The sequence below is a fragment of the Dama dama genome, chromosome 4 (assembly GCF_033118175.1).
Source record: "Dama dama isolate Ldn47 chromosome 4, ASM3311817v1, whole genome shotgun sequence".
NCBI lineage: Eukaryota > Metazoa > Chordata > Mammalia > Artiodactyla > Cervidae > Dama > Dama dama.
The window spans coordinates 68,671,140-68,732,087 of NC_083684.1; the positions used below are offsets into that span (position 1 = coordinate 68,671,140).

Genomic DNA, 60,948 nt, shown 5'->3' on the forward strand with positions numbered 1-60,948 from the left:
TGCTGGTATTTTAGTTTTAGTTTGTTTGGCAAATGCGTTTATGCCCTTGGTACTAATATGCATGATTGCTTATAATACCCTAATCATAAAATAACATAAAGAACCTGATCATATAAAGGCCCTAATGGACATAGAGCCCTTTGGGGAGTGAGGAAGCCCTAATAGAAAACATAAGAAAAATTATTCTAAAGGTGGTTATTGGGTTGACGTTTGCTTGCTGTGTTTTGCTTGCTGTTTTTGCTCTTAATGTGCTAAGGTTGTGTTATAGAAACCATTGTTAATATAGTTATAGATCTAGAAAAATAAGAGCTTAGCCCTAGTGTGGTCACAATGAGATGGTTGCTAATTGTCAGCCAGGAGTGCTAGGCAGAGGCTGCCTCACTGAAGCCGCAGAGTCTGTGTGGGGTAAACTTCTTAGATAAACGCAACTGACAACTTCTGCAGAAGGATTAATTTTTGTGTTAACAAGGTTATACTTCTACTCTGTACTGTTGCCCTATGAGACTGCTACCTTTCAGTTAAGGTCACCAGAGAAACAGAAAATAGGTTTACATTCACCTGACCTGCATAAAATGTTAATAGGCCCCAAGGCCAGAAGATAACGTACAAGACCCTCATAAACAAAGAAGTATACAGAAAACACCCTGGTTTCGTGAAGGACAAGCTGACGTAATGTTAAACTATCTTCCTCTTAGAAATGTATTAACTTAGGGTATAAAAGCCGCGGTAAAAAATAAAGCATTGCCAGACTCTGCTGCAAACACCCCCGTCTGGTCCCCCTCCCCCTCCCTCGCAGACTTGGCCCTATCAAGGCTGGTCTCACGTGTTCTCTTTCTCTCTCTCTCTCATTCTCTCTCTCTCATTCGTCCTGAGGGTGCCCCCTCGATCCCCACCTGTTGATTTTTTTATTTTCTTTTTGCTTCTGGTGCTTTTGGTGTCATTATCTAAAAAATCATTGTCATGACCAATGTCAAAGAGACGTTCTTCCCTATGTTTTCTCTCAGGATTTTATAGGGTCGTACACTTACATCTTTAACTCATTTTAAAGAGTTAATTTTTGTGAATTGTGTACAATAGGGTTACAATTTCATTTTTCTCCATTTCTTTATTCAGTTCTCCAATACCAGTATGTGGAAGAGATTGCCCTTTCCTCAACAAGTGTCTGTCGCTCCCTTGTCAAATGTTACTTGACAGGAGACATGTAAATTTACCTCTGGGGTCTCTGGTTTTACTTGGTCATGTATCTATTTTTATGCCAGTACCACACCACACACAGTTAATACTTTGTAGTAATTAACACAGTAAGTGTGATGCCTCCAGCTGTTTTCGTCTTTCTCATGAGTGTCTGGGCTATTTGAGGTCTCTTGTGGTTCTATACAAAATTTGGGGGAAATTTTTTTTCTATTTCTGTGAAAGATGCCATTGAAATTTTGTTAAGGATTGCATTGAATCAATAGCTGACTTGTGTAGTATGGACACTTTAATAATGTCAGTTTTCCAATCCATGCTATGGATCCTAAGATGCTATGCCTTCTTCAAGTTCCTTCATCAAGGAAGTTTAGTTTTCATCAAGACTTTATCAAATCTCATAGTTTTCATTTTTACAGAGCCTTCACTCCTTAGTTTAACACATCCCTAAGTATTTTTTTTCAATCAAGGAGGTGGTCTCAGCTGAAGCCTGATCCCATAGGGGCTGTGAAGTGTGGATGGAAACACAGTTAAAAGCAAGGGTGTGTGGACTCCCGTTCAGTGGGACACTGGCTGGGGGCCTTGGGGGTGGATCGGAGGGCTCGCCCAGCGTGTCCACGTGCGAGAGCTGCAGTCCGCCTGGGCAGGTCTCCAGAGTCCGTCCCTGCAGGTGGGGCTCCGTGGGCCATCCAGGGAGAGGGAATCCGTGTGTAGGTCCAACCAGGGCACAATTTGTAACAGTTATGTTTGGTTGCTCATTGTTTTCTTTGATATGCTCAGAGTCAGTGATGCCTGGCTAGGTCTAGGTGTGCACTGGGGCAAGGAGCTGTGAGGCGGTCACCTGGAACATTCCTCAAGACAGCACAGAGGAGATCCTGCCACACTTGTATCATGTTGTTTAGTCGCTCAGTCATGTCCAGCTCTGCCACCCCATGGTCTGTAGCCCACCGGGCTCCTCTGTCCATGGGATTTCCCAGGCAAGAATACTGGAGTGGGTTGCCATTTCTTCCTCCAGGGGATCTTCCCGACCCAGAGATCAAATGCACATCTCCTGCATTGGCGGGCGAGTTCTTTACCGCTGAGCCACCACGGAAACCCATTATGAGTCTCCCCCTAAGTTCATTCCCCTCTGAACATACTGACTGCATGCAGCGCAGTTTCCCCCATAAATATGTCACAGTGTACTTCTCAACAGCAGCATCAAAGTTCCAGCTTAGAGGACAAGTATCATTTTAAATTCTCCAGGGAAAGGACATATGAGGGAGATATCGACAAAACTAGGTCCAGCTCAGTGTAAATGACAGTTGAAATCAGACAAGGTGTTCCCAACGTGTATGTGAGTGGGGTTTTGTTACTATTGGCTGTGGTTTTGTGTGCTCAAAAATGTGGGTTCCAGTTGTATTTTTAGGGATCAAGTAGTGTCTTTGAAATTTACATATTCAGAATAAAATAAAACAAGTTATCTGGTGAAGTACAGTGTGAAAGAATTATCCCTAAGATTAGATTTTAAATCCTGACACCCACTCAGCAGGAAACCAAAGACAGCAGGAGCATTTGGAATCCAGTGGGCAGTGTGTGGCTTCCCAGGGCTGGCTGCACAAGGGGCTTTGAGGCAGAGCGGGAGGTGGAGCTGGAAGCCCCACCCCCTTCACCAAGTTGCAGCAGCAGAGTCAGAATGTAACTATTTTAGGCTGTTGAGTCCCACGTTCTGTATCACACATACTTTCTGTTGTCATTGTAGTGTGGGATCATTGTAAGGCATCCCTGAATTCCAGTAAATTTTTCTTTAACAATCAACCAGCATTAATGTACACTATTTGTTTTTCTCTTTCTGACTCACTTCACTGTGTATCACAGACTCTAGGTCCATCCACATCTCTACAAATGACCCAATTTTTTCTTTTTGATGGCTGAGTAATATTCCATTATATATGCACCACCTCTTTATCATCCACTCATCTGTCAATCAACATTTAGGTTGCTTCGTTATTACAAATGGTACTGCTATCAACACTGGAGTGCATGTATTAAAATAATACTTTATGTTGTTTAAAGTGATAAAGGCATTTTAGGTGATAAACTTTAACATGTCATGAAATAGCCCCTATTCAAAGCACTGCAAAATACAGCTGAAGGAAAAGGAGACTGTTATAGGATAAAGAATAAAGAACCAGCCTGTGGAAGATGAAAAACATCTGATGGTCTGGGACCACTTGGTGAAACTCGTTTGGTGTGAGGAGAAACCAGGAAATGCGTACAGTGCTTAGGGTTTGGCTGACCGGACACACTGCATCTCTGGTCCAGGGAAACATTTACAGGGATGAGATTTATCTAAGTTTTGCTTTGCTGACACGTCACCCTGAGTAGGAGAAGCACCATCTTAGACCTGGACAATTATTTCAACATTAACAAAAATAAAACTACTTCCAGGATAAATTGTTCACCTTTCCTGGTGGTAAACTCCCTATGTCCTCAATACAGTCTCACTTATTCCAGAAATAAATTCTGATGGGATTAAGGAGGAGAGGTGGGATATAAGTAAGGAGGGAGGAGGGACGTCTCCCATTAAAGCCTCCACAGGGAAGTCTCACTCCACAGCTGAGCGGTCAGTGGAGGCCACAGGAGAACCTAGTGGCCTGGAGGTGGGTCCGGCTTACGGAATTTCTTCTTCACATCTCAGATTTCTCCAGAAGGCAGACTTGAGAGATCAGGGTCCACAGCATGGAGGCATTTGTTAATTCAGCAAGCGTCGTGTGAGGTCAGCCTGGCGCCCAGCAGTATGTGTGCACTTTGGGACACGTGTGCCCCAGAGCAGAGGGGTGTCTGGTTCTCTGCACAGGCGGGAAGCAGTCAGAGCCTTCACTGTCTTCAGTCACCAGAGCTTGACAGGCTGCCCCGCCGTTCAGGCACTTAGTCGTGTCTGACTCTTTGTGACCCATTCTTTGTGCCTGTGAGCCCACCAGCCTCCTCTGTCCATGGGATTCTCCAGGCAAGAATACTGGATGTTTGAACATATATTATTTCGAATATGACATGCCTGCATATATGGTGTGAGGAGAAGACATTTATCCTCTTTAGGGTTCTCTGGGCTTCTTGGATCGGTGGTTTGGTGTTGACATTGTTTTGGGGGGAGATTCTCAGTCATTGTTGCTTCAAATATTTCTTTTCTTTTTCTCTATCTTGCCTTCTGATAATCCCGTTGTGCATACGTTCCACCCTTGGTACTTCTCCCACAGCCCTTGGATACTACATTTTGTGTTAAGTCTCTGTTCTGGCCTTGCAGTTTGCAGATTTCTACTGATAGATCCTCAAGCTCAGACACTCTTTCCACATCTACTAACATTTCCTCCAACCTACTAACAAGCCCATCAAAGGCATCCTTCATTTCTGAGCAGTGTTTTGGTCTGTGGTATTTCTTCCTAGTTCTTCCTTAGAATGCCCCTCTCCTGCTCTCCTTGCCCAGCTGTTCCCACACGTGTCTGCTTTATCCACTAGAGCCCTCAGCACAGTGATCGTAGCTGATTCACCTTCCAGGTCTGACCATCCCAACATTCCTGCCGTGTCTGCATCTGATGCTCACTCTGTGTCTTCACACTGTCCTTTGCCTTGCAGTATGCCTAGGAATGTTTTCTTGATATCTGGACATGGTGTACTGGGTAAAAGGAACCGTTAATAAACCTTTAGAATGTGGTGGTGAGGTGGGGAAGAGGGAGCATCCACCGCCTATGATGAGGTCTCAGTCTGCCCGTGAACCTGTGCCTCTGGACTGTGAGCCTCCTGTTTCTCCAGGTTTTTCTCCCCCTTGGATGCGACAGCAAGGCTAGATTGGGCTGGATGCTGGGTATTTCCCTTCCCAGGTGAGTCAGGCTCTGAGAAGACCCCAGCAGTTCAGGCTCCAGTTAGTCTCTCCTGAAGGCAGACCTCGGTAAGAACCCCACACTCTGGTGTATTTGAAAATGGTTTCTTCCTCCATTCCCCACTGAAAGCACAAAGGGAGTTTTCTCCCCATCAGTTATGTTGCAGCATTTCCCGCCCCAGCAGGCCTGGTTCCCAAGGTGTCTCCATCATGAGTCTCTGTTCCAGAACCTCGAGCCCCACTAGTCACTGTCCTTCTCTCCAGTCCTGGAGGCAGTGGTGCCCATGTTTTCTCTCCTCTCTTCATGATGCAAGAATTTTCATCCTATTCATTCTTGTTAGCATGCAGTGAAGACTTGAATGAGCTCCTTGAGTGAGAACCTGGAAACCTGAAGACTCATTTTTTTAAGTTATTTAGTGTCCAGTAAGTCTGATGAAATGGGAACTTGCTATAACTCACTTGCACACTCTGTTAAAATTAGACCATCTTATTAGCTCAACGAAATTTTTCCATTTTTTCTTTCATTGTCCTAAGTTCATAAATCCTTATCATAGGTGGAAAGACCATGAATTCTAAGGGATGTGGAGTACATCCTTGTGTCTGTGTCCTGTAACATATTCATATACTCAGTATGTGTTATTTAACACCTGTTATTGGTCAACCATGTTACTGAACAGGACAGACCTGGTTCCTAAGTGCATGGATCTTACCTGCAGGTGGAGGATCAGGATATACAGGTAAATAGAAATAAACACAAAATAATAATAGTGAAAAATGTAAGTGGTGTCATGAGTATATTCTCCAGGTTGAGCTCCTCCTGTGGAGTATGACAGTGTCTCCCTTCTCAGGAGAGGAAAAGACCAAGAATTCTTCTCCAGTATTGGTTCTGTGAGAAGACTGCTGATGTCATCATCAGCTCAGCCCCACTCCAGGCCACTCTGACGTGCTCTCCATGTCTTTTCACAGAGATGTCCTGAGAAGCCCAGGGGAGGCGGCTGTGAAAGCCATCTCTCTGTTACAGGCGGTGGTTGGGGCTCTGGGTAATGCCATCCTTTCCTTCCACAGCATCTCTCCGGTCTTGCTTGACCAGAAAAGGAGACACAGATGCAATTCTCACACACTTGGCCCTGGCCAACCTCCTGGTTCTTCTCTCCCCTGGCATTCCCCACACAGTGGCAGTTTTTGTTTTGAGGAAGCCCCTGCCCGGCCTTGGGTGTGAGTTTGTGCATTACACAGAGGGTGGCTCTCAGCACCGCCCTGTGCTCCACCCCCGTCCTGAGCACCTGTCAGGCCTTCACTCTCATCCCCAGGAGAGCGGAGTGGGCGATGCTCAGAGGAGGGGCCCCCAGGGCCACTGGTCCTTCCTGCTGCACCTGCTGGGTGCTCAGTCTCCTAATGAATATCTGTGTTCCTGTGACAGTCACTGGCCCACAGGACACAGGAAATGATACTGACAATCAAGGGAAGTGGTTCTGTTCATCAAGTCCCAATGCAGCCCCTGTCCTCCTGCGGTCCGTCTCTGATGTCATGTTTATTGGCCTCATGGTCTGGTCCAGTGGCTCCATGGTGCTTCTCCTGCTCAAACACCACCAGAGGGTGCAGCATATTCACACCCCCACTGGGCACCACGGATGCCCCACGGAGACCAGAGCTGCCCACACCATCCTGATGCTGGTGGTCACCCTTATCAACTTTTACATACTGAATTCCATTTTCAATTTTTACACCACTGTTCTTCCGGGGTCTTTGTGGTTGATGCAGGCCACTCTTATTCTGGCTTTGTTTCCCCACTTTTAGCCCCTTCCTCTTGATCCTTAGGGACTCTGGATCTCCTCAGTTCTGCTCATGAGTTGTTGAAATCACTGTTGAAAGGTTTGCTGCTGTTGTTCAGTCGCTAAGTGTTAATTTAAGACCCGATGGACTGCAGCATGCCAGCCTTCCTTGCCTTTCACTATCTCCTGGAGTTTGCTCAAACTCATGTCCATTGAGTCGGTGATGCCATCCAACCATCTCATCCTCTGTCGTCCCCTTCTCCTGCCTTCAATCTTTCCCCGCATCAGGGTCTTTTCTAATGAGTCAGGTCTTAGCATCAGGCGGCCAAAGTACTGGAGCTTCAGCATCAGTCCTTCCAGTGAATATTCAGGACTGATCTCCTTAGGACTAACTGGTTTGATCTCCTTGCTGTCCAAGGTTAAATGTCTATGAGTCAGTTTCTGTACCATCCATGATTGCTGTATTTAGTTATCATCTACCACTTACCCATTTTTATACTTGTTGTTAAACATGCCTAACATCATACTTACAACTTTAACCATCCTCAAGTGTATACTGCAGTGGCAATCAACACAATGCAGGCAGCCATCACCGCTACCTAGACGCTTGGTATCATTAAAACAATCACTGGCCCTTCTCTCTACTCAGCCCAGACTCTCTGTTCTGCTCTGTCTCTAGGGATCTGCCTGTTCGGGGCACTTCATATATGCAATATATGCAGAGTCATAATACTGTTTGTCCTTCTGTGTATGCCTTGTCTCCCTAAGCATAATGTCCTCAAGGTCGTTCTGCCTTGTGGCTGATATCAAACTTCCACATTTTATGGCTGAAATCCAGCCCATTCTACATACACGCATTTCATTAACCTGCTCAGTCACTGATGGACACTTGTGCTGTCTACTCTGCTGGCTGTTGTGAACAGTGTCCATGTGAACATGGGTGTGTGAGCTTAGTTTCATGTACACCTGGGAGACATGGCTGTGTCCTGGGCATGTGTGTGTGTAACCTTTAGAGAAATCACCAAATGTTTCCACAGCTATTGCTCCATTTCCTATTCCTACCAGCAATGCACAAGTGTTTCAGTTTCTCCCTATTTTCTCCAGTATTTGCCATTTCCCATTTCTTGAATGTACCCACCCTAGCAGGTGTGAGGTGGTATCTGTGGTTTTCATCAGCTCTTCCCCAATGGCTAATGATGCTGAGCAGCTTTTCAGATATTTGCTGGCTGTTTGTTATGTCTTTGGAGAAATGTCCTTTTTCAAGTCCTTGCACATTTTTGTATGGGGTTGGTTTTGTTCATTTGGGGGTTGTATTTTATACATTCTGAATACTGAATCCTTTTCAGTGTCAGACTGGCAAGTTATTTTCCACTGGTCTGCAGTTTGTCAGGTTGCTGCTGTCCGTGGGGGGCAGTTCTTTAGAGACCCGCAAGTTGGTCTGCGGCTACAGGCGGGGCTGTGTGGCACGCTACAGGTAAAGGGGGTCTGACTGGAGCTCTAATCACATCCATCTTTAGCACCTAGCTTGATTCACATTTTTAAACAATCGTTTTTTGTCCTTATAATGATTGAAGTTGTATGTTGTGTGTGCTCAGACGCTCAGTTGTGTCCAACTCTTTGCGACTCCCATGGACTGCAGCCCACCAGGCTCCTCTGCCCATGGGATTCTCCAGGCAAGAATACTGGAGGGGGTTGCCATTTCCTTCTCCAGGGGACCTTCCCAACCCAAGGAGTTCTTCATCTCTGGTGTCTACTGCACTGGCAGGTGGATTCTTTACAACTTGTACCACCTGGTAAGTCTTAAGTTTGCCTGTGCAATTGAAGGCGGGGGTGGGGGGGTGGCGGAGATTTGAGGTGGTCAGTGGGAACACTCCAGGAGGCAACACAGAAGTGATTCTGGCTGTGGTGTCATGAAGCTCTTCCCCTTCGGTTCGTCCCCTTTGACAATGTGGGGTTAACTGCTGTAGAGTGTGTGTTGTGTGTGAGTTGCTCAGTCGTGTCCAACTCTTTGCAACCCCCTGGACTGTAGCCCGCCAGGCTGCTCTATGGGATTCTCCAGGCAAGAACACTGGAGTGGGTTGCTATTCCCTTCTCCAGAGGATCTTCCCCACCCAGGGATCAAACCCTGGCCTCGTGCATCACAGGCAGATTTTTACCTGAGCTACAGGGAAGTCTGTAGGCACCCCCCACCACATACAAACCAACACCAAACCGTTCCTAGCCAGTGCAATCTCCAAAATTCTCTAGGGGAGGCACTGCGAGGGGGGCTTAGAAGAAACTAGATCTGGGGGACGTTGGACAACGGTTGAGCAGAGAGAGGAGTCGGGGGCAGGTGATCCTCTCTAGAGTTTCCTGCGCTGGAAAGCATCAGTTAAAGCTGTATTTTAAGGAACACATGTTAAATAGTACTCATGGAAACTCTTAAGTGTTCAAACAAAAGTAAAATAAAGTGGAAGAAATAAAAGAATTAGCCCAGGGGGCCTTCCTGGTGGCTCAGCGGTAAAGAATCCGTCTGCAAATGCAGGCGACGCAAGAGATTAAGGTTCGATCCCTGGATCAGGAAGATAGCCTAGAGAAAGGCATGGCAACCCACTCCAGCATCCTTGCCTGGATGAGAATCCCATGGACAGAGAGCCTGGTGGCTACAGCCTGTGGGGTCGCAAAGGGTCAGATATGACTAGACAACTGAGCAGAGAACAGGCAAGACGACACGCTCATAGGGAACAAGACGGCAAAAGGAACGCGGCTTTGGTGAAAAGCCTCTGGGACGCCTACCTTCGTCCTACCATCACGGTTTGAGGGGGCCAAGGGGCTCCGTGGGGGGGGTTGAGGGCATGTGGGGGGGGGGGGTGCAGGGGAGGGCAGGTGAGTGTGGGCCGTGCTGAGGATGTGGGGGCCCTGGGACAGGAAGCATGTCCCGCCGGACTATACTCACCAGAACCCCGCCCCGCTCCCCGCAGAACACGTCCGGCCAACCTCAACCGGCCAGAGCAAGTTCCCTGGGTCTCCACCCTCCCTGGGGCAGCGGGGTGGCCCCTCTTCCGTCCGTCCCGGCACCGGGGGCGCACAGAGATAGCTCTAGGGTCGAGGACCTGCCAGGCTCCCATGCCAGTCCCCCAGACCTTGGAGGGGGGGCGTCCAGCGGGGCAGCCCGGGCGTCCGTGCAGGCCACCCTGCACCCTGGAGGTGTGCCCTGACCTCACCCGGAGCGGGGGCACCTCCTGGGAAAGGACGTGGGTCAGCTGATCTCGGGGCACCCGGCCCATGGGTCCCCCAAGGCTCCCAAGCCAGAGCCAGTTGAGAGAACGGCTGCAGGTGCACCCCACAGTGGGACCTCGTCCCTTGAGTGTGGCGGGATACCCGCGAAGCCCAGTAACCCAGGTGTTTTCTGGGGACCCCGGAGGCCTGCAGATCCCCTGACCCAGGGCCCCGAGCCCCAGGCGGCAGGTGTGTGTGCGTACACCGAGTCCTCACCAACAACCCACGAGCCCAGCCCCATTCTCAACACCGTCCATGCCCCACCTCCGGCCTGGTCAGCTTTCCAGATGGCCAGGGGACTGCAGCCCCACCACCCACGGAGCCCCCTCCCACCCCCGACACAGAACCCCCATGGCACCCGGAGTCAGAGAAATCGAGGCTCCCCCTACCCCACAGGAGGCAGACGGACTGCAAGCCCCGGACCCCTGGGGGAAGGGGCCGCAGAACCCATGAGTGGGACGGGGTCTCCGTGCCCGTGAGAATTGCCATTTATTCCCGAAGTTGCCAAAATCATCACCGAGGATTCACCGAGGGGTGCGTGAGGGGAGGAGGAGGCTCAAACACTGATTGAGGGCCAGTCAGGAGCTGGGGGAGGGGAACGGGCGGGGCCCCCGCTGCCCCTCCCCCTTCTAATGCCGTGGGAAGGGTCCTCCTCCGGCCAGCACCCTCCCCAGCCGCGTCCAGTTTCTCTCAGGGAGGCGGGCGGGGGACACAGGAAGAGGCTGTAGTGTGAGTGGGCCCCAGGAGGGGGAAGGGCGCTGGGGGGGGCAGGGTCCCCCGATTCACATGCACTCACAACACTGGTCTCCCAGGGAGCAGAATGGGGGGAGGCCCCTCCCGCCCTGGATTATAGGAGGAAGGGGTTAGTGTTGGGGGCCGGGGGTCCCGGGGGCATCATGGGGGGCAGGCCAGGGCCCCCGCCGAGGGGAGAGATGTACGTGGGCGGCGCTCCCGCAACCGGGGGCACAGGGCTGATCCGGAGCTGGTTCAGGGTGAGCGTCGCGGGGGGCGCAGGCTGGAAGGGGTTGGTGACGGAGGGACCGGTGGCCGGGGCTCCTGCGGGGAGGAGGGCGCGGCAGTCAGGGGTCTGCCCCCCATCCCCGCGCCCCCCGCCCCGGCAGCCACACTCACCGCTCGGCAGGAAAGGGTTGGAGGCCTTGGCCCCGGGCGCTGCGGGGCCCGGCCGGCTCACCAGCGAGTCCAGGTCCACCAGCGCGGCGTTGGGGCCCAGGAAAGACTCGGGCGTCTTGCGCGTGGGCGGCGTGGGCGTCGGGGCGGCCGCGGGTGGGGGGCTCCCCACAGCCTCAGCCAGAGAGCCCCCGACCCCGCTCATGTCGAAGGCGCCGGGGCTGCGGGCAGGCACCTCTCCTGCGAGCAGCTCCAGCTCCCCTGAAGGGACCGCAGAGGGGCTCAGGGGGAGACCCCGAGACGCAGGGCCTGGGAGAGGGGCCCCGAGCCACCCGCAGCAGGCCGTGGTCCAGGGACCAGGCCTCCACCTCAGGCGCACAGAGGGGGCAGGCCCAGCGGCAGGGACAGCTCCTCGGAGGCTGACACACGTAGGGAACGCCAGGCGGGGTCAGGTGGACCGAGTACCCTTCGCGGGGCCTTGTTTTGTTTTTTTAACGATACCAGAACCCCAGCTATGTTGGGGAAAAGGCACAAAAGCAGCTGCAGAGGGGCTGGAGGAGACCCCGGCGGGCTGCCTCCACGAAGAGAGCATCGCTCGGACATGGACAGCGCACAGAGGTCTCCCAGGAGCCGGGCGCGCAGGCCAGGCCGGCGGGCACCACGCTCGTCCTGAGCCGAAACCCCAGCAGGCAGGTGAGGAGGGGTACGTGGCCTGCAGAGGGGCCCTGGGGACACGGGGTGCCCTGCCAGGGTCACAGGCCCAGCAGCACCTGGGGAGCTAAAGAGGGGACGCCCCGCACCACCTTTGCAGCTTTTCCCTCAAAACCTGCCATCACATCAAAAGACACGTGCTCATCTCTGAACACAGACGGGTGAGAGAGCACGGCCGCCCAGCGCGGGCGGGGTGGGGGCTCACCTGTGCTGCTCCCAGAAGCCGGCAGGGCCGTGCGCAGGCGGTCGAAGTCAGAGAACTCGTCGGCCTCCGTGTCAAAGCCCCCCACCACTGTGCGGGGGTCAAGATGGCACTCAGCTTCCCCGGGACCCAGGAGACCGGACCCCTCACACACCAGGGGTCTGCCCCCCTGCCCAGTCCCCCTCCAGTACCTGCAGTGCCATTGGTGCTGGGCTTGGCAGGGGACCCCCCCCAGGGGTCTGAGAAGGCCGGGGCCGGTGCCCAGGGATCCGAGGCCGGGGTTCCGCTAACTGGGGCCCCACCTGGGGCAGGAAGGAGGCGTGTGAGGCACTGGCACTCTCCTCTGCCCCCTAAGTCAGGTGACCCGCGGCCGCGGGCCCAGCCCCTCCCACCTAGCCCCCATTCCCCGATCCCTGAGGCCACCTCCAGCCCCACAGCTACCAGTCCCCCACCCCCGGGGCTGCACACCGCAGGCAGGGGTTCTCACCATCAGACCCCCCCCAGGGGTCGGGTGCTGGTCCTTCTCCAGCCGCAGGGGCCTGGGTCCCCCCCCAAGGGTCAGCGGGGGGCCCTGCAGGGGCAGCAGGCCTCCAGGGGTCCCCAGAGGCCGGTGTAGGGGCTGGACCCCCCCAAGGATCAGCAGCCTGAGGGACAGGAGGTCCCCCCCAAGGGTCCGAGGCGGGGGCAGCCGTGGGGAGGGCGGCAGCCATGGACACAGGGGCCCCCCAGGGATCAGTGGCAGGAGCAGCAGCTGGGGCCGTGAAGACATCAGCAAGATCCATGAGGGACGACTGCAGGAAGAAAGAGAACGGGGGGGTGAGGGGACCCTGGACTGAGAGGGCACCCCGGGGGAAGAGGGTAGAAAAGTACCCAGAAGGAGGAGGAGGGAACCCCAGACCCCGATTGAGGAACCCAGGGTATGGTAGAAAAGTACCCAGAAGGAGGAGGGGACCCCGGGGGATAGAGAGGTGATCCGGGGGGTGCAGAGAACTGCCTAGAACAGGAAGAGGAGTGGAGATGACCCCAGACCAGGCCTAAAAAGAAAGACACTCCAAGAGCAGGAAGGGAAGAGGTAGGGAGGCAGCCCACCAGGAGGCTGAGCTTCCACGCCAACCAGCCCTGAAGGACTGGGGACCAATGCCAAAGCCACCCCAGGGCCCCTTGCCCCGCCCCAGTTCATGGGCTCCAGGCAGCACAGCAACGCACACACCGATCCCAGGCTGTCCCCGAGGTGAGCCACGTCCCCCTGGATACAGAGGGACCTCCGAGGAGCAGGGAGCCGTGTGCACACTGAGGTCACCTTTGGCCCAGGGCCACACTCACCTCCTCCTGGCCCGCGGTCTCTCTCTTGCTCTCCTCTATGGCCATCTGCAGCCGCAGGTCATCCCCACGGCGGATCCGCTCCTCCTGATCCACCCGGAGTGGCAGGCGGGGAGGGGTCAAACTCTGGGTGACTGGACTCTCACTGCGCCCCCACCCACCCCCAAATGCATGGCCCCAGAACCCCCACACCCAGACAAGGCGACTGAAAATTAACATGGGATGTGGACGAAGGTGCGAAGTGAAGGGACACGGGGGCGGGGCGGGGGCAGAGTGAGGGTGCTGTGCGGGAACAGCCGGGGGCAACGGCGCCTGACGCAGGGGTCTCCTCCAGTGGGGTGGGGGTGCTGGAGGCTGCGAGCAGGGCGCCCTCAGCCCAGAGCAGATACACACGTGGGGGGGGGGGGGGGGGGCACGGTCTGACACTGGGTCCCACAGAAGCTGCAGCGGGAGTGTGCGAGAGTGGGAACCTAGGGAGGGTCTTAGGGGAGCCTGGAGGTCGGGGAAGCTGCTCTGACCTTATCGTGCTCCTCGCGGCTCAAACTAAGGGCCAGCTGGAGTTGGGCGTCATCCTCGGGGCCGCAGGACGGGGGCTGGGGGAGAGAGCGCGTGAGGGGGCGGGGCCAGGGGAGGGGGCGGGGCCGGAGTGTGAAGGGCGGGGACTGAGGAAAGAGTGTGAGGGGGCGGGGCTGGGGAGGGAGAGCGTGAGGGGCGGGGCCCCGTGAGGCTGGGAGAGCGAGCGAACACGCAAACACGCCAAACACGCGAGGAGGGAGACAGAGCCGGAGCCAGACGGACCTGGTGAAGAACAGCAGAGACAAGCTGGGGTAGGGCCAGTCCTCCAGAGAGGAGGGGGGACGCAGAGGGAGAGCTGGAGGGGCGGAGGTGAGGCGTGGAGATGGAAACAGAACGGACTCGGACCCGCGGCCCGCGACCCCACGGCGCTGGACCGGTACCTGGTCGGCCTCCTCCTTGCTCATGGCTAGCGCCAGCTGCAGCTGCAGCTCCTCCTCCCCGCTGCTCTGCGGCCAGGCCTGCTCCGCCTCGGGCGGGGGCCCAGAGCCCACGGCTGCGGAGGAAGCTGAGGGAACACAGCCACTGAGACCCCAAGAAGACGGGACCCCACAGAGGACAGAGTCTGAGATGCCCCATGCCCCCAGTGGGATGCAGGCTCCGAGGCTGAGGAGCGGTGAGGCAGCCCCACCTGGAAGAAGGACTGGAGCAAGGAGGGCCTGGGCAGAAGCCAGCTGGTGCAGGGCAGGGCCCTGCGGACCTCCGAGCCAGCAGCCTAAGCTCCTGCTCTCGGTTGGGGGATAAATGGCCTCCTTCCCCCTCTCCAGGATTGGAGAGCTCCGGACTGCTCCCACTAGGGAACCTGGCATCTCGGTCTCCAGGGCTGGGCCGGGGGCTGGATGCTGGGAGGGGACAGCCTGCACGGCTGGCCCCCACCCTGCTCTAGGCACCAGGGGTGAGTGAACAAAGGCTGAAGAGAAAACGGGGGGCAAAGACCAGAGGGAGCACCAGCCTTGCCCTGCAGCCCCAGCCCTGAGCATTGCACCGCTCCACCCTGACCACGGTCAGCAGAGAAGCCCCCACCCGTCCGCTGGTGTCTCGCCGCAATGCCAGCCTGGGGTGACCCCCGCTTACCCGTGGCGGTCTGTGCCAGCTTCTCCTTGGTCTTGAGCGCATGGGCGCGCTCCTCCCGCAGCCGGTCCTCGTCGCGCAGCAGGGCCACCAGCTGCCTGGCCTTCTCACGCACGTTCACGCCCTGGTCCTTGCCATCGCGGTCCACGTACTGGAAGTCCTTCAGCGTCTGCACGGCATACATGTTCTCCTTGCACTGCTGTGACACGCGCTCCGAGCCCGTCTTGATGAGGTACTCCATCAGCGTCATGGCCTGCAAGGGCATCGCCTCGTCACCCAGGGCCCAGGGGCACAGTGTGCCCGGCTGGACCTGGAGAACAGCTCCCCGGCAGCAGGAACCGAGCCCCAAGAACAGAGTGTGCCAGCTCGCTCACAGGAGCATCCAAGGGGGCAAACCCAGAGCTGGGACTTGGGGAACGAAGATGCTCTGAACGAGGTGGGTGATGACGGCGCGACGCCGAGCCCCTGGATGACAAGGACGAACTGTGGGGCGCGACCTCTGTGTGTCTCAAGGCACGGGGCGGGGGTGGGGGGTGGGGGGGGGTGTGGCTGGCCCGCAGCCCACACAGGTGTTCCTGAGCAGCACAGACCTGCCGTTTCGAAAAAATGAAGACAAAAGTCCACGCAGCTGGACCTGGAAGGTTACACTCAGGTGCCCAGTGCACACCCAGAGCCTAGCAAGTGCCGTCTGAGGCAGGGATTCCACCCCCGCCTGGCATGACTGGAGGACCACAGCCTCAGAAGGGGGAAGAAACAGCCTTTGGGATCTTCTCATTTTACAACATGGGGACAAACCTCTTTCCCAACAAGTTAGATGGGAATAGCCCGCAGTCCACACCTCGGGCAAGGCCTCTAGGAGCGAGGGAGGCCCCGGCCGCGGTCCTCGGGCAGAGGGCACATGCGGTCTGCAGGTGACACCCGGGCCTCCCAGACCCGCTGCACCGCCCTGGGCTGCCATGTCAGCAGGGGGGCCACCCTGGGGTCACGCTGCGAGCCACACTGGAGTTCACCCGGGTCACGTCTCCGCTGCCTTCCCGGGAGCCCAGCCGAGGTCTGGCACGGCTCCCGGGGGTGTGTCGATACGGTTACCAGATTGCTGAGATTAGCCTTTAACCCATCCAGAGGTGTTTACACCTCACCCCGCATGGGGACCACAGGCTCCTGACCCCTGGGCCAGCCGTGCCCTGGGGTTCAGTGGCTTCCCGGGGTCACAGCCACACATGACAGCAGTCCCCGAGGGAAGGGGGACGCCAACAGTATGCTCCGGGCGGCCCGCACACTGGACCGACCACCGCAGCCCAGTCCAGAAGCAGCCCTGGCGCCAGCCTCAGAACTCTCATCTCAGGGCTCTGAGCACTCTGGAACTGCAGTCTGCAGTCTGTGAACACGGGGACGACCTAACCCCCAGGGGAACGACACGTGTGAGCGCCGTGCAGCCGCCACCCCCCGCCCTCCACACAGGAAGCAGGCACCAGTGACCGCGGTCCCGGGAGTCGCCCTCACCACCTCAGGCGCCACTGTCCCCGGGAGACGAGCTACCCATCCCCGCCCCAGGCACATGGAGGGCCGGCGGGCTGCCCCACGGGTCCGGCCATCGGTGTGCGCCAGCAGGGCTCAGGAGCTCGCCCGGCGGGAGCCAGGGTGCCCGTCCTGAGCGCAGCCCCACCCAGGCCCCACGCCGACAGCACTTCCCTCACAGCAGGTGCGGCTGGAGCTCCAGCTAGTGGGCACCGCTGCAAACCTGCACGCCAACGCCGGGCGGGGGGTGGTGGGGGCAACCTTGGAGAAAGTGCCTCCGCCGCCCTCACCCACAGCCCAGTCACCAGGCCCCGTCCCTCCCCAAGAAGTGACTCAGGCAATCAGTGACCCGAGCAGGGCGTGGCAGGGAGCCAGCGCTGTGGGGCCCTGCAGCCTCCCTGGGCCAGGCGGCTGGGCCAGCACGGACTCCAGGCCACGAGACCAGCGCCTGTTCTGCCCACCCCACACAGAGCAGACCCTCAACCGCCAAAGTTCACGGACAGGACTCCTCGGCGCTCCTGGGCCCAGGAACCCACTCTCCAGAGGCAGGCCCCAGCCCTGCCACTCCTGGACCCGCCTTGAGATGCCAGGCCTAAGGCCCCCAGAGCAGAAGTGAAACGGGAGAGGGCCATGTGCAGCCGAGTTCCCGTCCCCCAAAGCCTGGGGTCTGTCTGTCTGTCTGTGCACTGGATGGGGGCGTGTGTGCATAGCACCGGGCTGGGGCACGAACACGGGCCCAGAAATCCCAGTTCTGGAAAATGGCAAGCGACCCAGCCAGCCATCCCCGCCGTGTGTGTAAGAGCAGACGGTGCAAGCCACTCAAAATTCCACCGGCAGCTAGCCGGTCATGTCCACTGTTATCAGCCCAAATTTAAACACTTGGGAAGGTGGTTGTTTTTTTTTAAGGAACAAACCTCAGTTCTCCTACTGGGGAATGATCCCTAAGACCCAGACTTGTTTTCCTTTTTAAAAGCAAGGAATGACTTACAGTAAAACTCCTTCTTTCTCACACAGCTCTGAGTTCTGGCAATCAGACATGGCAGTGTGAGCACCACCGCAGCAAAGATAGAGCCGTCCCGCACCCCCACTCTCCCGGGGCTACCACCCTGCCTAGAGCCCCACTCAGAGGACCCCAGGGCCGACAGGAGCTGCAGAGGGGGCTGGACTTGGGGCACACGGAAGTGGACACGGAGCACCCACGTAGGCCTTCAGAGCGGACCAGCCTAGAACCCGCTGCTTCTTCAAAGTTCCCAAGGCTTGGGGCTCCCCTGATGGTACAAGGGATAAGAATCCAGCTGCCAACGCAGGAGACATGGTTCCATCCCTGGTCCACGAAGATCCCACATGCTGCCGAGCAACTAAGCCCGAGCACCACAAGCATGAGCCTAAATGTCCTCGAGCCCGTGCTCCGCGACAAAAGCAGCCACTGCAGCGAGAAGCCCGCCACGGCAACCACAGCCCAGCACAGCCTTAAACAATGGTCTCACTTCTACAAGGAGAAAAAAAAACACAAAGCTAAAAATTCTTAAAATCGCTACATTTGTTGCCTTCACTGAAAAGACACAGAATTCCAGCTCCTCCAGAAATGTGGGCCCACCTCCGGGTGCCCCCCAGTCAGCTGCCCCCCTTGCCCGGCGGGCCCCCCCCAACACTGACCTTGTAGACGTGCCGCCAGTTCTTGCCATGGTCGTTGAGCCGCTTCCAGATCATGCTCATGATCTCGGAGAAGGCGACCACATTGTAGGTTAGGTCGGCGATCTCGGACATGAGTGAGCTGGACGGGCCCCAGGGGTCGTTGCTCGTGGCCTCCCGCACCTTGATCTCGGCCTCCGAGTAGTTGTGGACGATGTTCTTCACCTGGCGCCGCAGCGAGGAGGTCGACATGGTGGCAGGGGGCAGGGGCGAGCCTCGGGGTGAGCAGAGCCAGGCAACTGGAAGGGGGGAGGCGGCGCGGCAGCGACGGGCAGGTCACCGCATCTGCGGGTGGAGAGGACCTTCGAAACGGGGCGTGGGGCCTGCGGCCGCCTGGCCCTCAAAGCACAGGACGGGGGTCCCGCCGCAGCCGGCGAGGCTCCGCCTGAGTCACCCCGCCGTCTCTCAGTTCCTCAATTGTGCCCAGCACCTTCCTGCTCGGGTGGCAGAGCGTACAGGGGAGCCAAGGGCCCTTGGGGCACGCCCCAGCCAACACTTCCTAGCCTGCACCTCCAGAGCCTCAGTTTTCTCCTCTGTAAGATGGGGCTGCGATCCAGAGTCTAGACACCCAGAGGGAAGCCGGGGGTGGGGACGCACGCTGTCCCCGTGGGTGGGTCCTGAGACAGCCACCCCGCTCTTCCTCCTGTCCTCCGCTGGGCTCCGCAGGAACCTCCAGCCTGACCCACCCCCACACCAGGGCTTGTCCTCGTGATTTCCTAAGCGTGTCTGACTCGGGCTGAGGCCACCCCCGGAGCTCATGGGGGCAGCAACCACACAGCTCTGGACAGACGAGGCTTTTCCCAGCAGAAGAGTTGGCCCGGAAGAGCCACTCAGTAAACGGAGCAGGAAGGAAGGGGGGGCGGGCAGAAGAGACCTCCAGAGCAGGTGGGGGCAGAAATGAGGGCACACAGGGAGGGGGCAGAGGAAGGGAGATGGCCAGGAGGGGGTCCGCCGGGGAGGGGGACGCGGCATCCCGAGGGGGGGGGCGATAAAGAGTGCAGCCCCCTAGCTGGGCCCCGGCGGTGTGCCAGGCACTCGGGGAGCACGGGACATGTGTGATCTCATTTAACACAGACGCCAGGTTCTAACAGGAGGAGATGGGTCACAGAGCTAAAGCGCCCAGCCAAGGTCACGCACTAGGCAGGCGGCGCAGACTCTGTCCCAGGCCACCTCAGGCTCCAAAACAGGTCCTTTTAACTTAACCTGTGCTGAGGGAAAGGCGACGGAGAAGAAACAAAAGGGGGACGGGGATCCACGAAGCCCTCTGCAGCCCGCGCCCAGGGCCACGCCTGCGCCTCTGCTCCGCTGCACAGGCCGTGCGGGATTCGCCGATGACTCAGGGGGAGGAAGCCAGGCCCGGGCACCCCCGGGGCAGCCGGGTCCCAGAGCAGGCTCTGACCATTGCCCACAGCCTCTCCTGTGGAGACCTCCTATCACCTGAGTCCCTGCCCAGAGCGCAGGGGAGCCAGGCACTCGGAGACGGCTGTGAATGGTTAGAGGGAAAAGGCTAGGGATAGCGACAGGCCCAGCCGGACACAGAGCAGGAGAGGAGGGAAGGAGAGAGAAGAGAAAAAGGCACAGAGAAACCTGGGCAGAGACAGGGACAGATAAAGCAGCGAGACAAGAGTGAGGCAGGGAGGCAAGGAGAGAAGGCAGAGGCCCAGAAACGAACAGAGGCTCAGCTGGGACTGAGAATCAGACAAGGAAAAGGGGAAAGAACAACAAAACCTGGGTCCAAATTCTGGCCTCCCTGGGATGCAGTTTGCTCAACTCTGAAATAAAGAAAAGGATTTCCAGCTGCCGAGTTTGTTGATTAAATACAATGGGAACATAAAGTACTCGACTCTGCGACCCACAGATAGTAGGAGCTCAATAACACTGGCTGATTTTCATTATCAGAAAAAAAACATTTTCGAAAGACGACATGCTATCTTAACACAGTGTGTTTATACTAAAGGGCGTTAGAAGAAATACTCAACACAGCAAAACTAAGACTTCATAGGTACCGCTAAGAAGGAGACTAGGTTTTTCACAATTGGCTGACCCAAACAAAATTGCTAGATCAAATAAAAGACAAATGATATGGCAAAATTCTCCAAGAGTTACTCAGATATCAAACCTTAACCGTGTGGAACAGAAAATCTACAAGTAATAATGGGAACCAGAGCTCCCAGCAGCTAAGGACAAGCTAGTGACAGGGGCAGCATCACCTCCGTTATTAGGCACGGCTGCCCTACTATTTTAAAGACTAGGGAACTGTCTGGTCAGCTTATAAATACTACAGGCTGCACAAAGTGGGCCTCTGACTGCAGAGTCGGGCTCTTCACGCCTCACTCATGAACCTGGGAGGAATGCCAGATCCCAGACCAAGCGACAGACCCGCTGAGAGGGACTCGGGGCCGGAGGAGACGAGCACCGGGACAAACATGACGGGAGGACGGGGGCGAGAGAGGCACAGACCGGAGACACGGGCATTAGTCCTGACCCTCCGACGCCGAGACGTGACAGAAAAACAAGACCGGGAAAGACACACGGGGACGAGCGCTCTGTGGAAACGCCGAGACACACACGGACACGAGCACCGGCGAGGCCCAGGTGGGGCCCGCGGGAAGCAGACGCGGAGAGACGGACAGCCGCGGGCGGTCCAGGCCGGGCGGGCGCAGACACGCGAAGGCCTCCGAGCTGCCCGAGCGCGCCCGCCCAACCCCCCGGGCCCGCGCGCGCTCACCTCGGGCCGCTCACGCCGCGCTCCGGGGGCTCATGGCGGGCAGCCCCCTGCCCCCGCTCGGCCTCGGTGTCACGGGGCGCGCTCCGGGCCTCGGGCGGCGGACGCGGAGCCGCGCTCGGACGCACGCGCGGATGCACGGAGGGCCGCACGTCGACGGCCCCGCCGCCCCGCCGCCCGGGAGGGGCGCGGAGAGCCGGGCGGGGGAGGGGAGCCGCCGAGCGGACGGGAAGCAACCGAAGAAGGCGACGGACCGGAAGCGGAAGTGACCCCGCGACCCACCCGGCCGTCCTGCCTACAGCGAGTCTGCGCAATCCCCACTTCCTAGCCCCCGCCCTCCCACCTCTCGTCATTTCCGGCGCGCGGGCGCTGTGGCCGGGAACCTTTTGCCTCATTTCCGCCGCCGCCGGGAGCCAACACAGGGGCGGGGCGCAGGGAGAGTCTGGTCGGGAACGCATCGTCTCCAGACCACCCCCGCGCGCAAGCTCCGGGCCCCCGGGCCACGCGCCACCGCCGGCGGTGCCTTGGGCGACCTGAGTTCTTGGGCCCACCAACCCAGCCGGCTGCCCGCCCACCGCCCTCCCCGCTGTCTGCTGGGCCCGTTCACTGTCCCCTGCTCCCCGGGGCCACGCCCCGGCCCGTCCCAGCGCGGCCGGCCACGCAGTCGAGTGTCACTTCGCCAAGGGCACAGGCACCCACGTCGGGACGACAGCTGGGCCTCCCAGAGCCAGGCCTCAGCCTGGGGCCTAGGGAACCCGAGACCTGGAGAGCGGAGGGTTCACACACACGGGACACGGAGCAGCTCCATAAAGTAAAATACAACAAAATGTTTAATGAGCAAATTCGTCTTAGCAAATATGAAACTGCCACAGAGAGGAGGAGAGGGACAGGGGCCATGGGGTGGGGGGCAGGTCCAGGAGACTAGAGACAATCAACTACGTAAGAAACCAGGACACCGGGGCGAGGACCAGAGGCTAGGAGGACGGGAGCTGTGGTCCTGAGAAGGAAGGGGCAAGGTACCGGACCGGACAACAAAATTGAAAAGAGTTTGGCCATAAAATATAAACACGCTATGTTTCTACGGTGGGGAAGGGTAAGAGAAAGGGGGTATCCGGGAGAAGACTGCTTCAGGGAGGGGCTGTGGGGGTCCGACCCCGCCCTGCTGTCGCCCGCTCCCCGCCCTTCCCTCTGTGTCTGTGGGTGCGTGTGTCTGTGTGGGTCTGTGTGCGCACTTCCCCAGTCCCCGCCCCGCCCCAACCCCAGCCCGCCCCCACCCTTAATTGCTGCCATTCCAGTTGCTGCCGGCTGTCATTCGGCGGTCACTCCTCTGCCCATCGTCTTCAGAGGGGGAAAATGAGGGGAGCAGGAGAGGGAGAAGCCCCCAGCCAGCTCCGCCCCTGCCCTCCCCCGCCGCCTCTACCAGAAGTCCCGGCGGTGGTAAGAGTCGGGGTCACAGTATTTTGTGACGACCACTCTGTTGGCGAACTTGCGACCCGTCAGGCCCTGCATGGCTTTCTGGCAGTCAAACACAGAGGTGAACTCCACGAAGATCTGTAGGAACAAGACGAAGCTTGTGAAGACCCAGGCCTCTTAGCTCCCTCTCAGCAACCAGCAGCACCCACCCAAACCCAGAACTTCGCGGGAGGAAGAGGGCTGGAAAGCGGCCTCACCGCAGGTGTAGGGACATTCACCCAACACCCTCCAGCGCCCCAGGATCAAAGACAGACAAAACACAGGGGCGTGGAGAGCAGAGGCAGGCTCGAGCCAAGAGCCCAAAGGGCAGGGCACAGGGCAGGCTCAAGGAGAGCAGTCTATCTGCACTAGGCACCCCTGGGTGCTCCCCAGTCCCCAGGGGCCATGGTGTCTCCCCTAGACAAGGGATGAAATAAGGAAGGCTCAGCAATTGGTATTCACACCCAGACTGATTCCAAAGAAAAAACCTGAACCATGATCTAGTCAAGATTATCATCTTGCTTGAATCAGCAGCTGACAGAAGTGGAGGGAAGGGCGGACACAACCAGTCTAATTCGGAACAAGGAGAAACGGAGAAGTCTAGAAAAGACGCCATGCTTCGACAAGCAAAAACGGCTTGCCGAAAAGAGTCTGGATCCAACCTGCAGGGTTCTTACTTTGATCAAAACAACTGTAAAAAGACATCTTTGAGACAGTAAGGGAACTCAAACATGCCTGGGTAGAGAGATGCGAACGGTTATCACGTGGGTTTTTTTAAAATGTTTTAATCCTGTTTATAGCAGTTCTCAGCCAAGGTGGATGTGTCCCCAGGGGGCACCTCACTCCGGGTGCGGGACACGACCAGCTCCTAGCGTGTGGAGCGGGATGGGCCCAGGTGGCAGCACAGACCCCAGACCCGAGACAGCAGCGGCTCAGGCAGAGCAAGTGCTCGGGTGACACGAGACATGCTTTGTTTCAGCAAAGACACAGAGGAGGAGCTGGGAAGCTGAAGGTGGAAATTAAGACTGTCAGGACCCTGGCATCTTGACGCTGCCCGATGGGGCTCTGACCCGACTTATGTAGTATTCCGTACAGTCACTATCACCCTGACCATTTCTCTACTCCTACCTATGTTTGAAAAGAATGACAATAAAGTTTAGACACAAATCTGACAGGCGGATCCCAGAGACCGGGTAAGGTCTTCCCATCCATTTCCCCACCAACACCTCATGGTGGCACCTCCTGGGCAAGCCGCTCCTCTGCCCCAGGGCCAGTCCATCCAGCAGGCCCCACACTCAGAAAGCAAGTCCATCCAGCCCTCTGAGCCCACAGCACCTCGCTGGGACCCCAGCCCCCGGCATCACCGCTTCTCCTCTGACCTGCTCATCTCCCTGCTTCTCAGCTTCTGTTCTGCCCCATCACCCCAAGTCTCAGCATGTGACGACCCCCGCCCCCAACACACACAGACCACAGGGTCCAGGCACTGATACGCCTTCTCCCCATCCTCCTGCCAGACAATGGCAGACTGTTTATCTGCAGAGCCCTGAAAACCATCCTGCCGTCACCCTGACCCGGGAAGTTCCAGCTCCGCAGGGCTGCACGCCCACCCCCGCCTCCACTTGGAAGACCTCACCGAGGTCTCCTGCACCTGCCCCAGCTAACCCCGTGCCCTCAGTGCTGCCCACTCAGGACCTCCTGTGGGCCTCACCACTGCCACCCTTCCTGCTAAACCAGGGGCCCCACCCCGCCCCCAGGCCCCCCCAGACGCACAAGACAGCAGCCAGAGGTCACAAGGCAGCAGCCAGAGGTCACAAGGCACACACACTCCCCAGGGTATGGCAAGGTGCTGACACCCGAACGGTGGCAGGGCCAGCGTGCCTCAGCGGCCGAGAATCAGTCTGGAAACCAGGAAGCAAACCGGGAGGAAGAGCTGGGGGCTCCCAAGCGAGCGTAGCAGCGGAGCCGGCCCGGGGACGGGGGCTGCAGCTGGGAGAAGCTTTTCACACTGTGCCCAAGGAGAGCCGACCACGCGCACAGGGGCACGCAGGAGCAGGTTTTGCGGCAAAGTTGCTTCGCTGCAGAGACGAGAGCTCGGCCGCAGCATTGCACCGCTGCCTCACACACTGCCAGGGTCAGAGCAGCGCACACCTGTGTGTGGGGGTGTGTGCATGTGTGAGCACGCACCTTCCCGCAGCCGGGCACCTCCACGCCATCCACGGGCCGCGGGATCTCGATGGACTTGACAAGCCCGTACTTCCCGCACTCGTCGCGCACGTCCTCCACGATCTCCTCGTACTCCTCGTCATCCAGCAGCTCCTCGGGCAGCACCATGTTCATCAGGCACAGCACCTCCGTCGGGTGCCCGCCCATCTGCACCTGCGAGCTCATCAGGCCGGGCACTTGCAAGGTCACGGGGGTCTGGTTGATGGTGCTCTGTGGGGAAGCGGAGGCGGGGGTCATGGGGTGCCTGCCCCCAGGGTGGGGGGGCCCGCCAGCACCCCAGCCCCTCCCCGCCCCCGGTGCCCCGAGCCAATGGAAGATGACGTGCCAGGGGGCTCACCAGCGTGGCATTCTTGGCGCCCACACTCGCCCTCTGGACCAGCAGCTTCTTATCTCCCAGCTGCATCCCATTCAGCCCTGCGATGGCCTGTGGTGGGGCGGAGGGCCAGGGCAGGGAGAGGTGGTCGGGGTCAGAGCTGGGCTACAGGGCGGGCAGGGCACGGCGAAGGGGGAGAGCTGCGAGCCCCGTGCCTCGCCCTGAGGGGAGACTGCAGCGGGGTCGGGTGTGCTGGGGCCGGGCTCACCTGGTCCGTGACGTTGATGTCCACGTACTCACAGAAGGCGTAGCCCTTGGAGAGCCCGGTGGCGCTGTCCTTGACCAGGTTGAAGGCCTTGAGTGGCCCGAACGACGTCAGCAGCTCTTTCACCTGCGCGGGCCAAGGTGCCGTCAGCTTTCGGGGTGGGGGGACTGGGGCGCCAGCAGCTTTCGGGGCAGGGGGAGAGGGCCAGGGCCTACCTGGTCGTCATTCAGGTAGTTGGGTAAGCCCCCGATGAACAGCTTGTGTGCAGAGTCCGGGACCACAGTGGACACGACTCCTGGCCGGGGGGCGGAGGGGGGGACAGGACAGGTTGCAATTCCCGGCACGGTCACCATGGGGACCTGGGGGACGTCTCCGGGGGGGCCCCCACCTGGCCACCAGCCCCCTCCTCAGGGCACCCAACACCAGCAGGCACAGCCGCGCACTGAGCCAGGTCAGCGACCACGCTCGCCCCAAGCTGTGGGAGCTCTCAGCTCCCAGGGAGGGTCGCAGGCCACGGCCTCGCCTCCCCTCCCGCTCTGGCCCCAGCTCAGAACCCCCGCCCCCCGGGCCTGCCGCCCTTGCTCCTGGTCCTGGCCCGGCGGGACCTTAGGCCCAGTGTTCCGTGTCCGTGAGGCTGGGCTGTGCCTACCCCCTCAGCACCCTGAGCTGCATCAGGTGGGGGCCCCTCAGCGGAGCAGGCCTCAGAACCACCAGGCACCCATTGGCCACACCCCATGCAGAGCACCCCGCCGCCCCCCCCGCCCCCCCCCCTGCCCCGAATCCCCCAGGGTCCTCCACCTCCCAGGGCCTGCACCCTGGCCGGCCAGCTCCTGACTGCCTTCAGGGCCCACTGCAGCCGGCTACCCAGCCAGCCCGGAGGACCACAGAGAAGCAGCATTCCACCCAGAGCAAGGCTCCTCCTGGGGGGATGGGGGGCGGATGAGAACAACAGGCTGGACTCCGGGCAGCCTAGCTCAGGCCGCGTCCCGGCCACCACCGCCCCGCCGTGGTCACATGGTCCTGAGGTCGTGCGATGCAGACTGAGGCCCCGGGCCATGCGGGTGCCCAGAGCCCACGCCCTGCCCAGCTCTCCCACACAGGCACCAGGTCTGGCCTCACACGCCTGACCTGCCCTTCGGCTCTTAAGCCTCCCCAGGTGTCGCCGCCTCCTCGGCAGGAGCCCTCGCTGCCCCAGCACCAGCCTGGCCCGCAGGACAGACGGAGCCCAGGGCGGGAGCCTCCCAAGGCAGTCAGCTTCACCCAGAACCAAGGGCCAAGCCTGGCCCCAACCACTGCAGACGCCTCCGGACAACACAGGTGCACAGCCTCAGGCCGCACCCCTTCCATCCAGGGTCCTGAACTGTTTCCTCTCCAACCAAAAGCATCTGTTGAATTTTATCAAATGCGTCTCCCTGGGGCTTCCCAGGTGGCTCAGTGGTCAAGAATCTGCTTGCAACGTGGGAGACCCGGGTTCGATCCCTGGGTCATGAAAATCCTCTGCAAAAGCGAATGACAACCCACTCCAGTATCCATGCCAAGAGAATCCCACGGACAGAGGAGCCTGGCGGGCTACAGTCCACGGGGCCACAAAGAGTCAGACAGGACTGAGCGACTATCACTTTCACTTTCTCCCCTTCAATCATACAGTCAGATTTTTCGTTGGAGTAGAAAGGAAAATTAAAATACTGTGTTTAAGATTTGCCTGGTGGTCCAGTAATTAAGAATCCACCCACCAACTCAGGTCACAAGGGTTCAATCCCTGGCCCGGGAAGATCCCACTTGCTTCGGGGCAACAGAGCCCACACAACACAAATACTGATGCCTGAGCGCCCTCGAGCCCCACAACAAGAAAAGCCACTGCAACAAGCATTGCAACTAGAGAGAGTCCTCAAGCAGCAACAAAGACTTGCAGAGCAAAAGACAAAGTTTAAAAAAAACCTCAAAATTACAGAGAAACTTCTCTAGTTTGAGAATGCTTCACCACAGGCAGAATCTGGCTTCCTGTCCCCTCCACAGCCCAGGAAGCACGCTCCCCGGTCACTGTGGCTGAACCCCCATCCCCTCCGTGGAGGCAAATCCCAGGAGAAGAGACCAGCCGCAGTGACAGAGCCAGGCTCCCACAGGAGAAAGGTGACAGGCAGGCCTGCGCGCCATTCTGAGGCACTCTGCAGGTGGAGGGCAGCTCTGCAGTGCAGGGGCAGCTCTAACCCTGTACTACAGGACGGTCACGCCGCCGCCACACCCACAGGGCACCCCCGGACGGCGCCTGGCACGGCGGGCTCGGGCCAGCCTCCGTCAGCAGAACGCTTAGGATGCATGCGGGTCACCAGGAGGCACGGAAGCACGTCCTATGGCCTGATCTCCCCAGACACACATGCACAGAAAACATGGCAAGTCAGCAGCAGGCCAGGGCCTCCCACAAGCTCCCAAGAGAGCTGGCCTCCCCACACTCTCAGTGGGGACCAGAGGAGCCAGGTGGTCCCCAGGGGCCGCCCTCACTGCGCCCCATGCCCCCTGGCTTCACCAGGGGAGGAACGGACTGCTTCCATAAGGCACCCTTGGGTGTGAACCTCAGCCAGCACAGACTGTTCTCCACCCAGGGCGTGGTGACGCACACAGGCCCACCCTTCGGCACAGCCTGCAGGCCACGTGCCACGCCTGCGTGGTCTGAGAGCTTTCCAGAAGGGCCTTTTACACTGTGGGTGTGACACGGCCCCCAATGCCAGCATCTCTGGACACTCAGACCCGAGTGATAGAGAAGCTTCACCAGAGACAACACAGCTGCAAAGCACAGCGCCTCTCCGGCCCAGCAGAGAGCAGACTTTGGCCACCCAGGCCTGCTTTGCTGCCCACCTACCCAGATGGCACTCACCACGGCGGGGAGTCCGGCTCCAAGCAAGGGGTGAGCGGAAGCCCCGAGACAGGAAAGGAGGGGACAGCCACCCATCAGGCCCGCGGAGGAGCTCAGCGGACACACGGGCATCCACATGGGCTCCAGCACGCTTGCACTGACCTGAGGGCCCAGAGCATCCCACTTCTCCCAAGACCCTCGGGCTGCCCCAGCCCCTGACAGGCTGAGAGTCCCCGGGCTGGCCCTGCACACCCTTCAGGACCCCCCAAGCCCACTCACCAGGCACATAGACAGAGGGGTTCTCCGACATGCCCGGCAGGGGCTGGTAGTCATGAGGCCTGCGGATCTTCAGCGACTGGCCCTGGAAGATGATGCCGTCGAAGGCCATGGCCTGGGTGGTCTCGTCCACTGAGCGGAACTGAAGGAAAAGACAGGAAAGGAGGTGGTGAGGGGCCCATCAGAGCCCACCCGAGGGTGCCAAGACCGCAGCCGGGTGGCAAACAGACTGCAGAAGGGCCCAGTGGGAACAAGGCCTGCTCACCTCTAAGAAGGCAAAGTTCTTGTCCTGGTTAATCTGCACAGCCAAGACGGGGTTGCCGGGGGCCTGCGTCAGCCCCCCCAGCCGCATCTGAGCGTTGAAGAAATCCATCATGGCCTCCTGCAGAGGACAGAGGAGACAGGGGGGGGGCGGGGAGGGGAGGTGGAGAGAGGAGGGGAAGGGTGAGAGAGGGAGACACAGAGGGGTGTGGGGGGGGGGGGACAGTGGAGTCCGGGTGGGGGCAGAGATCAGTAGTGGGGACAAACGCAGGAGAAAGATGAAAGAAACAGGGGCGGGGGGGGGGGGGCAGCACAGGAGACAGCCAGGGGCCAGAGGTGTGGGGACAGCCACAGGACCCCAACCGGGGAAGAAGGGAGGTCATCAGAAAGAAGCAGGAAACAAGAGGGAGGGGCGAGAAAACAGAGACGGAAAATGTAGAAGAAACATCCAGTGGCGACAGCAGGAGAGAAATGGCATGAAGTGGAGCACCAGCAGGCAGAACACAGGGAGGGTCAGAGAGAGGGGCAGGGCGCAGGGCGGGGCGGGGAGGGGGGAGAGAAGAGTGATGTGGAGGGATCTGGTCCTGGAGTCGGGGGCTGGTTTATCAAATGCAGCAAAGTGCAGGTTGAGAAAGTCAGAATGGACCTTACTTGCCTTCGCCGATGGTAGCAAACTTTTTGTTGCTACGAGGGATCTCAGCCCCACAATATTTCACTTTAAAGAGAAATGGAAACAACTCTTTGATCTCGGGATTCTCGGGGCGCCACGGGAAGGGGTAGGGAGAGGGGAGGGGACAGGAGCGGTGGGGAAGGGGGGGAGGTCAGGGCGATCAAAATCAGAGCAGCGACCATGGAGGGGTGGGGGAGAGGACGGGGAGGCGGCAGAGAACAAGAGGCGTGTCAGAGAGGCTGGGGCGTGCGTCTGCGTGTGTGTGCGTGCGTGTCTCCCTCTCTGTCTCTCTCCACACGGACTCGGACCACGGACTCGTGGGTACCTTGTGTGTGTGCTTGATCCCTGGGCAGCTGGAGGAGGCTGGGGAGGGGAGACGGGAGAGGGAAGAGGAGGGAGGAGAGGGCCACCCAGCCCGGCCCCTGGCTGGCTCAACTCCATCGTCCATCGGGGAGGGGGCCGGTGGGCCTTGCAGGCGCAGAGTCTGACCCGTGCAGGCTGGGGGAGGGAACGGAGGGAGGGAGGAACAGCGGGCACAGGAAGGGGGGGCAGGGGGGCAGCAGGGGCAGGGGAGGGCAGTACCTCAGTGATGCCGAAGGGGATGTTGCCCACATAGAGGCGCCGGGCCTGTCTGGTCATCTGGCTCCCGACCACGGGCACCGGCGTCGGCGTCACAGCCAGACCGTCGGGGGTCATGGTGGGGAGGAGGGCTGTGGCTGGAATCTGACCGGCAGCTTCAAGAGGGACAAAGGGGTCAGAGGACATGGGAGCACCGCCACCCCGGAGCTGGGTCGGCTGAAGGCCTCGCTCGCCCCTCCCCCCCACCCCGAGTCCAGGCGCGGAGCCCACCTTGCATGGCCTTGTACTGCATGGGGGTGATGTGTTCGAAGCCCGGCGGCGGCACGTCCCAGTATTTGCGGACCTTCTTCTTCTTCTCGTGGCGGGGGGAGCGACTGGGGGAGGCGGGAGGGGAGAGTGGGGCGGGGCGACCTCAGTCTGACCAAAGGTGGGCCTACGGGCCCCCCCAGGCTCCCCTCGGCCCCCGGCTCGGCTCTCCAGGAGAGAGAGGACGTGGTCAGGGCCAGCCCGTTCCGGGCAGGGGACTCTTCCCGGTGCTCGGGCAGGCGGGGGAGGACAGGGCGGGGTGCGCGGGGGAGGCGGGGGAGGGCGTGGGGGGAAGGGGCAGAAGAGAAGCTCACATCAATCCACCGTGCTCCTCTTTAGCGCCTCTGGTCAAAGGTTTGCTGGGGGTGGGAGGGAAAGGTGTGGGGAGGGATGACTGGGGACCCTCATCTCCCCCGGACGCCGCACCCCCCCGAGGGCACTGAGCCCCAGGGCTGGGGCAGGGCATCGCCCCCAACTCCCCCAGCCACGAGGAAGGAAGGAGGGCCGGACAGACCACCTTCCAGCTGGAGAGGCTGAGGTGGGAGGAGGCGGGGCACCCCCCCACCCGCCCTTCCACTCGTGACAGAGAGAAACGGGGGGCAGCCTGGGAAAGGAAAAGGCGTCAGAGCAGAGAGCTGTCCCGAGAGACGCCTCCCTGCCCTGGGAAAGCAGAGCGCAGCCCGGGAAGCCGACGGAGAACCCAGACCAGACAGGGGAAAGGGGGGCCTGACCCCCAGACTCGCCCCCGGAAGCCCCGCAGAGAGAAGAAAACGGCCAGACACGACAGCAGAACCCCTAGCCCCGCGCGGATAGGGGCCTGCGGCCCGGACGCACCCCTGCCGCCCTGGTACCTGCGGCGCCGCCTGTCCCGGGAGGCGCTGCGCTGGTCCCGGTTGCGGCGGTCCCGGCTCCGGCTGCGACGCTTGCGGTCCCGGCTCCGGGAGCGGCTGTGGCTGCGCTTGCGGTGCCGGTTCTCCTTGTCGCGCTCTGCGGGGAAAGGGCCGTGAGCTGGGCGGGGGCAGCCCGGCCCGCCCGCCCCCGAGGCCGCGCCCCAGCCCGGGAGGCCACCCCCACGGGGAAGGGCTCGCGGAGGGCGGGGCGGCAGGCTTCCTGTCCAAGAGGGAGCCCGAGGGCCCTGGGGCCAGGCGGGAGCAGTTACCTGAGGGAACAGGGCCTAGCAGGGCCCCGGGGCGTAAGGTACCTGAGTCTGCTCAGGAGGAGCTGGGGGGCCAGAGAAGACAGAGGAGGCTGGCTCCTGGTCCCCCTCCAGGGCTGAGGGGCCTGACCCAGGGTCGTCCCTGAGAGGGGCAGGGCTAGACGCTGGGGAATCAAGAGACCCAGTGATGTTTTCCTGAAGGGACCCGGCGACCCCTCAGGAGAGTCCTCCGCAACCAGCCGGCCCACGCCCCACCTCAGGGCCCGCAAAAGGCCGGGCGGGGCCAGGCAGCCCCGGGGGGCGGGGCACCCACCCGTCCCCACCCACCAAGCGAAAACGCCCTCCTGGGAGGCCCCGCCCACAAACCGAGGACCTAAAAGTCCTGGAGGCCCCGCCCACCGCCCCGGGCGTTAAAGACGCAGGAGCTGGGTGGGCTGGGCGCTTGATCCACCGCGCCCCACAGCCGCTACAGCCGGGCCTTCAACCTCCCCTCCTTCCCCCAGCAGCCCGCCACCCAGTGAGGCACGCGGCTCCTGCCCCACGCGGTCTGTAGCCCAGTCCCTCGGTTCAAAGACAACACTGGTTCCTCCGCTATGCTAGACTCCAGTTCATTTTACCAGGAGGCGGGGGCAATAAGGAGAGGCTGTCAAAGCCTCACGCGTACTGCTTCAACTCTCATGCCCTTCCGATGCAACTACCGCGAGCTTTTATGAATGAGTTTTAACACTAAAACAAGCTACATACGCACCCGGGAAAGGAAAAAACCTCGTTGCAAACATTCAGATGCTGTCTAAAACCAGACTCTGCTGGTTTTACTCCCTGGGTTACTGTGGGAAAACACTTGGGGAGGGGGGGATCTCGCTCACAAAAGACTGAGGCTCAGGGAGGTCACGTGACTTTCCCTGCCCAAAAAGCCTGGATACAGGTGAAGCCTGAATGTGAACCCTTAAAGTTCAAGGGCAGCTAGGCAGAGACAATACCTCTAAACACGAAACAGGGAGACCCATTAGGGCCTGGCTAGAACCACGAGTGATGGTGGAAGTGCCTCCTCAAAGATGAAAAAACTTAAATATGAAAAATACATCCAAGACTGGCACCAAGAGGGACGGGCAAGCAGTGTGAGGAGCGTCCTGGCCCTGGGAGGGGGGTGGACGACAATGGTTCTGGGCCTCTGGCTCCCCACTGCCAAGTCAGGCAGAGACCCTTCCCTGCAGCTGAGGCTCAGAAACAGACAGGCAGAGAGAGGTGGTCCCACAGGAAACAGCGGGGCCTGCCGGGTGCCGTAGACACATACATGGAACCCAGGTCTCAGGGGCTGAGGCCTGGAGGACGCAGGACCGCCAAGACAGACTCGGGCAGAGCAGCACGTGGGCAAAGCTGCCCCATAAGGCAAGGGTAACCCCCGCCCCCACCCCCAGGAAAAAAAAAAAAAACAACACACACACAGAATGATCCAGCACAGATCAGAACAGGAAAGGAGCTCGGCTGCTCTAAATGCCATGGCCACCTCGTTGTGTGAACAACTCACCAACCCCAGGGACGTGCCCAGGCTGAGGGGAAACCCAGGCAGAGACCAGACCGCGAGTGTCAGTGCCCCAGAGCAGCTCCATCAGCTCTGGCTGTCCAGCCTGGCAGGACGCGTCTCTGCAGCCCCGCAGGCTCACGGGCCATTTCAGCTATCCTGCACAAAACCGTGCAACAGCAACCAAACTCTAAACCCGTTTTCTCCTCTTATTTAAATGAGGCTCGCGGGCACCCCTAGGTGTACAGCTTGGGGACATCTGAAATGCGCCTCCACACTTCCTCCCTGAGTGAGCCCTTACACTAGGAACGATTTCACCGTTGAAAAAGTATCACTTACTGGGCACTTAAAGGAGGCCAAGCCACATGCCACACACTGTCGGCATGTTGCCCCGCTGAATCTCAGCTCTGCCTCTGATCAGCTGAAATCTGGGAAAGCTTTTATTCTTGAGCCTGTTTCCTCCTCTGCGAAGGGCAGGAAATCACTTCAGCCTCACAGAGGTGTTACAAGAATCCACTTAGGAAAACTGCAGAAGAGCTTAGCAATGTGCGTGACACGTGGTGGGTGCTGTAAGCTTAACTATTATTACTATCATCTGTTAATTCCAACATTCTAGAGACCAAAAAAAAAAAAAAAAAAAAGCCGTCTATTACACGAAGGAAACACAGGCCCACAAATACTTGGTAACTAATTAGGTGCTAGAACCCGCGCCTGCGCCCCTCCACAGTCCGTGCTGTTAAGCAGTGCATCACGTACGTGACCGACACCCTGTGGGTGCGCTTCCCCAGGCACAGCCTACTGATCCAGCCACCCCCTCCCCAACTTCGGGCTGGGCCAAAAAGGGAATCCCAGCGCCCCACACTAGGCGCTCCAGACACAAGCAGAGTAAGCCTCAAGCCCGCCACCTTCCCTCGACCTAAGTTTAAGTTTCTTCACTCTCAAACCGGATTAAGAAGGCAAGGAAACCTGCTAACTGTCCTACACCTCTCCCAGCGCTAACGTTCCTGGGGTCCCCAAACTAATCACGGCCCCGTGCTTGGACTCGGCGTCTCCCGAGGGGGACGCGCCTCCCGCCCTCCAAAGTGAAGCGAGCCCCCCCTCCTCGCTCAGTGCCTAAGTGTCCGCTCCACGCTGAGATTTAAGAGGCTGGTGCGATAGTGCAGGCCGTGGGGAGAGATGACAGGTAAACAGTCCGCAATGCGACCGCCGGGGGAGCCAGGGCCCCGAGAAGGGGTGCAGGGATGCGGGAGGGTCACGGAGCTCGGACATTGCGGCCTCTTCCACCGGCGCCGACGCTGGCGACCGACCCCAGCGGCCCGCGGGGTCCAGGCGGCCAATGAGCAGGACGAGGGGCAAAGGCGACGGGGCCAGAGGTGCTCCCCACGGGGCACTGCCAGCGCCCACGTGAAGGGGTACCCACGACCGCCATTTTGGAACAAAGGGGGCGTGGAGAACCAGGCCGAGGACCCAGCCGGAAGCGGAAGTGCCAGGGCGTCGGGCGAAAAGGAGTTGCAGGACTCATCTATGCAATCTCCTTTCCAGATTAAAAAATGCGTAAGTCCATAAGGTGACACCAGGCGAGCCCGCCTCGCCGGCGCCGCCTCCAACGCGGACCGCGCTGGGCGCGGAACGGAGCGCGATGCGCATGCGTCCAGGTCCGCGCCCGCCGCCCCCGCTCCGCCGCGCGCGGCACGCCAGGCGGTCACGTGAGCAAGGCGCGCGCTGCGGGACGGGAGGGGGGGTGCGCCGCGCGGCCCTGAGAAGAGGGGAAAACGACGGGGAAAATGGCGGGGGACACGGAGGGAAGCCAAGAGCCGCCCCGCCCGCTGCCCCTATCCTCCGGCGCTCTCACCTTGCTTATTCTCGTTGAGCTGCCGCTCGAACTCGTCGAAGTCCGACATGCTGAGGCGGCCGCGTAGGGCGCTGTGCAGCTTTCGCTTCGCCTTGCCGCGCGCCCGCTCCGGCCGCTTCGGCTACTTCCGCCGCTACCTTCGGCTACTTCCGGCCGCCGCCGGCGTTCCACCACCTCCTACCTAATCAAGGCCTGGCTGCCCGCCCCGCCCCGCCCCGGCTCCGCCCCTCCCCGCCTGCGCGCCCGCGAGGTGCCCCTCCCCCCAGGGTCTGGCTCCGAAACGCGTCGGCTATTTCCGGACCGTAAAGGAAAGCGTCCGGAGCGGTGACTACGGCTGCTTCCGAAAACACCCGAAGTGAGGGTTTCACGGACTCTCCCAAGTTTTCGTTAACTTTTCGGATATTAGCTCTTCCACGTTCGGATGTTTTCGGAGGTCCTCGCGTTCCTCTGCACCCAGCCCCCTCTAAGAATCCGGCTTCTTCGGAAAATTCAAACCGTCCCTTTCACTGCTTGCGCTGATTCTCCCCGCTCTTCTCCACCGGCCAGTCCGAGCGAATCGGCTACTTCTGACAGTCCTAACCGTCCCGGATTCGGCACTTTCCGAAGGTTTCCGGCGCTCGCCTTCGGACCCAGCCAGAGATCAAGCTATTTCCAAACTTCGGCTCCTTCCGGAGATTCCAGTGGCCCCCTCCTCCCCTCCCGGAGAACTTCGGCTCCTTCCGCCACCACTTCGGGAAGACCCCCCCCCCCCCACTCACGAGTGACAGCTTCGGCTTTTTCCGTCAGGGCTTCGGCTCCTTCCGGCTCCGGGAACCGAAAAGGGAGGGAGGACGGAGGCGAGGTGGGTCAGGGGAGAGGAAACGGAGAAGGGAAGCGTCCCAGCTCTCGGCACCTGACTCTCCGGGTGGGGAAAGGAGAGGAAAAGAAAGCCGGCCCTGCGAAGGGCCTAAGAAGGCTGCGCGAGAGAAAAGCAGCCAGCGGGGTAAAGGGCGCGCGCGGCCGCTGCGGAGGTTGCCAGCGCGGCTTCGTGCGCCTGCGCAGGGTGAAAGGTGGGGGGGGGGGGGGGGGCGAAATGGGCTTCTGCGCCTGCGTAAACGTCGGTCTGAGCCGAGGTTTCTCAGCTGCTCCAGAAGGACCCCCCACCCCTGCTTCCAGAGCCGTCAGCGCGCGTGCGCGAGTCTTCCTCTTTTCCCCCGGGGAGGGCACCGCATTCCCGACCGTTAGGCTAGGCCGCCCCTCTACTAGTTGCCGTGGCAACCGCACAAGCGCGCTCGCCCCTCCCGCCGCGCAGGCTCCTCGAGCGACGCAGCGGATACTTCCGGGAGACGGATAATCTCGCGATACCGCCTCCTGGCGGAGTCCTCCGCTCGGAGGTTCCCGGCTGCCCCGGCCGGCCGCCTCCGCCGGAGGTCGTGGAGTCCCTCCTCCTGCCGTGGTGCCTCTTGTCCCAGTAGCCCAGCGGGTGGTGCTCTTGCACTTTCCGCGGAGCGCTGCCCCGCCCCCGAGTTTCCCAGGGCAGCGCTGCCACGCCTCCCACCCCTGCCTTTGCGGAGGCTAATTACACCCTGTCTCTCTGAGTTACTCGGCTCCCGCCTGACGGTCCGCGCTCCCGAATCCTCCAGAGCCCCCGTCACCGTCCCCGCGGCACCGGCCACCCCCTGCCCAGAAAAAGGCCGGGGCCTGGTTTATTCCAAATTTTATCATCTTTTTAATTTAAATTCTCTTAATAGCTCTGTCTCACGTGGACTCGGGCGGGGCTGGGGTGCGGGCGGGGTGTGTACAGTGGCCTCGCCCCGCAGGGTCCCGCAGTCTTCCCAGGAGGGAGGGCCCAGCGAGGGCAGGACGGTGCCGCTTAGGTGCGGGGGTGCCAGTGGTCAGGGAAGACAGAACCGGGCCCTGGATGGTGGTCCTCTTGGAAGCGTGACTAAGCGAGGACCGCCCCCAACCCAGGGAAGGCGGAGGGCAGGGTGGACGCTAGGGTTATGAGAGGCCCAGGGGACAGGCCTATATACAGGGGGCCTTGGGAGGGGGTGGCGGTCCGCGCGGAAACGAGCCGCCCTCGTGGGGGCCCACCACCCGTGCACACGCCGGCCCCGCACGCCGGGCAAGGGAAGCAGGGGCCGGAGGGCGGGCGCCGGGCCGGGTGGGGTAGGATCACCGCTTGAAGCGGTATGTGATGGGAAGCAGCAGCTTGCTCTTCTTGAGGGCCTGCACCTTCTTGAGGGTCTCCTCGTCCAGGGCCAGGAAGCAGCGGCGCGAGTACTCAAGCAGGCGCTCCTTGGAGGGGTCAAACTCGCCCACCTCGGCCAGCTTCTCCGGGGCCACGATGAGCAGCTCCGCGATGGGCGTGGTCAGTGCCACCGTGTTGCGGTCCACTCGGTGGTGTTCGAAAGCCCGCGACATGCTCTTCAGCTTCTGGAAGGTGCCCAGGATCTTCTTGTAGCGGCAGAGCACCCCGTCTGCGTCCTTCACTGCAAGCCGAGGACAGGGGAGACTGTTGGGGGTACAGAGACGGCGGGGCGGGGGGGGGGGGGGGGGGGTGGGGGGAGTGTTGAGGGAGAAAGGGGAAGCAGGAAGACCAGGAGGCTAGCTGTGAGTTACAGAAGGTGGGAGAAGGGGAGACGGGCAGGCCTGGGGAGGGCCCGAGTGCGGGGAAGGGCTGCATTCCTCCCAGTCCTCCTGGGCCATCGCTGCCTACCCCGGAACCCTAGGCTCTGGAGAGGCAGCTGCGAGGGTGGGCTATAAACCAGGACCACCCACGGAGGCCCGGACAGTCAGCCAGGTCTGATCGCAGATGGGGGGGGGGGGGGCGGGGAGAGGGGAGCTCACACAGGCCCCCAGCCCCGCGCTTCCCCAACTCACCCCGCTGCCTCTCCCGGGCCTTGGGCTTGCCGAAGCGCCGCCGGCCTGGGCCTCCTTTCTGCCGCTGCCTCTTCCTCTCCACGGTGCTGCCTTCTTCAGATGCCCCGCTGAGCGAGGAGGCGGCCGACTCGGGGTCTGAGGCCTCGCCCCCGGTCCCCCCTCGGCCGTCCCCCTCGGCCCGCCGAGGCCCGGGCTTCCCCCGGCAGTGGTCGTCTGGAGAGAGGCGGGAAGACACGCACACGTATGAACTGCGGGAACAGGACAGCGAGGTGGTGGGCGGCAGGTCACAGAGCCCCGGGAAAGGGGGTCCCCCAGGAGGAAGTGCAGCACAGACGCCCAGCTGAACACAGTAAACTAGGCCGGGATTTGGGGGTCCTGGGTGGAGCGTGGCCTGAGGCTGCTCAGACTTGGTGCTAGAGGTCTGGGGGAGGGGGCCCAGTGGACCAGGCCAGTACCGCGGGGACCTCAGGAGAGTGTGATTTTGTGGGGTTCTCACAGTGGAGTTTTCTGGGGACCCTGTGAGGCCTCCAGAAGAGTGGAGGCAGGCAAGGCCTCGGTGGGGGTGTGGGGTTCAAACACCAAGACAAATAGTCTCTGGGTCTAGTCCCTTGGGAAGGGCAGGCCCCCGCCCTCACCCAGACTGGCAAGCTGCCCAGCTTCTGATGCATGCCCTCCTTCCAACAGCAGGTTCAGAGCCCGCTGCTGGTTTTCCCACAAAGAAAGTCCAGGGGCCCCTGCCCCTGACCATCCTGTGTGGGTTTCCCCATGCAACCCAGGCTAGAGGTGGCGCCAGAGCACAGGGGTCCCCAGTGAGGTAGGTGTTGAGAAAAACCGCAGGGCCCTCGCCCTGACTCTCAGATGACTTCCCAGAGAGGGAAGTGGAAGCTTTCAAGGGAGCCAGCCAGGGGTTGACCACCAGCGGGGGAAAGAAGAGGCTGGATCCTCCAGGCCACTGCTAAAGATTCGGGCCAGGAAAGCCCCCGTGGGGAGGGGTCAGGGCAGTGCTCAGGACCCAGACAAACAGGCCACAGTCCTGCCCATCAGCAGAAGGACTCAGGCAGGAAGGAGGCTGGGCTTGGAGCCCACGGAGAGCCACCAAAGGAGGAGCGTGAATGTAAAGGTACAGTGTCCCTGAAGAGGGTGGAGCGGGGTGCCCTGGTTAGGGGCGGGGGACACCCTCACCTGTGTCCAGTCGCGCAGAGGAAATGAACTTGTCCAGCTGGCACCGCAGGAAGTCCCGCTCCTCCTCCAGGTCCTCAATGCGCTTCTGCAGCCAGGAGTTCCTCTCCAGGGCCAGGTGCAGCTGGGCCCGGACGCCATTCATCAGCGCCACTGTCGGGGAAGCAGCCTCCGCCGGCTCTAGGGGCGGTCGGCCCTGGTCACACCCCCAGGCCTCAAGGACCCCGGCTGGTCCCCCACAGGACTCAGTCCCCCACCGGTCCACTCACCCTCGAAGTTCCCCCGAGAGGGGCTCAGGCTGTAAAAGATCTGCGGGTCCAGGTGGGGCGTCTCATCGAACGGGATGGAAATCTCCAAGGCCTCGCTGTCCTTCTTCACTGGGGGAGAGAGGCTAGGCTCACCCAAAGGAGGTCCCGGGGCCTCGGACCAGCCCGCGGCCAGGGAGGAAAGCGCAGGGGCTGGGGTGGGTTGAGCAGGGGCCGGTTCCTCACCTGGCCTCCTCCGGCTGTTCATGGTGCGGCCTTCTGCAGACCCCGGCAGCTGAGCGCCTCAGGGCCACTGGACAAAAGGGGCAGCCACAGATGGAGAAACACAGATGGGCTTCCGGGGGGCATTCCGGGGAACCTGGGGCGCTCGACGCGGGGAGGGCTGCTTGAGGGCCGGGACTCGTGGGTCTGACGGAGGCGGGGCTGACTTAGGACACCTGGGGTTGCAAACTCCTAGGCTCTAGGGAGTTGGGGGCTGGAAGAAGGAGGACCCGTGGGGTCGACGGAGCACGGTTCTCCTGGCCGAAGTAGGCCGACGGGGTCTCAACGCAGGTCACAGGCCTGGGAGAGAGTGCCCCAACTTCCAGGCGCAGGGTGGGGATCCCAGCCACGGTTGGACCTCCCCGCCCACGGGTAACCCCCGGGCTCGTGCGGGCGAGCACCGGCCTGTCGCCCGCGGGGGACTGGGGGCGCGGGGGAAGGTCATGCGTGGGGATGCGCCGCCCCCACCCTTTGTCCCGCGGGCGGGAGGGCCGGCGGCTGCGAGTGGTCCCCGCGGGGGATGCGCCTGGCCGCAGGGGCGGACGCAGCCACCACCCTCCCAGTGCCCGGGGCTGGGCTGGCCAGGGCCCTCCGCTCACCCACCCGCGCGCGGAATCCGGCCCGGGGACCGACGACGGCGGCGCACATGCCCGGCGCCGGGGAGCGTCTGCAAAGAGTGACGGGGAGCGAAAGGAAGCGACCACCCACCCGCGGGCGGGGCGGAGGCGGTGGTGAGTCTCGGAGACGGGCGATGGGGAGGGCAGGCAGCCGGAGCCGCCTGGTGCGCAGGTGGCGTGCCTCCTCCCGAAGTCCCGGGTCCCCGGTGAGCTGGCCGTTTGCGGCGGAGACCCGGGTCGCACTTGCGCGATGGCCCCTTGCAGCACTCCCCCGCCCTCGGCGAAGCGTAGTCAGGGAACGTCACGAAATTCCCAATTCCTGGAGAGCTGGCGGCGCCCGGGGTCATTCGGGTGGGTGAGGAGGCGCCGGGTCGGGTTTGGGAGACGTAGAGAACAGCGGGGAAAGTTGAGGATCCCCTTAAGAGAGGTGCTGGGAACTGGCCGGGGTGGACCCCCGCGACCCGCTTCTCCATCTCCCATGGGCTGAGCATCCCGGGGCGCAGAGTAGTGAGTTACCCCTCCCCTAAAATAAAGGCCTAAAAACCAGTCCCCGTCCTGGTGTTATTAATAGCTGGCTTTGAAACTTTCGGAGCTGGATCCCAGTCCTGGCCGCTCCTTCGCAGCCTCGGTTTTCTCACCTGTAAAGTGGGGCGATTATAATCCCTTCTAGGTCTGTTGTGGGGATAGAATGATACGACACAGAACGCTCAGCCCAGCGCCCAGCCGGGGCCAGAGCTCAAGCTCAGGGCCCTGTGAGTGTTATCTGGAGTCAGATTATGGAACGCTCCCTCTCTGGGGAGTAGAGACAGCTGGTTTGCTCCTCCACCCAACAAGAGGTCGGAAGACGAGATGAGGCCCCGCACAGTGCCTGACACAGCTCTGACACGCAAAGAAAATTCAGTGAGCAAGCAGGTGTTTATTCGGCTTCTGCCCCAGCGCCACCTGCCTCTCCTCACTCTTCGGTAGCTTCTGTGCTCTGAAATTCCTACCGGCCCTTAAGACAGCAGTGCTTTTTAACCCTGCAGCTGGAAAGTCAACAGTCTTGGCCACAGGCCCCTCCTATTCACTTCACTACGGGGGTCAAAACTTGGAGGGGGAGGCACGTACCCTAGTTCGGTGTCTTTCAAACTACATATTCATGCACAGAAAATTTAATATGGTAGAATGAAATCTGTAATCAGTCTAAAAAATGAAGTAGATGGAAAAAAACATGAGGCCTGCACACATCAGAAGTAACTATTGTTAAACCTTTGTTTTGCATGTATTTTGTGTATCTGTATACCGGGTTGCCATATAAAATGTGTTTCTTACAATGGGTCGTGGTTTTTAGAGAGTGAAGATTAAAAACACTGCCTCAATGACACAGGTGGTCAGGAGCAAGCTCGGATGAACCCCAGGGCAGGCCAACCTTCCCATTCTCCAGCCAGGTGGGCCAGGCACTTGCGAAGTCTCCCTGCCAGGCAGTGGGCAGAGACAGTCTCCCAGAACCGACCTCACGTGCTCAAAGTGGGAACACGTGTTTATTGAGTGAGTGTCCAGTCTCCACCTCTGGCTGGAGAGTGGGAGGCAAGTGTGGGGCCCTTTCCCCCAGCACCGCACATTGTGGGGGCGGGGGGAGGTGGATCTCAGGAAGGCAGTGCAGATTCCTGGTGGCCCCCAGGCACAGTTTTCAGGCCCGAGAAGGGTAACACACGGCACTCTTGCCCCCACCCGGCCCAACCCCAGCAGTCAGCGCTCAGTCGTGGAATCGCTCGTGTCTCTGAGGTTAGAGGATTCCATTCAGGAAACGTGCGGGTCTTGTTCCCATCTTATCTCCCAAACACCCGGAGATGACTGCAGGGCTTCTCCTTAAGGCCGGGGTCGGCCTCCCCGTGGAGGTGGGTCTCTGTGTGTGTCCAGGGCTCCCTGGTGCTCGCCGGCTGTCTGGGGACGACAGGCGCCCATGTGCACACAGCCTCCCCCGCGAATCCCGCGGTACCTGGGGGGCCCGCAGCCTGGCTCAGGGGTGCTTCCACCGCGTGTGCTTCTGCAGTGTGCTCTGCTCCATGAACCGGCGCGGGCAATGCGGGCACTGGTAGGGGCGCTCCCCGGAGTGGACCCGGCTGTGCTGGGCCAACTCGCCCGCCTCTCGGAAGCGGCGAGGGCACAGCGGGCAGCCGTGGGGCCGCCCGCCGCCTGCCCGGTGAATGGAGTGGTGGCGCGCCAGATGGCTGGCCCGCTTGAATGCCTTCCCGCAGGTGTCGCACTCAAAGGGCTTCACCTCCGAGTGGGTGATGCTGTGTCGCTGCAGGTAGGACATGTACTCGAAGACCCGGGAGCACACGGGGCAGCTGTAGCATTTTTTCTGGGCTGACGCCCCATCGGGCCCGGTCTCCCTCTGCGACTCCTCGTCCACCAGTACGGTGTACGGGACGCCCTGGGTGTCTATGAGCAGGTAGTGGTTGGGCCTGGAAGGAGAGGGCGAGGTCTGGGGACATCCTGTGGAGCAGGAAGGTCCGGGCTCTGGGGACCCGCCCGTCCGAGGGGGAGGGGCCTGCATGGCCTCAGCGGAGGGAAACGCCAGGGGCCGGGGGCCGGGGGCCGGCAGCACCAGCATCCGGATGGGTGGCTGAGGCCTGAGGAGTGGGAGACAGGACGAGGAGGTCACGCGAAGGCGGGAAGCTCGGCCCCACGGGCTCCGTCCTTCCCGCTCTGCGTTCCCTGCTCCGGACCGCTGCATCTTCTGCAGCGCTACCCTGACTCCGTGACCCTGAGGCTCCCAGGCGCCCCCTCCTCGAGACACCTCTCCCTTCGTTCCCACCGCCGACCGCAAGCGCAGGGTCTCTTTGTAGCTGTCTGCCCTCCTCAGCTCACAAGTCGCCCGCAGGCCCCACCCATCAGGCCGCTGACCCGGCCGTGGGGGTCAATGCCCGCTCCGGGTGCCCCCTCGGCCTGCGCCCGGGCCCTCTCGGGTGGGCGGCCGCGTCGGGAGCCCTGTGCGCCCGGCCCCCTGCGCGTTCCGTGCGGGGCACGCCCACCCGCCCCCACTCCCGGCGGCGAGCCCCTGCTCCGCAGGCCTCCGCCCCGGCCCCGGCCCCGGCCCCGGCCTCTCTGCCCCGCCCCGCGCTCGGGGCCTCGCACGCCCGGCCCCGCCCCGCGCCGCGGCCCGCTCCGGCTCCCGCCCGCCTCCCGGCCCCCGTACCCGGTGCAGCAGCCTCTCGGGTCCGGGCGGCTCCTGATCGGCCCCGGGTTCCCCGGGAGGGTGCAGGCGGCGGCGGGCCAGGGGCGTTCGGGGCGTCCCTCGGGAGCTGGCGGCGCAGAGGAGGGGCGGAGAGGACCGGGGGACTGAGGAGAGGGTCCAGGGCAGGGCGGTGGGGGCGGGGCGCCCGGGCCGCCGGGAAACGGCTCCGGCCGGAAACGCGCACCGGGACGGCGGTTCCCACGTGCTCACGGTCCGGCGTCACCACCCGCGCCCGCCCCAGCCCCGCAAATAAGAGCCCTGAAGTGAAGTGCGGAATGTTTATTGAGAGAGGGTGAGGGTGGCAGGTGCGAGGGGAGACACGGAAGCGAACCGGGCCGCTGCCGCGGTCTGTCGTCGACCCTCCCGCGCAGATGGCAGGCGCTCACCACCCGGGAGCTGCACGCGGGGCGCCGGGCCGGGGCCGCCCGCCGGCTCAGTGCAGCCGCACGTGCTGCGCCAGCTCCGCGGCGTCCTGGAAGCGACGCGGGCAGAGCGGGCAGGCGTGCGGCGGGCCAGCGCGGGCGCGGTGCGTGGCACGGTGCCTCGACAGGTGGCTGGAGCGCTTGAAGGCCTTGCCGCAGGCGCCGCACGTGAAGGGCTTGAGGTCCGAGTGCGACACGCGGTGGCTCTGCAGCCGCAGGGGGCTGGCGAAGACGCGGGCGCACTCGGGGCAGCTGTAGCCCTTGCGCGGCCCGGGCTCTCCGGGAGGCGCCTCGCGCGGGGCCGGGCCGCGCGGCTCCTCCTCCAGCGGCGCCGTGTACGTGTAGGGGACCCCGTTGGCGTCGATGAGCAGGTGGCGGCCCAGCCGCGGGGGCCGAGGCCCCGCCGCCGAGGACGCAGTGGACGCAGGGCCCTCCGCCGGGGGGAAAGGGGGCGCCTTGGGGGGCGGCGGGTCCATGGCCTCGGGAGAGGAGGCCCGAGGGTGGGGGGGCCGCGGCGGCAGCAGCAGCATCCGGAGCGGCAGCTGGGAGCGGCGGAGGGGAGACAGGTCAACACGGCCGCTGCCCGGGGACAGTGTCCCCGTCGTCTCAGCGCTCGCGGCCCTCTGTCCCACTGGCCTCCTACCTGACGGGAAAGAAGGCTCCCCCCAGGCCGGGTCGCTCGGCCCGCACGAGGCAGCCTCAACGGCTTCTCTGGCTAAGTTCAGCAGCTCAGAGACCCCACCTGCCTTTCCTCGCGAGTCGTCCTCTCCTCCCCCAGGGGGCCCTGAGGGCATCACCCGGCCTCTTCCATCCTCCTCCTCTTCTTCCTCCTGCTTCCCTCCTCCCTCACTCCTCGACAGCCAATCAAACCCCAAGCCTATTTCGTCCTTTACATCTTCATGGTTTCTTCCAAGTCTAGCCAGGATTCTTGCCCCCAGAATTTCCCTAACGGGTCGCTTCCTCGGCCGCAACTTAAGTTGCATCCTCTTCCCACCCCCCACCCCCGACCCAGGACCACCGCAGCGGCCTCTCCTTGGCCTCCAGACTCTCCTAGACCTCCATGCCCACTAGTTCCCTGGAAGGCCTCCCAAACCGGGATACGTCTGTGGCTGCTCTTAATTTCCTCCCGAGGTACGTCCCCAGAGCCCCACTAATTCAGCTCCCCACTTTTCCATCGGGGGCTCCTCTAACCTGTTCCTACACTTTGCACCTTAAGGATTCAACATACTCTTCCATTACCTAGGGGCTTCCCTGGTGGCTCAGTCTGTAAAGAATCCGCCTGCTACGTGGGGGGCCTGGGTTCGATCCCTGGGGTGGGAAGATCCCCTGGAGGAGGAAACGGCTACCCACTCCGGTATTCTGGCCTGCAGAACCCTATGGACAGCGGAGCCTGGCGGGCTACAGTCCCTGAGGTCGCATAGAGTCGGAGACGACTCAGCGACTTTCACTCCATCACCTAACCTCCGAATTTAAGGTACGCATCGCTAGGATGCCACCCTTCTATGCAGGCGTCGGCTTGTGAACTTTCACACCTGCTACATCCCCACCTCCCCCGGTCCAGGGGTCCTTCTCTGGCCCGGCCCCTAAGCATAGGCCGCTGACATCGTTCCGACCCTCTCCATAGCTGCCGGGGCCTGGAGCCCCCCTCCCAAGCACCCCCCCTTCCGCGGGATGCAGCACCTTTATTCCCCTACCCCTCTCCGCGCTGTGCCCTGCTCAGCGCCGCCGCCCCGCTCAGCTTCCCGCGCTGCCTCTGCCCCTCGGTCCCCGCCGTGGCCGGCCCCACCCCCACCCCGGTTACCACCGGCCCGGCCCGGCCCGGCTCCTCCCTCCATCCCGGCCCCTGTACCCGGTGCAGCGGCCTCTCGGGTCCGGAGGAGCGGGCCGAGGTCCCGTACGGCCCGGGCTTCCCCTCGCGAGGGCCGGCGGCGGCGGGGCCGAGGCTTCGGGGAGCTCCGGGCCAGCGGCGCCGGGGACGCGGGCGCGGGGGGCGCGGGCGCGGGGCGCGAGGGGCGGCGGCGTCCCTGGGAAACGGCGCCGGCCGGAAGCGCGCGCCGCAGCGAAGGTTCCGCTGCTCTTGAGCTTCTGGGGGTCGGGAGCGGCGAAGGGGCCAGGGCGCGGGAACCGCAGCGACTGCCCGCTCCCCTCCCGCCCGCGCCGGGAGCTGCTCGGGGCCTGGGACCGAGGTCGGAGGGTAGACGAGGGTGGGCGGGGCTGCGTCCGCCGAAGCCCCGCCCGAGCGGGGGCGCCCAGGCCATCCCCTAGCCCGCGGGGCTGGTGCAAGTCCCAGGTCCAGAGGCCAGGCTGGGCGCCGACGCGTCCCCGCTGGGATCCGCCCGCCCGCAAAACGGGGAAACCGAGGCCCAGAGAGGCCCAAAGCCTGCCAGATGGGGAGGGGTGGGCTTCTCATGGGGGGCGGGGGGCGAGAACCAGGGAGGACCAGAGTCCCCAGATGGGGAGATAGGGGGTGAGCTTCTCATGGGGAGGGGGGCGAGGACCAGAGTCCCCAGATGGGGAGGGATGGGGCATCTCATGAGGGGCGGCGGGGTGGACCAAGGACCGGAGGGTGGCAGGGCAGCCAGGCCAACCGGGAACCTAGAACGGGGGTCGGCGCCGGGCCGCCAGGTGGCCGCAGCAGTGCAAGGCGGACGCAGGCGGAGCACTTGAGGAGTTGGAACCCGGAGGGCAGCGCCGGGAGCCGCTCGCAAGGCCGCACTCCGCGCGTCCGCAGCTCGACCTTTGGCTGCGCGGTGATCCGGGAGCGAACGCCGGGCACAGCCGGGGGTACATAGCGGAGAGAACCGGCGTTAAGTTCGCGCCCCGACCAAAGACCCGGGTTGGGCCAGAGCTGCCTCTGAGAGAACTGCGAACAAGAACTTTCTGCAATGATGGAAAAATCCTCCGACCTGCGCTCTGTGCAGGGGAACTGCCGCTAGCCACCGGGGACTGTTGCATATCTGAAAGGTGGCTCGTGGTTAAGGACCTGACTTTTAAACGTTTCTCTTTCTCTTCTTTAAATAGACAGGTGGCTAGTGGCTGCCCACCTTGCGGTACAGCTCCCGAACCACACTCAGCCAGTTGCAAACTGGAGACCCGCGAGCCACAGAGGGTTCAGTTATATTTGGTTTGGATCGCAAGATATGTTTTACTGGGCAATAATCTAAATGCCAGAAAATGCACACACAAATCCCCAGAAATTAAAAAAAAAAAATCTCTAGGTGGGGCAACAGTAAGCTGGAACTGAGAAAACATTCTTCAGAAAACTTTCAAGAAACCTGCAAGTGCCCAAACAATTGTGGTATCAGGCTAAATTGAAGATCTTCCCCTGCATCCGTGTTTAAAATAGAGGAGACATGGAAGCAGCCTAAACATGCATCAACAAATGAATGTATAAAGATGTCATGCATAGATACAACAAACTATTACTCCACCATCAAAAAGAACAAAATAATGTCTTTTGCAGCAATATGGATGGCTTTAGAGATTGTCATAGATGTCATTGTCTGACCATTCTCTGAGTGGTCAGAGAAGCAGAAACATTGTATGACATGCCTTATATGCAGAATCTTAAAAGATATGATACAGATGAACTTTCGTACAAGACAGAGGCAGACTCACAGGGACTTTCCTGGTGGTCCAGTGACTAAGACTCCCAATGCAGAGGGCCAGGGTTCAATCCCTGGTCAGGGAACTAGATCCTACATGCCACAATTAAAACTCGATGCAACTCCCAAAAAAAGAAAATAAACAGACTCACCAACTTAAGAGAAGGCACTTATGGTTCTGGAGGTGGAAGAGGATGGGGAGGGAAGGACAGAGTTTAGGATGGACATGTTCACACTGCTGTATTTCAAATGGATAACCAACAAGGGCCTACTGTATAGCATCACTATATCTTAAGTGATTTGGAGAATAACTTTGGTGTTTGTCTTAATTTTTTCAATAAAAGTTTTATTAGAAAAACAAAGATCCTCCAGAATTATACAGTCCTGAAGGGCAGCCACTGGACGCACGTGGCTTCTCCAGCATTTGGCACGTGTCCAGGCTGACCTGAGATGGGCTGTGATGCAGATGCCCCTCAGGTTCTGAAGGCTGAGTATGAAGAGTGTAAAGCACGTCGTGAATGATGTCTGTGTGGATTCCACTGAGAAAGGGTATTCTGGGTAAACTGACTGGGTTAAGTATTAAATGAGTCCTTAAAATTAACCTCAGCTGTCCCTTTTCAGTTTTTAGAGTGTGGCTCCCTATTGCACATCATTGGTCCTGCAGGCTCTTCCTCCTCTGGTTTCTTGGCAGGCGGTGGGGAAACAGGTGGAAGCTGGTGGACCGAGACCCTGTGCCTGCCTTAAAGGGGCCAACACCCCCCTGTCTACACCAGGCCTCTCAGCTTCGGTGCTGCTGACCTCTGGGGGCTGGGCCAGTCTTTGCTGTGGGGTCGTCCTGCGCACTGTGGGATGTTGACCAGCATCCCTGGCCTCCACCCCTTCAGATGCCGGAAGCACCACCCCACCCAAACCTCCCACCCAGCTATGACAACAGGCTTGGCCAAACAACACAGATCCTGGGCTACACAGACACCCCCATGAATCTCTCCCCCAGATCCCTTAAGTTTCAGATCCAGAAAACTAGCTTCGTCCTTGAGAACCACACCCATCTCCGGAAACAGTAACAATGACCAACATTTATTGGGCCTTTCCTATGGTGAGAGTCCCTTGGACGGCAAGGAGATCCAACCAGTCCATCCTAAAGGAAATCAGTCCTTAATATTCATTGGAAAGACTGATGCTGAAGCTGAAGCTCCAATCCTTTGGCCACCTGACATGAAGAACTGACTCACTGGAAAACACACTGATGCTGGGAAAGACTGAGGGCAGGAGAAGGGGACAACAGAGGATGAGATGATTGAATGGCATCAGTGACTCAATGGACATGACTTTGCGCAAACTCCGGGAGTCGGTGAAGGGCAGGGAGGCCTGGCGTGCTGCAGTCCATGGAGTCAGACACGACTGAGCGACTGAACAACATGGTGCCAGCGGTCGTGGTCGTTAGATGCACCGAGTCCTCAGAACCCAGACGGGAAGTGTTTTGAGGATCCCAACCTTATAGACAAGGAAACCGAAGCTCAGGGAGGTCACGTGATCGGCTGAAGCCCATGCATCCTCAGCTGGGGAGCCGGGATGGCACTGTCTCTACCTGACCCCTGAGTCAGAAGTCACGGCCACTTTCCTAGGGCACCTCGGGCTTGTCCCCAGCCCACTGCTGCCATGGTAACAGCCTCCCCTCCCACCCCTCTGCCTCCTCTGGCCCCTTTTCCCTATGGCAACACGGCAGCAATTTTGTAAACCCGCCGAAACATGTCACTCCCTGACCCCAAACCCTCCTTGCTGCACTTTAGACTAAACCCCAGAAGCGCGCCGGCCCTGTGTGGACTGGCCCCCAGCACCACGGTGCCCCCTTGCCAACCTCTCCCACCTCCTGGGCCTTGTGTGTGCTGTTCCTCTCTCTGGAATTTTCCTCCCAACCCCTCACAAGGATGCATCCTTTCTAGCCAGGTGGGAACTCAAGTAACCCTTCACCACTGTAGCACTGCAGGTGATATCAGAGGTCAGGGAGGGGAGGGGAGGCCCCCCCTGCCCCTCGGGCCATCTCCTCCGCATCTTTAGTTAACGCTCTGTGAGGGTCTTGCTCCTTAACAGATTTCCTCTTTTCCTGCCTGCCTTTCCTGTTCTGTCCTGGGCAAGTCTATCCTCAGACTCTAGCAAAGGGCTGGGGAGCAGAGAGCGGCTGGATTCAATACTGGTTAAATGATCGAATGAATGGAATTCAGTCACCCTGCCGAAAGGTAAAGCTCATCTCCCCGACCCAAACAAAATGCCCTGCTTCTCTCCTGGGACAGGGTCACGGGGAGGCCCTACATCCACCCAAAGTTCCCCATCCCTCCCCTCACCTCACTTCCCAAAGCCGGGCAGGCACCGAGTGCTCCCTCCACCCCCGGGCCCCAGCTCTGGCTCCCTGCTCCCACCTAGGCCCGTGCACCAGCCTTCTCCCCGGTAGGCTGGCCCCCGGAACTCCTTCCACCCTGTCCTGATACTCTTCTCAGAGCTAGGTCACATGCATGAAGCCTTCTCTCAGCCCCCGAGACACTCAGGAGCAAGTCCCCCGTTTCCTCCGCATGGGATTCCAGGCCGTTCTTGAGGTGGCCCAGCCTACACGTGGCATCGCCCAGCCCCGACTCGACTGAGGGACATACTCCTAGGAAAGCACTCCAGCCTACAACCCCCACCCACAAAAGAAAGGTTCCCACCTCAGTTGGGTTCCAGCCCTACCACTACAATTTAAAAAGGACTCTGACGAACATTTGTTTTCACCTGCCTCAGCAGGCACCATGAGTTACTAAAAAGAAGTGATGAAGGTAACTCTCTGGCGGTCCAGTGCTTAGGACTCCTGGCTTTCACTGCCGAGGGCACAGTTTCCATCCCTGGCTGGAGAACTAAGATCCTGCTAGCTGTTCCGCTTGGTCGAAGGGAAAAAAAAAAAAAAGTGATGGAACAGTGTGTGCTACCTTCATATTAGGTGAGTTTGCAGCTCACCTGATCAGGCTGCTTTATTCTGTACCCTCTCACAGATCGAGAAACTGAGTCCAGGATGGGTGGTGATCGATCCCAGGCTATGAAGAGAGGCTGTGGGAGAGTCAGGGGTCCAACAAGAGACTCCTGCTTCTCCCCGCTGGGCAGGTTGGCTGGAGGTCACAAGTAATTTCAGGAGGAGGAAACAGGCCCAGCGAGGCAGCCTCAGGTCACAGGGCAAGTAAGGAGGCGGCCCAGACCCCGCGCTCTGCCTTCTGCACCAGAAACAGGAGCCTCTACGGAGCCCCTGCGGCCTCTCCACCGTCCAGGAAATCCCTTCCAGCCGAGCGGTCCTGGATGTGCTGGGCCAGCCGCCCGGCCTCCTGAGAACACCGGGACACAGCGGGCCGGTGCGTGAAGCGACGCCTCCGAATCCTCGATGGGCTGCTTGAAGACCTCCGAGCGGGAGGTGCTGTGGCTCCGGCAATGCGGGGAGCTCTCAGGGAGGGACGGGAACAAGAGGGGCGCCTGGGCTCCGGCCACGCAGGGCCAACACCATCCCCGACGGTGAGCGGGTGACGGGCCTTCCCAGGTGGGCAGAGGCCCCGGGGCGGGGGGCCACCCTAGGGAAGGAGGGCCCATGGCCCACGGAGAGGCTCGGGGTCGAGGAGCCCTCTGGGAACCTGAGGGGCGGACACGAGCGGGACCCTCTAAATTAGCTCTTTCCGCGGAACCCACCAGCTCCGAACCGCTCCGCCCCGCGCATCTGCGTCTGAGCGGGCGCCCCAGCAGACGCACCGCGCTGCTCGGGCCTCTCCTGCCGCGCGGAGCTCGGGCCCAGCCTCCCGGCGCCGGCGGGCGGTGCGGGAGCCTCTCGGGTCCGGGCGCGGCGGGAAGCGGCCCGAGGGGCGGCCCCAGGACGTCTGTCTGCGGCGCGGCAGAGATGGACTCAGAGTCCGGAGCCGTCTACCGGCTCCCGCCGCCATCGCGACCGGGCGGGACCCGAGGCATCCGCCCCGGCGGGAAACAAAACACCCGCGAACCATGGTTCCGGGTGCCTGCGCGCCTCACCTCTGCCATCGGAGGGTTAAAAAAAAGAAAATACCCAGCCAGTATAAAGTCACTATTTGGAGACGCGGTAGATGCGGAGGGAGGGAAGACAAAAGAGATAGCTTTTGTCCGAAAAGTTGTGACTTTCCTTTAAAAGTCACTTTATCCTTCTAGGCCGGAGAAGGAACCAGTCATTCTACAATAGGAAAAAGTGTTGTGTTATTCGCTCAGTCGTGTCCAACTCTTTATGATCCCATGGACTGTAGCCCCCCAGGCTCCTCTGTCCATGCGCATTCTCCAGGCAAGAAAACTGGAGCGGGTTGCCATTCCCTAATCCTGGGGATCTTCCTGACCCAGGGATCTCCAGCACTGCAGGCAGATTCTTTACCATCTGAGCCAAGACCAGAAATCGCCCTTGGAGGTGAATCCATCTTTCATGATACTGTCTCCTCCTTCCCCTGCCACCCACGGACTCGCAACACACCCGAAGGCTGAAGATCATTCAGTGTTAGAAAGAGCCAGCACAGAAAAGGGTACTGCCTTGTCCTTCAGAGAGGGCAGGGCCTAGCTCTGCAACTGACAGCCCTCGAGCTGGACGCTGGCGGCCTGCGGCAGGATTCCCAGGACGTGGCCCCCTAACAGCATGCGTGCTGTGCCCTTCCCTCCCTCTGCATCTACCACGGGCTTCCCTGGTGGCTCAGCTGGTAAAGAATCCGTCTGCAATGCAGGAGACCTGTGTTCGATCCCTGGGTTGGGGAAGATCCCTTGGTGAAGGGAACAGCTACCCACTCTAGTACTCCGGCCTGGAGAATCCCATGAACTACAGTCCATGGGGTCGCAAAGAGTCAGACACGCCTGAGCGACTCTCACTGTCTTTCCCTTTTTGTGCCCACATTAGCAGGAGACCCAGTCTGCCGTGAGGCACCAGGACGTGCTGAGCCGGCTCCCTGGTAAGGCTGACCTGCCGGGAGCAGCAGGAGCAGCAGCAGGAAGCGCGGTGGGCAGACACAGCGGGGTCCTTTTAAGGCCTTGCCACAAGCTTCACAAATGAAGCACCGGATGTCCGGATAGGCGAGGGCGTGAGCCTTGAGACAGGCCGCGTTCCTGGAAGCTCGCGGGCATTCGGGACGGCCGCGTGCTGGGTGGGACTGTGTCACTGGGCTTCCCCACTCACGGTGTCTGTGTGGGTGGGTGTACTCTGCCCTTCCAGTCAGCGAGCAGGTATCGATGGAACAGAGCGACGGGGCAAAGCAGACGGTTTAATATCCTTGGAGACTTTCTCTCCAGCTCCAAGGTCTCCTCCTTTCATACAGCTCCTGCGACACCAATTACGTGTTTCCATTGCCCCCCACCCCCACCCCCGCCATCCCCACCGCGGCCGCCAATGAAGTCTCTCACCTCCAGAGTCTGTATTCGATCGACCTTCCCACCATCTCTTTGCAAAGCCCCCCCACCCACCCCAAGACCTGCCTGGTGTTCACCTCTTGTGTGTTCCCAAGAGGCTCGGCCCAATCGTCCCCTCAGTGGGTCAGCAGGTCCGGTCTTGGTGACCCGGCCTCGTGCTCCAGGGCCCTTACTCCGGGCGTGACCCTTTCTGTCCTTCCGTTATGAGGAACTGCCTCCTGAAAGCCCGATCCCGGAGTGCAGGAGGGGGAAACATTAACCCCCACCCCAGGAGCCCTAAATGGGGACACACGGGCTCCGACCACAGAGGAGAGGGGTGGGGTTTACATGAAAGCCTTCCGCCCGGAAACACACCCCCTCATAGGAAGGGTTCCGAACACCTTTTGTTCCGCTGGCTTGAAGCAGTGTCATTTCCTTCAACACTAATCTGTTGTGTGTTGTTCAACACACAAATGGCTCCTAGATACCAGTTTGTGGGGGTAAAAGCACGAGCCAACCGGACCTAGGTAGTCCCTGCCTTCCTCTACCTTAAGAGGAGACCCATGTTATCTGCATTGGACACCTGCTGCAACAAGGAGCTCTCCTCAGCCTCCTGGGGGCGACAGAGACCAAAATATTGACATCTTCCCAGGCACCCCTGCCCCAGCACCTAGAAGCAGGTAGACAAATTGAACAACGACGAGTCAGCGTCACTAAGGAATCAGATATATGCCGAAAAGAGAACTTGAACAAGGTGTCAGATTCAGTCCTAGCATTTTGCACATGAGGGAACTGACCCGCAATGAGTTTAACTGAGAAGCTGATGGTCCCACAGAAAGCAGGTGCTGGAGCCAGGGTTACATCCTAAATCTGGGAGGTCTTTACAGTTTCTCATCCCCAGACCTTCAATTTCGGGAACGTGTCCTGTGGTCCCAGAGAGTTAGAGGGGTGCAGCTGAAAGACAGTTAGGGAAAAAGCTGCCTGAATGTGACACAGCCCTCAAGGCTAGCTGGGTGCTGGCCAGGAAAAACCAGAAGGTTGGGCTTTCAAGCTCCGCTCCCTCCGCCCCCATCCCCACGGAGAGCACTGGAAATTCACATAGGGCCGCCTTCTTGCCTCAGTACCCACTGTCTTGAAGGATTGGGCATTCCATGTTTCCTGGCAAAGATCAGATTGTAATGAGGAGGTTAGAAACAGCTGGATTCCAATTCTGGTCTAAAATCAATCAGACCTCAAGTTTCTCCAGGCAAATCTCCCCGCCCCTCCACCTTCCAGGCTGCTTGGCTTGTGGGATCTTAGTGGTCCAACACCAGGGATTAAACCCAGGTCCACGGCAGTGAAGGCACTAAGTCCTAACCACTGAACGGCCAGGGAATTCCCTTCTCTAGGCAAATCTGAAAAGCATATGTTGACTCAGTTTCCTCATCTGTCATGCACTGTTTGACATTCTTTGTTTTTCCTTTTAATCTTACTTTTCTATATTGAGATGTAGATCATGATAGAAGAAATTTTCAGATGTTGATGTATGGGGAAGTCTTTCAGGCTGATACATGACCTGTCTTGAACTTTATGCTGACCACAACAGCCTGTCTTATGGCCTGTCAAACATACACTGTATTCATACATCTTCTATAACCAGTAAAGAAAAGAATATTTAAGATAAAAATGGAGTCACCGTGGCTCGGGCATCAACAATGGAGCTGGAGGATTTCCCTAGTGGCACAGTCAATAGGAACCTAGCTGCCAATGCAGGAGACACAGTTTCGATCCCTGGTCCGGAAAGATCCTAAATGCCACGGAGCAGTTAAGCCCATGCACCGAAACTAACTCTTGAAGCCCGTGCTCCACAACCAGAGAAGCTGCTGCATTGAGGAGCCCCCGCTTGCTGCAACTAGAGAAAGCCTGTGCAGCAAGAAAAACACAGTGCAGCAAAAAAAAAACACATATTTTTGGTTAATGGGGCTGGGTAGTCATTGTAGACGTGGTTTCAGACACACTCTTCATCACTGAGAACTTGAATTTTCTGAACTGTATCAGACTCAAGGGCACCACCTGCCATTCTCAAAACAGTATCTGCTAGCAGCTGCCACCTTACATCTTAATCTGGACTGATCCCATTTCAAAAGCTCAATACTGATGCATGGCTGGTGGCCACCATATTGGAAAGACAAATCTATGGGAGGCCAACTAACAAATAGGCAGCTACAAAGTAGGGTCACAAGTACAATGAGGAGGCACTCCAAGGGGTCAGAAGGGGCACATGACCCAACTGGGGTGGGGGAGGGGTGCAGAATTGGAAAGGTTGCCTGGAGGAAACATCTGAGGTCAGTCGTGGACAAAAGAGTTAGCCCGCCTTTGGGAAGCATGAATGCAGTTCCAGGCGCAGTGAAGTGGGGACAAAGGCCAAGACTGCAAACAGCCTAAAAAACCGTTCTTCTTTCAAGGTGCAGAAACACCCCTGGTGGCTCAGTTGTAAAGAACCTGCCTGTCAATGCAAGAGATGCAGGTTTGATCCCTGGATTGGCAAGATCCCCTGGAGAAGGGAATGACTACCCACTCCAGAATTCTTGCCTGGAGAATCCCATGCACAGAGGAGCCCAGTGGGCTACAGTCCCTGGGGTCACAAAGAGTTGGACACGACTAAGCGCCACAGCTACCCACATCAGAATTCTTGAGCTTTCTTGGTGGTTCAGATAGTAAAGAATATGCCTGAAATGCAGGAGACCTGGGTTCGATCCCTGGGTTGGGAGGATCCCCTGGAGGAGGGGATGGCAACCCACAGCAGTATTCTTGCCTGGAGAATCCCCATGGACAGAGGTTTCTGGTGGGCTACAGTCCACGGGGTCACAAAGAGTCAGACACGACTGAGCGACTAAGCACAGCATATCACAAGTGCGGCAGCAGCTGCAAGCATCATGTGCACAGCCAGGGATGATGCTGGCTGAAACATCACAGGTACTGGACTGAAGAACTTGGAGTTTGTGTTGCAGGCATCAGGGGCGAGTTGGGAGCTAGAGAGGGAACTGTCATATAAGGGCTTTACAAGCATTCCTGTAAAACCAGTAGCCTGAAGGAGTGGCTCAGTCAGCCTGGGAGCTGGAGCGATGCAGGAGTCAGAGGTTGCTTTCTGGAGGAATTAAGCCCTGATGAAACAGCCAGGAACCATCAGGAAAGGTTATTCTGGGTAGTGAGAAGAGTCCAAGACCTGGCACCTGGAGAAATGAAAGCATGAGGGTTTCACTGGGGGTTATGACATGTTGTGTTTGGCAGATGCACAATCCAAGTGGTGAGAGGAGGTCAGTGAGCTTGGCAGGAACTTCGTCATGAAGGCCTTCCAACGCAGGGCATTTCAGTTCAGTCACTCAGTCGTGTCCGACTCTGCAACCCCATGGACTGCAGCACGCCAGGCCTCCCTGTCCATCACCAACTCCCGGAGTTTACTCAAACTCATGTCCATTGAGTCAGTGATGCCATCCAACCATCTCATCCTCTGTCATCCCCTTTTCCTCCTGCCTTCAATCTTTCCCAGCATCAGAGTCTTTTCCAATGAGTCAGTTCTTCACATCAGGTGGCCAAAGTATTTATTGGAGTTTCAGCTTCAGTATCAGTCCGTCCAATGAATATTCAGGACTGATTTCCTTTAGGATGGACTGGTTGGATCTCCTTGCAGTCCAAGGGACTCTCAAGAATCTTCTCCAACACCACAGTTCAGAAGCATCGATTCTTCAGCGCTCAGCTTTCTTTATAATGCAACTCTCACGTCCATACGTGACGAACACAGGGCCAAGGAGTTGAGATTTCTGTCGAGTCAAAAGGGAGTGTGGAAGGATTTTGAGCTGGGAAAGGACAAAAATTTTAGAAAGGTCTCTCTGCCTATGTTGTCGGGCCAGAGAGTGAAAGTTCAGAGAGTAGGGAGGAGGCTGGGGCCGAAATCTAGCTGAGAAAGAACGAGATTTGAGCTACAGAAGGGGTTGTGAGGTTTGAGACAGCTCTAGAGCGATAATATGTGTGTGCGTGTTTAGTCGCTCAGTCATGTCGACTCTTTGTGACCCACGGACTGTAGCCCGCCAGGCTCCTCTGTTTTCCCAGGCAGGAGCACTGGAGGTGGTTGCCATTCCCTTCTCCAGGGGATATTCCCCACCTAGGAATGGAACCCGCGTCTCCTGGATTGGCAGGTCGGTTCTTTACCACTGAGCCACCAGGCAAGCCCCACCCTCCACCCCCTCGCCGGCCTAAAACCCTGAAGGAAATGGTCCTTTCGGCTGTGTCTTCACTCCTCGCATTGGAAGCCAATTGCCCTCAGACCCACCTCCCCGCCCACCATGGCCCTTCTAGTCCTCCCTCTAGCCTCCTCTCTATGATTTCCTCCCTCCCACCGCTCTAGCCAGACGCTTTCTCTCGTTTCCCTCCCACCCTGGACCCCTCTATCAGCCGCCAACCTCTCTATGGTCCTCCTTCTTCCTCCTCCATTTATCCGCTCCTCTTCTAAAGTTTAGATTCTAAACTCCTCAGTATAGGCCATCAGCCTCCCGCACCTGTGAGATCCGTCCTCTGAGCTGCCTTTCGGCTCAGGTCGAGCGGACAGTGGGAAGTGATTTTACGGGAGGCCCGGCAAGGAGGGACCCCGGACTTCTAAGCCGGCTAGAAGCTGCGCGATTCAGGCCTTTTGCAAAAATGCTCGGGGTGCAAACACGAAGCCCAGACAGGAAGATTCCGCTTTGCGCTTAGGCTCTTATAAGATGGATCCCAAAAAGATCACTCTAGGGGAGTTCCCGGCCCCTGGTTTCATTTTTGTTCTTTTTTTTTCAAGTTTGCAAACTTGATTTTTCTTTATAATTCCCCCCCTTTATCTGCACCTGACGGCATGTGGAGATTCCCTGACCAGGAACCAAATCCTACCTCCCCTGCAGTGGAAACTCAGAGTTTTAACCACCAGGGAAGTCCCTCTTTTTGTTCTGATACTGTCACAAACAGCCGAGGAAATCGGGGAATGCTCTCCTCCTACACAGACTGGGGAAAATAAGGACAAGGACGGTAAGGAACTTGCTTAAAACTAGTCAATCAGGAACCAGATGGAGCTCAAGTCAGGGTCTCCTAGTCTTCGGTTCCCAGAACCTCAGGGGCTTTTCTGTTTAAAAATATGTGAGACTAGCAAATGAAACAACTGACAAAGGATTAATTTCCAAAATATACAAGCAGCTCATACAACTCAATACCAGAAAAACAAACAACCCAATCAAAAAGTGGGGAAGAGACCTAAACAGACATTTCTTCAAAGACATACAGGTGGCTAACAAACACATGAAAAGATGCTCAACATAGTTCATTATTAGAGAAATGCAAATCAAAACTACAAGAGGTATGATATCACCTCACACAGATCAGAATAGCCATCATCAAAAAGTCTACAAACAATAAATGCTGGAAAGGGTGTGGAGAAAAGAGAACACTCTTGGATTGTTGGTGGGAATGTAAATTGATAGAGCCACCATGGAAGACGGTATGGAGATTCCTTTAAAAACTCGGAATAAAACCACCATATGACCCAGCAAACCCACTCCTGGGCATATACCCTGAGGAAACCAAAATTTAAGAAGACACATGTACCTCAGTGTTCATTGCAGCACTATTTGCAATAGCTAGAACATGGAAGCAACCTAGATGTCCATCAACAGATGAATGGATAAAAAGGTCTGGTACATATACACAATGGAGTATTACTCAGCGATAAAAAGGAATGCATTTAAGTCCGTTCTAATGAGGTGGATGAACCTAGAGCCTATTATATCAAGTGAAGTAAGTCAGAAAAGGAAAGATAAATATCATATCCTAATGCATATATACGGAATCTAAAAATATGGTACCAAAGGATTTATTTGCAGGGCAGCAGTGGAGAAACAGACATAGAGAATAGACATATGGACTTGGGGAGAGGATGAAATGTATGGAGAGAGTAACATGGAAACTCACATTACCATATGTAAAATAGATAACCAATGGGTATTTGCTGTAGGTCTCAGGGAACTCATACAGGGGCTTTGTACCAACCTAGAGGGGTGGGGTAGGGAGGGAGATGGGAGGGAGGTTCAGGAAGGAGGGGACATATGTATACCTATGGCTGATTCAGGTTGAAGTTTGACAGAAAACAGCAAAATTCTGTAAAGCAATTATCCTTCAATTTAAAAATAAATTTTTAGAAAATAAAGAAAATAGGTGAAGTAAATAGTAACAGCATGGCTCCTAAAGGAGGAATGCAGGGCCTTCACAGTCAAGTTCCATCTGATATTCTGCCCCAAATACAAGGATTCTTCTTCACACATAGCAAAGCACATAGAATTCTTTGCTATAAAATTAGTAATGCATAACTGCAGAGGTGGATTTACCATGAGTCTAATGAACCTTAAGCTTCAAGGGTTCCTTACTTGCACAAGATATTTCCTGAGTAGTAGGTATTGACAATTCAAAGAGTCATTAGATTAGTCACTGCTCAAAAGAAAGCAAAACAAAAAATACCAACAAAAAACTTGCACCAGGATGTCCAGTGACAGGTGAATGGATAAAAAGTGGCATATATCTATATGCAATGGAGTACTGCATGTGAGCTAAGTTGTTTCAGTGGTGTCTGACTGTTTGTGGCCCCATGGACTGTAGCCCACCAGGCTCCTCTGTCCATGGGGATTCCAGGCAAAAATACAGAAGTGGGTTGCCATTTCTTCCTCCAGCAATGGAGTATTACACAGCCATTAAATAGAATGAAATAATGCCATTTGCAGCAACATGAACAGATAAGAGATTATTGTGCTAAATGAAGGAAGTCAGAGAAATAGAAATTATATCACTCCTCTGTGGAATCTAAAATATGATACATATGAACTTTTTATCAGTTCAGTCACTCAGTCATGTCCGACTCTTTGCGACCCCATGAATTGCAGCACGCCAGGCCTCCCTGTCCATCACAAACTCCCGGGGTTTACTTAAACTCATGCCCATCGAGTCAGTGATGCCATCCATCCATCTCATCCTCTGTCATCCCCTTCTCCTGCTGCCCCCAATCCCTCCCAGCATCAGGGTCTTTTCCAACGAGTCAACTCTTCGCATGAGGTGGCCAAAGTATTGGAGTTTCAGCTTCAGCATCAGTCCTTCCAATGAACACCCAGGACTTATCTCCTTCAGGATGGACTGGCTGGATCTCCTTGCAGTCCAAGGGACTCTCAAGAGACTTCTCCAACACCATAGTTCAAAAGCATTATGTATGAACTTTTTATACATACATATAAAAAACAGATATAGACCCACAGAAGTAGAAAACAAACTTATGGATACCAAAGGGAAATGGTAGAGGAGGGGACAAATTGGGAGGATATGACTAACAGAATCATTGTGCTGCTTACAGATAACCGCAGTGCGCTGGGCAGCACTGTGAATGTGTCTCTCCTTCCACGGTGCTCGGACAGAACAGGCCCAGGGACGCCCCTTCCTCCAGCCTCCTCCCACCCTCCAACCATTTTTCCAGTGGCAACCTTGGAACCAACCACTCAGCTGTCCTCGGCCCCCGGGACCAGCCAACGCCATTTGCAGAGCTCGGCTCCTTGTCGCCGGCCACCCGTGAGCTTCCAGATTCCTGAGACTTATTCCCGCAGGCGGAGGCGCCCCGGCCGCCCGGTCCACGTGCCGTCTCCGGCCTGCCGCCCCGACCTCTCTCTGGGCTTCTCCGACCACAAGGACCAGGCGGCTCTGGAGGGTGGGCCATCTCCCTGCGGATCGGGGGAGAAACGGGGGTCAGGAGGGGCGCCGAGCTCCATGGGACCTGCAGAGCCAGCGCTGCGGCCGCGCGCTCTTCCAGGACGTTTGTCCAGGACAGGACGAGGGAGTCAGATCCCGGACGCCTTGGGGCCGCCCTGCTCCCGGAGAAGAACCCGAGCCAGGCCCTCATGGACCCACAGGCAGGCCCCGGTCCTCCCCGCCCGACTCCGACTCCATGACTTCCTGCCCACACATCCTGGACAAGCAGGTGAAACTCATCACGACGATGGGCGCCCACCTGACCAGCCTCTGCAGGCCGGCTGGTCCCGGGCGGGGCTGGACGGGTTTTTCCTGCAAAGGTTCAGTCTCCAAAGCACCGCTAGGAGCCTCTGGAGCCCAGAGGCCTTTGAGTAGCCCCTCTGGTAGTAGGGCTTCTGCCTGAAACCTCTCTCTGCCACTAGGCAGTTTATATTTTTTTTGTTTGTTTTGTTTATTTTTGGCTGTGCTAGGTCTTCGATGCTGCTCAAGGGCTTTCTCTAGTTGCCAAGTCCGGGGCTACTCTGTGGCAAGCACAGGATATAGAGCTCAGGCTCAGAAACTGTGTTGCAGGGGCTTAGTTGCGCCAGGGCATGTGAAATC

At 59.0% G+C, this 60,948-nt stretch overlaps 5 protein-coding genes, 2 long non-coding RNA genes and 1 pseudogene across 16 annotated transcripts; 1 reads left to right on the top strand and 7 right to left on the bottom strand.

Annotated features, from left to right (window-relative positions):
• Positions 1–5,996: 5,996 nt before the first annotated feature.
• LOC133052027 (vomeronasal type-1 receptor 4-like) lies at positions 5,997–6,893 on the top strand (annotated as a pseudogene).
• Positions 6,894–10,544: 3,651 nt separating this feature from the next.
• Positions 10,545–21,146, bottom strand: EPN1 (epsin 1). Of its 4 annotated transcripts, none has more exons than XM_061140227.1 (11): positions 21,018–21,146; positions 18,254–18,574; positions 15,083–15,332; positions 14,392–14,516; positions 13,954–14,028; positions 13,439–13,522; positions 12,603–12,906; positions 12,307–12,417; positions 12,119–12,205; positions 11,206–11,463; positions 10,545–11,130 (listed from the first exon to the last, which is right to left on the bottom strand). In XM_061140227.1, exons 2-11 carry the CDS (start codon positions 18,479–18,481, stop codon positions 10,922–10,924), a joined length of 1,731 nt encoding a protein of 576 aa, XP_060996210.1. In that variant the 5' UTR covers positions 18,482–18,574; positions 21,018–21,146; the 3' UTR covers positions 10,545–10,921. The 4 variants fall into 4 exon arrangements, with proteins under 4 accessions (XP_060996210.1, XP_060996211.1, XP_060996212.1 ...); XM_061140228.1 differs by lacking the exon at positions 21,018–21,146 and adding an exon at positions 20,018–20,035; XM_061140229.1 differs by lacking the exon at positions 13,954–14,028.
• Positions 21,147–21,826: 680 nt separating this feature from the next.
• On the bottom strand, positions 21,827–34,935 carry U2AF2 (U2 small nuclear RNA auxiliary factor 2). 2 transcript variants are annotated; one of them, XM_061140232.1, is made up of 12 exons: positions 34,741–34,935; positions 31,062–31,197; positions 30,525–30,569; positions 30,175–30,278; positions 29,908–30,059; positions 28,660–28,776; positions 28,398–28,536; positions 25,483–25,562; positions 25,271–25,393; positions 25,027–25,113; positions 24,651–24,899; positions 21,827–22,565 (listed from the first exon to the last, which is right to left on the bottom strand). In XM_061140232.1, exons 1-12 carry the CDS (start codon positions 34,787–34,789, stop codon positions 22,431–22,433), a joined length of 1,416 nt encoding a protein of 471 aa, XP_060996215.1. In that variant the 5' UTR covers positions 34,790–34,935; the 3' UTR covers positions 21,827–22,430. The 2 variants fall into 2 exon arrangements, with proteins under 2 accessions (XP_060996215.1, XP_060996214.1); XM_061140231.1 differs by having other exon boundaries at positions 25,015–25,113.
• Positions 34,936–36,470: 1,535 nt separating this feature from the next.
• CCDC106 (coiled-coil domain containing 106) lies at positions 36,471–40,167 on the bottom strand. 4 transcript variants are annotated; one of them, XM_061140235.1, is made up of 6 exons: positions 39,908–40,167; positions 39,273–39,339; positions 39,051–39,158; positions 38,785–38,961; positions 37,603–37,815; positions 36,471–37,211 (listed from the first exon to the last, which is right to left on the bottom strand). In XM_061140235.1, the coding sequence occupies exons 2-6, from the start codon at positions 39,292–39,294 to the stop codon at positions 36,895–36,897; spliced, it is 837 nt and encodes a 278-aa protein (XP_060996218.1). In that variant the 5' UTR covers positions 39,295–39,339; positions 39,908–40,167; the 3' UTR covers positions 36,471–36,894. The 4 variants fall into 4 exon arrangements, with proteins under 4 accessions (XP_060996218.1, XP_060996219.1, XP_060996216.1 ...); XM_061140236.1 differs by having other exon boundaries at positions 40,017–40,156; XM_061140233.1 differs by having other exon boundaries at positions 36,472–37,211; positions 39,912–40,167.
• A 654-nt stretch (positions 40,168–40,821) lies between these two features.
• On the bottom strand, positions 40,822–43,270 carry ZNF581 (zinc finger protein 581). 2 transcript variants are annotated; one of them, XM_061140238.1, is made up of 2 exons: positions 43,107–43,270; positions 40,822–42,540 (listed from the first exon to the last, which is right to left on the bottom strand). In XM_061140238.1, exon 2 carries the CDS (start codon positions 42,519–42,521, stop codon positions 41,925–41,927), a length of 597 nt encoding a protein of 198 aa, XP_060996221.1. In that variant the 5' UTR covers positions 42,522–42,540; positions 43,107–43,270; the 3' UTR covers positions 40,822–41,924. The 2 variants fall into 2 exon arrangements, with proteins under 2 accessions (XP_060996221.1, XP_060996222.1); XM_061140239.1 differs by lacking the exon at positions 43,107–43,270 and having other exon boundaries at positions 40,822–41,848; positions 42,186–42,897.
• Positions 43,271–43,409: 139 nt separating this feature from the next.
• On the bottom strand, positions 43,410–45,623 carry LOC133052031 (zinc finger protein 580). Of its 2 annotated transcripts, none has more exons than XM_061136771.1 (2): positions 45,417–45,623; positions 43,410–44,109 (listed from the first exon to the last, which is right to left on the bottom strand). In XM_061136771.1, exon 2 carries the CDS (start codon positions 44,095–44,097, stop codon positions 43,579–43,581), a length of 519 nt encoding a protein of 172 aa, XP_060992754.1. In that variant the 5' UTR covers positions 44,098–44,109; positions 45,417–45,623; the 3' UTR covers positions 43,410–43,578. The 2 variants fall into 2 exon arrangements, with proteins under 2 accessions (XP_060992754.1, XP_060992761.1); XM_061136778.1 differs by lacking the exon at positions 45,417–45,623 and adding an exon at positions 45,262–45,319.
• A 4,500-nt stretch (positions 45,624–50,123) lies between these two features.
• LOC133054865 (uncharacterized) lies at positions 50,124–52,891 on the bottom strand. The gene is made up of 2 exons (XR_009692525.1): positions 52,665–52,891; positions 50,124–52,499 (listed from the first exon to the last, which is right to left on the bottom strand). It is a non-coding gene; the product is annotated as an uncharacterized LOC133054865 (long non-coding RNA).
• Positions 52,892–55,214: 2,323 nt separating this feature from the next.
• On the bottom strand, positions 55,215–57,223 carry LOC133052043 (uncharacterized). The gene is made up of 2 exons (XR_009691995.1): positions 57,006–57,223; positions 55,215–56,366 (listed from the first exon to the last, which is right to left on the bottom strand). It is a non-coding gene; the product is annotated as an uncharacterized LOC133052043 (long non-coding RNA).
• Between the last annotated feature and the right edge of the window lie 3,725 nt (positions 57,224–60,948).

Excerpts from the sequence above, each read along its gene's own strand:
- ZNF581 (XM_061140238.1), bottom strand. The coding sequence starts at position 42,521 with ATGCTGGTGCTGCCGGCCCCCGGCCCCCGGCCCCTGGCGTTTCCCTCC.
- LOC133052031 (XM_061136771.1), bottom strand. The coding sequence starts at position 44,097 with ATGCTGCTGCTGCCGCCGCGGCCCCCCCACCCTCGGGCCTCCTCTCCC.
- U2AF2 (XM_061140231.1), bottom strand. The coding sequence starts at position 34,789 with ATGTCGGACTTCGACGAGTTCGAGCGGCAGCTCAACGAGAATAAGCAA. Across the intron at positions 31,198-34,740 it reads GCTCAACGAGAATAAGCAAG|AGCGCGACAAGGAGAACCGG; the intron begins GTGAGAGCGCCG and ends CTTTCCCCGCAG. Across the intron at positions 30,279-30,524 it reads GAGGAGCACGGTGGATTGAT|TCGCTCCCCCCGCCACGAGA; the intron begins GTGAGCTTCTCT and ends CGCCTCCCCCAG.
- CCDC106 (XM_061140235.1), bottom strand. The coding sequence starts at position 39,294 with ATGAACAGCCGGAGGAGGCCAG. Across the intron at positions 38,962-39,050 it reads CTCTCGGGGGAACTTCGAGG|AGCCGGCGGAGGCTGCTTCC; the intron begins GTGAGTGGACCG and ends GACCGCCCCTAG. Across the intron at positions 37,212-37,602 it reads GGCCCGGGAGAGGCAGCGGG|TGAAGGACGCAGACGGGGTG; the intron begins GTGAGTTGGGGA and ends CTCGGCTTGCAG.
- EPN1 (XM_061140227.1), bottom strand. The coding sequence starts at position 18,481 with ATGTCGACCTCCTCGCTGCGGCGCCAGGTGAAGAACATCGTCCACAAC. Across the intron at positions 14,517-15,082 it reads GCTGGCACAGACCGCCACGG|CTTCCTCCGCAGCCGTGGGC; the intron begins GTAAGCGGGGGT and ends GTGTTCCCTCAG. Across the intron at positions 12,418-12,602 it reads CCCCTGGGGGGGGTCTGATG|GTGGGGCCCCAGTTAGCGGA; the intron begins GTGAGAACCCCT and ends TTCCTGCCCCAG.